Source organism: Lutra lutra, chromosome 1 (genome assembly GCF_902655055.1).
Source record: "Lutra lutra chromosome 1, mLutLut1.2, whole genome shotgun sequence".
Classification (NCBI taxonomy): Eukaryota; Metazoa; Chordata; class Mammalia; order Carnivora; family Mustelidae; genus Lutra; species Lutra lutra.
Genome location: NC_062278.1, coordinates 43,702,798 through 43,774,886, shown reverse-complemented (window position 1 = coordinate 43,774,886; position 72,089 = coordinate 43,702,798). Strand labels below are relative to the sequence as shown.

General features: G+C 36.7%; 1 long non-coding RNA gene and 2 other non-coding genes across 3 annotated transcripts; 2 read left to right on the top strand and 1 right to left on the bottom strand.

The window, feature by feature from the left end:
* Positions 1 to 14,428: 14,428 nt before the first annotated feature.
* Positions 14,429 to 70,312, bottom strand: LOC125095922 (uncharacterized). Its single transcript, XR_007126005.1, has 3 exons — positions 70,158 to 70,312; positions 31,672 to 31,729; positions 14,429 to 14,495 (listed from the first exon to the last, which is right to left on the bottom strand). It is a non-coding gene; the product is annotated as an uncharacterized LOC125095922 (long non-coding RNA).
* On the top strand, positions 62,532 to 62,596 carry LOC125090139 (small nucleolar RNA U2-19). The gene has a single exon (XR_007124213.1). It is a non-coding gene; the product is annotated as a small nucleolar RNA U2-19 (small nucleolar RNA).
* On the top strand, positions 62,789 to 62,858 carry LOC125090130 (small nucleolar RNA U2-30). The gene has a single exon (XR_007124209.1). It is a non-coding gene; the product is annotated as a small nucleolar RNA U2-30 (small nucleolar RNA).
* Positions 70,313 to 72,089: the final 1,777 nt, after the last annotated feature.

The following is a 72,089-nucleotide window of genomic DNA, read 5'->3' as shown; positions in this document are numbered from 1 at the left end:
AAGTCCATTGCCCACAATTAGGAAACTTGTAGTCAGAATCTAGACACAAAGAACCTGACTTCAGGCCCAGTGATTGTAACTACTCCCCTCTAATGAGTACATAATAGTGGTTTTGGACCCTTGACAACTTTTATGTTGTATCCTATTCTCCCCTTATTTTGCTGCTTAGAAGACATTTGGCAATGTGTAGAGACATTTTTTAATGTCACAGGTTTGGGTGGGTTGGTGCTATTGACATCTAGTGGGTAGAGGCCAGGAATGTTGCTAAGCATGCTACAATGAACAGAACAGCCCTCCAAAAAAATTATTCGACCCAGTATGTCAACAGTGGCACTGCTGAGAAACCTTCCCTGATAATGGAAATACTTTTCTGTTTCTTCATTGTATGTTGTGAGAAGCCCAGGTGGTCAAATGTACCACTCACTACAAAAGTTGCTGGCTCATGAGAACCCACATCTGGGCTTGAATTAGATGATATCTCTTCGTCCAGAGATTCTAGATTTGGGGCAGGTCAGTCACCCATGACTGTCACCCCTCCATGTGGAGAAGAATAAGAGAGTTACTGATTATACATGAAACAATTGGATGTAATACAGGAGTTCTCTAAAAATTATAAATGTAGAAAAACAGATGTAGGTACTGTGCATTCACAGAGTCTAGCCTTGTAGGCATTTATTATTTTTGCCACCTATAACCATTCCCCTCCTCTTAGTGTCTAGAACTGTGTTTTAAATGAATTGTCAATTAGAGTGGCCTACTCTTCTAGCCCAAGATGTGAACACATGATCCACACATAGTTGTACCTCATTTTCCTGGCACTGAGATTATTCTAGAGATGGTTATATGTCCATACCAGTTCAGTAATAAATCATTATTTTTCTAAATGAATATTTTGGAGACAATTTCTCTTTCCTCTCTAGTCTTTAACCTGGAGAAATATTTTCATATAGAAAAACCTAAAATACTGAAACCTCCACCCAAAGAAAGGTAGAAATAAGATTCTAAGAGGAAAGATCCTGGCAACATTTTATCTCCAGGTCCAAAAAAAAGGATAGCCCTTTTTTCTTTTGTGAATTACATCATTTTCATTCCAATCATTCTTTCCTTAAGTTGAATTTCTGCCCACTAATACTCAAAGATATTGATTAATACAACAGACCATGGGTATGGCTTTTCACAGATCACTAATTCAACCATTTTGAAGTTGATTTTACTTTCAAGTATTTTCCAGGTATAAAAGGTCTATAATTTTCATGGAGTTTTGCCTTAGCTTTGAGCATCATCAGGCAAAATTAGCAGAGCACTTAAAAGAAACCAAGACTATATTCATACATTCTAGATTTTACCATGCCATGTACCTTACAAATTCTAGTCTTTCTAGAAACTCTGAAGCTACACTCATTAGTCTCCTACAACTGTGTCTGAAATCACAGAACAAAGTTCACCAAGGTAAAAACATCATGGCACTGATCAACTACCACTTCCAAGAGGGACCTATGCACAGAATAAATAAATAAATAAATAAATAAATAAATAAATAAATAAATTAGAATAGAATAAAGTAAAATAAAATAAATAATAAAATTAAGCTAAAATGGAGCATCTTCTCTAAAACCACATCCTCCTATGTTTTCATTTCCTGGAAAACCACCAGTGAAAGGAGAAGCAGTAGAAACTCTTCTCTGATCTGAAAAATTATATTTCCATGTAGTCCCAAACTAGTGTTTATTTCAGAAACTATAATTCAGAGAACCTTGCAAAAAGACCATAGCTCAGAATTTAATCAATAGGTCAGATAGGGGAAGGAGATCATACTAACTTCAGATGAAAGGATTTATGTATGTCAGGAAAATATGAGATTTCATGTTCAGCTAACATCACCTCACTCTTCAAAAAAAATTGAAGAAAATCAACTCACATGTTTGAGTGCCAAATGTCAATCTTCTGCTACTTAAAATTTGCTTGGAAATGGCAGGGAAAAAAGTACCTAGATAGTCCTACATATTCTTTTGTATGTGTGGGCAAGAGAAAGAGACAAAAGGGAATCTATTACAAGTAAGTAATTTGGGAAGAAATCAAAAAATATGTGCACTTTAGATCTTGACGGACATCTGTGTGAAGAATGGGGAGTAAGAAACAATGATGAATAAGGCTAGTAGAAGACAGAAAGGAACACAGGAAGGAGTAAAAGAGAACTAACAAATTAAATGTGTAAATAGACATATATATACACACAAATAAATATGCATATATATTTATATATATATATATATAAAGAGGGGCACCTGGGTGGCTCAGTGGGTTAAAGCCTCTGCCTTTGGCTCAGGTCATGATCCCAGGGTCCTGGGATCAAGCCCCCTATCGGGCTCTCTGCTCGGCAGGGAGCCTGCTTCCTCCTCTCTGCCTGCCTCTCTGCCTACTTGTGATCTCTATCTGTCAAATAAATAAATAAAATTTTAAAAAAAAGAAAGGCTTATTTTTATCCCATATATAACAACCCCATGCCTGCTGCTTTTGTCACACATTGTGTGGCAAAACACATACACTTTTATAAAAATATAAAACTTGTATGTAAACCAAGCAATTTTAAATTGGAAATAATCTGACAATTTGAACTAGTCTAAGAACAATAAATACTAGTCTACAACATTTAAAGATAAAATAATTCAGTAAAACATACCTGGAAGAAAGTTGTAAAATAAAATCGGATATGAATGAACATTGCCATTTCTTCCTACTATGTCCAAGAAATTCAAGTTGTATCATCTACGTAACTCATCCTTAAGTACTGATTTTACTACTCTTAGTAGAACATTGGTGGGTATCTTTATCAGACGTGGCCTTAGAGCGCAATATAATCTGGAGTGTTCAAAACATATTTATTTCATCCTTTTATTTTAAATCAATGATCTATGTCCTGTGAGTAATAAGAGAGCCAAGTGGCCCAATAAATCTGTTAGAATACAGAGCTTAAACCCCTGTAGCCATGATTTTTTTTATTAATTTAAAAATAAAAGTAGAGATCACAGTGAAAAGTGTAAATACTACACCACATGCATTATACAATGCTTATAATTCTGCTGGGTAGCTTACATTAAAATGAGTATTTACTATTAGATTATATAATGTATTTATTATTGTTTAACAAATGTACCTAAATAGCTAGGAGAATAAAATTCATTGCCACTCCATTCTTCTCCTTGGAATCAGCCCCACTCAAGTGAAGAGCAAACAAACTATGAGATGAAGCCTGTTGAACCAAACACTTCTTTTGGTCAAGGGTGATTTTCCAGCTTGTTCATTGTTGTTATTTGGGAGATACGGTGAAGGAATTGGACTATCACAAAATCTGTAGGCCATTTTCAAGAGGATTTATACTGGCATCCCAAATTTGAAAGGTTGGAACGTACTGTAGCTACACTGAACTACTTGAAATCCCTTCTATCTCTATTCCGCAAATGCTAAATTAGGATAGGTAGCATAATTCTAAAACTAGTCTTTAAGGTGAAAAATGGGTAGATAAAATAATTACCAGATAACAACTGCCAAAAGTATATAGTTCACATTTCTTACAATTTCAGCATTCCTCCATGTTGGGAAAACAACTGCGGCCGGCCCCATCCCCCGACCCCTGTCCCAAACTCACATGTTGCAGCCTTAACTCCTAATGTCACTGTATTTGGAGGTAGGGCCTTTAAGCAAGTAATTGAAATTAAATGAGGTCACAGGATAGGGCCATAATCCAACAGGGCTGATATCTCTACAGGAAGATAAACAGACATTAGAAATTTCTCTCCCTTGAGAAGACAGCCATCTGCAAACCAAAAAGTGAGGCTTCACCAGAAACAACCCTGACAGCAATCTAATCTTGGCCTTTTTGCCTCCAGAACTGCGAGAAGACAAATTTCTATTGTTTAAGCCACCCAGTCTGTGCTATTTTGTTACAGCAAACTAAACAGACTAGCACATCTGCAACCTTCCGCTTCTGGCTTATTCAATCATCACTTGTGCACATGTTGCCATTCATTATCTTTATGCATGTATCAGTTTGTTCACTCAACAAACATTTACTGATTATCTACCGTATCCTAGAAATTGTCTTGTTTCCAATGTCTTTATTCTTTGTATTAGTCAGGGTTCTCCAGAGAAATAGAATTTTATATATAGAGAGAGAGAGACACACACACACACATACATATACATATATATATATATATATACACATAGAGAGAGAGAGATTTATTGTAGGAATCTGCTCACACAATTATGGACTCTGAGAAGTCCAATAATCTGCCATCTGCAACCAGGAAAGCCAGTGGTATAATTCAGTCTGAGGCCAGAGGTCCAAGAACCAAAAGCAGGAAAAGATGGATGTCCCAGTTCAAGAAGAGAGATGGAACATTTACCCTTTTTTCACTTTTTTTTTTCTTTCCATTCAGGTCCTTAAAGGATTAGATGGTGCCCACCCACACTGGTGAAGGTAGGTCTCTATCTACTGAATTAAATACTCATTTCTTTCTGAAATACCCTCCCAGACATACCTAGAAATAATATCTTATCAGCTCTCTCGCATCCATCAACCCAATCAAGGTGACACATAAAGTTAACTATCAATTTCTACAAAGACTCTGAAATCAGATGTTCTTTCTCCTAGAGCAGAGACACTGGAACGAGCCCACCTCCTTCCCCCTGTTCTCCTATCTTCAGAACCAACAAATTAGAAAGCCAAGCAATATCTACATGGTAGCCAAAGCAAGTCAAAGCATGAACCTCCTCCATGCTTGGTCCTCTGTTAAGGAGAAAGAAAGGAAATAAAACTTATGCAAATACTATACTAGATATTTTTTTGTATTTTACTTAGCAATATGGGGGGGAGGAATCTTCAAAAATTTTATTCCTTTTAGAGTATTCTAGAAGATTAGAATTCAAAATGCCAGTAACTTGAAAAACAAGTTTCAAATTAAGACCTTTCACTTCAAAAGGTAGGCTTATAACCACCTCAGCAATAATGATTTCTTCCTCCATAACATCCCTACAAAGACTGTCATGCATCCTGATATTCCATTTTATCTCAGCTGTAATTTGACTTTTCCAGTACCGCATGCAAAAACTGAGAGACTAACACAATGCAATAGTCCAAGCTGGATAAAATGGACAGGTATAACTCAATAGATTAGTGGCTCAAGGTAACCATATACAGCATTTAAATGCTTCTATCATCTATAGACAGAAAGCGGTTAGAGCTTTTTAGTAGCCTTCTTCAATTTTAACTTCCATGTATCTGCCATTTTCTCCTCAGTTAGTAGATGATATACAGCACTGTTTGTTTTTTTTTTTTTTTTAAGAGAGGGGGAGAGAGAGAAAGAGGGAGAGGAGGAACAGAGGGAGTGAGAGGGAGAGAATCCTAAGCAGGCTCCCTACCCAGCAGAGAGCCTGACACAGGGCTCAATCTCACAACCCTCAGATCGTGACCTGAAGGAAAATAAAAATCAGTGGCTTAACCCACTGAGCTGTACAGGCATGCCATAGTGGTAATCTTAAAATCTGTTATTTTTGGTTTTCAATGCTTAGTTTTCTAAGCATTTGGGAATGCTTTATCCCATGGAGATACAACCATGATTTTAAAATATGTAGTAAAAAAAAAAAAAGTAAAATTTTTAAAAATTTTAAATATATAGTAAATAGAAATTTTTCATCTACATTACACATAGCAACTTGAATAGGTTACATGTGGGACATATCCTTAGTTCATAAGACAATACTCATAATAAGAAATAGAAACAGGAATATGTTAACATGTTCTCTGTATATATCTGTCAACAAGTTTAATTTGAACTCCTAAAATACTCATCCCAGGGCATAAATGCCAAGCAACATTTTAGGTTTTGCCAAATTTCCATAACTCTTTCAAAATTTCACAACAAGCTCTGAATTCTACTAAGTGATATTTCCCTTCCTCTTAATTTGTTTGGGTTACAAAGGAAATGACATTTTCCAACATATTTCTAACTTAAATTTGTGTTTTCTGCTATGCAAACATAATTTCTCATCTTGGAGAAACTCAGCATTTCTGACTCCAAACAGCCTCCTAGAAGCAGTGGCTGTTCATGAAGTCTTTGGGGATGATGTGCTTGGTTCAAAGGGCAAAACAAAAACAAATCCGAGTGAGGATAGTACAACTCAAGTGATACATCAGGTCGTTAAGTAACTGAACATCATTTACAACTTCTCATTTCTTTAATTTGCCAATGAAGGGATTGGACTGGTGGAGAGACTGTAATGCATCTGGTTTTTGTGTTTTTTTTTTTTTTTTCATTTTATTTTATTTCTTTTCAGTGTCCCAGAATTCATTGTTTATGCACCACACCCAGTGCTCCATGTAATACATGCCCTCCTTAATACCCACCACCAGGCTCACCCAACCCCCTCCTCCAAAACCTTCAGATTATCTCTCAGAGTCCACAGTCTCTCATACTTTGTCACCCCCTCCAATTTCCCCCAACTCACTTCTCCTCTCCATTTCCCCATGTCCTTCAGGTTATTCCTTATGCTCCACAAATAAGTGAAACCATATGATACTTATCTCTCTCTGCTTGACTTATTTCACTCAACATAATCTCTTCCAGTCCTGTCCATGTTGATACAAAAGTTGGGTATTCATCCTGATGGAGATGGATGGAGACATAATACTCCATAGTGTATATGGACCACATTTTCCTTATCCATGCATCCGTTGAAGGGCATCTTGGTTCTTTCCACAGTTTGGCGACTGTGGCCAAACTGCTATGTGGCTGCTATGAACATTGGGGTACAGATTTCCTTTCTCTTCACTTCTTTGGGGTAAATACCCAGTAGTGCAATTGCAGGGCCATAGAGAAGCTCTATTTTTAATTTCTTAAGGAATCTCCACACTGTTTTCCAAAGAGGCTGCACCAACTTGCATTCCCACCAACAGTGTAAGAGAGTTCCCCTTTCTCCACATCCTCTCCAACACTTGTTGTTTCCTGTGGTGTTAATTTGGGCCATTCTAACTGGTGTAAGGTGGTATCTCATTGTGGTTTTGATGTGAATCTCCCTGATGGCTAGTGATGATGAACATTTTTTTCACATGTCTGTTAGTCATTTGTATGTCTTCTTTGGAGAAGTGTCTGTTCATGTCTTCTGCCCATTTTTTGACATGATTATCTGCTTTGTGTGTGTTGAGTTTGAGGAGTTCTTTATAGATCTTGGATATCAGCCCTTTGTCTGTAGTGTCATTTGCGAATATCTTCTCCCATTTCCATTTCATGGGTTGCCTCTCTGTTTTGTTGACTGTTTCCTTTGCTGTGCAAAAGCTTTTCATCTTGATGAAGTCCCAAAAGTTCATTTTTGCTTTTGTTTCCTTTGCCTTTGGAGACATGTCTTGAAAGTTGCTGTGGCTGATATCAAAAAGGTTACTGCCTATGTTCTGCTCTAGTATTTTGATGGATTCCTGCTTCAAATTGAGGTCTTTTATCCCTTTTGAATTTATCTTTGTGTATGGTGTAAGAGAATGGTCGTGTTTCATTTTTCTACACATAGCTGTCCAATTTTCCCAGCACCATTTGTTGAAGAGACTGTCTTTTTTCCACTGTATATTTTTTCCTGCTTTGTCGAAGATTGTTTGACCATAGAGTTGAGGGTCCATATCTGGGCTCTCTAGTCTGTTCCACTGGTCTATGTGTCTGTTTTTGTGCCAGTACCATGCTGTCTTGGTGATCACAGGTTTTTAGTAAAGCTTGAAATCAGGCAACATGATGCCCTTAGTTTTGTTTTTCTTTTTCAATATTTCCTTAGCAATTCAGGGTCTTTTCTGGTTCCATACACATTTTAGGATTATTTGTTCCAGCATCTGTTTTTATAAGCATGTGTGTGTTATTTTTTAAAATCTCCCAATAGTTTGTCCTCTTACTGATCTAAGAGATGGATAAGTAAAGGACCATAAGAGATGAAGAGGGGAGAAAGCAGCAGTACAATTTTGGGGAAGGTTCAGGTGCATAATAGTTTCCCAAAAATGCTTTACTATTTATCCATTCTGTTTTTTGTCTTAAATGGTAATTTATTAGTCAGATCTGGCTGCCATATGAAATACCACAGACTAGGTGGCTTAAACACAGCAGTGTATTTCTCACAGTTCTGGAGGCTAAGAACAAGGTCTGGCAGGACCAGTTTCTCGTGAGGATTCCCCTCCTACTGTACAGAAGGCCACCTTCTTACTGTGCCCTCACAAGGTGAAGAGAGAGCTCTCTAGTGTTGCTTCTTATGACCTCATTTAACTTTAATTACCTCCCTAAAGACTCCATTTCCAAATACAGTCACATGGGAAGTTGGGACTTCAACATATGGATTTGAGGAGTGGGAGGCACAATTAGGGTTTGGCCATTAACAGTGGTACTGTACCCACCAGAGCAAAGGCTCTCTGCACACTAGGTTTGATAGGACTTAACTAGCAGCTGGGAAGTTGGCCAGTAGACCATTGTTTGTTTGTTTGTTTGTTTGTTTTAAGACTTTATTTGAGAGAGGTAGAGACAGAGCACAAGTAGGCAGAGCAGCAGGCAGAGGGAGAGGGAGAAGCAGGCTCCCTGCTCAGCAGGGAGCCCAATGCAAGGCTCGATCCCAGGACCCTGAGATCATGACCTGAGCTGAAGGCATACACTTAACTGACAGCCACCCAGGCACCCCCAGACCATTGTTTAACCTGAATGCTCTTGCACTTTCTAAGTCAAAAGGAAGCACAGCTTACTTGTTTATACCTAGGATTATGGGGATGTTCCCACCCTGCTTTGTGGAGATAGTAAAACTCTGCCACACAGTCTCCAGAAAATCCTTTTATATAAAAACCAATAAACACATGATGCATGTTGAACATTTCAGTATATTAATTCTCTCAGGCCATTCATGTTCCAGGCTGTATTATCTTAAACATGGGTTCCACAAAAAAATACTTACAGAAGAACCAAATCAAATAAATATTTTCTGAGTCCCTATTATGTGAAACCATTACTAGCCATTATAAGAGGGTTGGTTCTTCCACAAGATCTATATGGTTATTTCCAATAGTTTGTAATACTGATAAACACATAACCAAAGCTCTGTGTAATGACCACATTGTTGCACATGAGGCTCTTCCACTGTGCCCTTTATGATTACAAATATAAAATGAAAGGACCTTGCTCTAAAGAAGGAAATGGATCAGACAGCACTATACACTACATACAGAAGAAGTACAAGTTCTCCTAAACATCTGCTTAAAATTTCAATAATTTCACTTTTGTTTCTCCTGTCCCTAATGAAAAGGCAAAAGGCTAAGGAAAACATTTGCTACTACATAACATTCCCCAAAGCCAGCTCCATGAGAAGCAAAATTTGGCTGCTCTTTATCGGAGTTCAAGAGAAGTTTCTCTAAAGAACATGTGTTTCTTAAATCCTGGATCTACCATCAGCTAATAATATGAACATGGGCTCATCATCTTGCAGTTCTGTCATATATAAAGCCGGGGCTTTGCATGAGAAAATACCACCAATCTCTTTCAGTGGAGCAATGCTGCAATCTTGTTTTAAAAATTCCTTTTTAGCCCATGTAAAATGCAGTGGCATTAGTTTGTAGAATTTTTTACCCTACATTGTGGCCAAAACCTATGCAACAATGTGTCAAAAGTTTATTACATGCTTGTAACTGCTTAATTGTTTCTCCTAAGAGAGAAAATAGAAAGACTCTATGGTAAGAGTTGACATTATTTTCCTCTCAGGCTGTATGTGAATAAGAATTAAGTTATTCAGAATCCCAGGTCCTCAATGTGCTGACATATCTCAAGGGAGAGCCTGGACATTTTAATTGCTTCTGTTACACAAAGCCTGCTTAACTTGTATTCTAAGAAAGTGCTACAGTGGTTTTACCCAAATGTTTTCCAGGCCCCAGGTTTTCCCTATACAAATACTGGTAAAAGCTTAAGCTCTAAGACTGGGTTTATGTCAAAGATCATATTTTCTCTCTTATATATAGCCAGCTCAAACAATGAGCTTTTGCAAATGTTTATTTGTCCCTTTTTGAAAAACCCTCAAAACATGGGAATTTGGTAGTATAATAAAAACGTATTCCACACACACAAAAAATGTTTTTCCCCTAAAGTTGCCAGATTTCTCCTATGCCACATTTCTCAACCTTATTATTCTCAATATTTGCTTTTCACTTTCTGAATGTTTCCTCTGGTAAGATGTGGCATTTTGTCCTTGAGAAGTGAGTGCAAGTTACTATATTTTCCTTCTCAGCCATCTCATGAGACAGGCAGTGAAATGCCAAGAATAATGTAAACTATACAGGAAAATACCATGACGTACTACACCTAGAAATATCTCAGCTTAATAGGTGTTGTGCCATTAAAGGTGAATTTTATGGAGGTAAGGAGATGTAAATCTGTCATGTAGACAAAGATTTACAATAATACCCACTTCAGTGGATGATTTTCATCACAGTTAGGACCGTCAGGCAACTTGCGTGTTTTCAAGTCTCTTAAGTTATGAAGGCCTCCTCGTATTAATCCAAGGTTGGTATCTTGACCTTCCTGGAGTTGATGCTGATAATATAGTTTGCCACTCTTCCCTTCCATTATCACTGATGTAATTTCAGTTGGTTGGGTGGAGTTTTAGTTAAATAAAATTTATTTAAAACATGGTTAGAACTTAATTAAATGGTTATTTTATGCAAACAAAGCACTTTTTATTGTTGCTCGAGTATTCACATAACTTATTCTTGTAATTCTTTGTAAGTCATATCTGGAGATAGACTTCATTTTCAAAATTCTTTGTAAGTCATATCTGGAGATAGACTTCATTTTCAAAAGATACACATAGTAAATTACCATAAGAAAATACTTGCTTTTGCACCTTTATACACTGATTTCACAGTTGTATTAAAAAATTGAATGATAATTTTGTTAGCTATTAATATGAGGTCGCTGGAAGGTAAAACATCTTATTAAGTATGCTACTTACAGATTTGGGGGATACCATTGCATTAGGAAAAGAACAACAATGAAAAACAGATGCTCTGGTTTTATTCTTCATAAAGTAAAAACTATATATAAATAATAGAAAAAGTATAATAGCTATTTTAACCTTTTTTGGTTACAAATTTGAATATTTAACTAAATATGCTACATAAACTTAGGACATTTTAAAAGGTTTTTTGATAGAGAGGTTGGGAGTCAGGGCAGAGAAAGAGGAGAGGAAGAGAGAAAATCATAAGCAGACTCCACGCCCAGCACAGAGTCCTACAAGGGGCTCAATCTCACAACCCTGAGATCATGACCTGAGCTGAAATTAAGAGTTGGACACTTCGCCAACTGAGCCACCCAGGTGCCCCAACATATGATTACCTTTTAAACCATACTCTACTCTTCTCTATGTATCTGGATACTACAAAAGATAGAAGAAAATTGTATAGGACATGATTATATGTTTCATTTCTATATTTATTAAATACATGTTAAAATACTTTTAAGTGGGATTTCCAAGCCATTGTCTACCTTGGAGTCCTATCTTTCTGAGTTTACAGAAGTTACTCATTAGATGATAAACAAAAGTTTAAGGTAAAAACTACATGGATGCCTTCAATATGCACATATGTATTGTAGAATATATTTAAGGAAAAGTGAAACAGCAAACTGACAGCTTTAGCCACAGCTACTCTCATCAGGATGAGATGCTGACTGTAGGGCATAAACGTTACATCTGTGTTCTGAAGATTGTTGGTTGACTGGTATTCTGCCAAGGGTAAGAACACAAGTGACTCTCTTCCTAGCAAAAAGCCAAAGATGGGAGCCTGGAGGAAACTGAAGTAAAGCCAAAAATGAAGTAAAGTCAAAATTCTGCAAAGAAGAATGTCCTCAGATTATTTTAATTTCCCCTCCATTACAACCATCATGCCTTCTATAAGTGTGGTCCAGTTTCTTAGTAAATAAGGGAAGGGAGCAAACTAAAAGCCCACACTGGAGAACAACCATGAGTCCTAAAAAAAAAAGGAGTATGATGTAGAAAGACGAATGGAGGTTCAGTGAGGTTTTGAGCAAGGAAAGAGCTGCAGAAGAGTGTGAACCAGAAAACCACCTCCCTCTTCAGCCTCTTCAGCCAGGATACATGGGAAAGAAGAGCATCAGGTCCTATTCCAGTCACTCCCACATGCCTTAGTTTTGCTTTTAAAACTAAAAATATTATTTATAAGACATGATATGATGGGGAGATAAATCATACTCTCTTATCAAGATACTAGTAAACATTCTCAAGAGAGGAAAGTTGGTTGAAATTTCCCAGATATTAATATATGTAATACCATGGATGAAATCAGTTGTGATATTCACACAGACTGTCCTGGTGGCTGCAGGACAGTCAGCATAAGAGATACAGTATTTTCAAGAACTTGGTCATGTGTTTTAAAATATTTAAGATAGTTAATTTTTAGTTATTGAGTTTTATTAAGCCTAATTATGAGTTTCCTCCTAGATAACAAATGATACATGGTTACAGCAGAAGACATGGTATTAACATATGCAATGAGCATCTTCAACTTCAGGTTTCACTCATTCAGTCTGACCCATGGAGGAAAACATGTTGTTCACACTTAGCATGTAGGTTTAGGCAAGAGCATTTCTAGGCACTTGGGGATTTGGTAATGAGCATTTTGGTCCTCATGTCTGCCACACATAAATTGTTTTGAGAGACTTAAGATGAACAGTAATGAGCAGGTCTGATATGACAGATTCTGCCTATTAAATTAGTGACCCTGATCATTTAGACTTATATGAAAAACCAACTTACTCTTATGTGCAATACATAGTTTCCATTTTAAGCACTAATTATTTAAATTTCTATATATTGAAAAAAGAAAAAGAATAAATATTCATGACATAAATATGTATAAATTGTCTTTCACATTTAAATAGAAAAAAAGTAGTATAAGAGGATATAGATATGTTTTAAATCTATTGTCCCAGGAGAAGCACCAAGAGAAAAGGATTTCATGTTTAAATGGGAGTACAAAATGAAGCTTATTATACCTTATTTTAGAGATTCACAATACTATATTTGCATTTCAAAGTTTCTGAAAAATTATTCTATAAAGAAACCTGCTTCACCAAGTCTAACCCACGCAATTGTCAGTTCATTTAACCATAATACTGTTCTCTAAAAATCTATTATCAAGACATTTTGAAATGCTACATTAATTATGTCATTTAAAAAGTGTATATTGATATGGGCCTTGACAGAATGCTTAATAGAGAAAATACTTGTAGGTAGTTTAAGTATATAATACACAATCCTAAATATCTATTAAAACTATTGATTCAGTGGAAATATTTCTCTTTTGACTTAGGATGCTCATGTGCTTACTTCATTTCTGTATATTCCCAAGATCATATTGGTAAAGCAAAATATTCATAGACATTGACAAACCAAAAAATGGAAAAAGGGACTACATTGCCTAAACCTTTTCTTGACCATTTTTCTTTCAAACCATCAACTAATATCTAGAGCAGGAAATAACACCACATAATTATCAAGCAACCAGAGTATTTTGGTTATTGCCAATAATGCCACTTCATTTATAAGAAGTGGAAACCCTCTAATTATTCTTATTTCTCCCACTCCAACAGACCCACAGCCCCATTTATATATCAAGTCTTCTATTCAACACTCAGAAATTACAATACTGTAATGAAATTTAATTTTGAATTTGATTTTAATCAAAGCAGCTCACTCAAACTTTAAATAATTTAGTAATTAGCAGAATCCTTAAAGCTTGACTCTAAGGAAGCCATGGCTTATCTCCAGAGCACTTGTGCAACATCCATAATTTTGTGTGTGTGTGTGTGTGTATACACATATATATCACATATGAACATTTTTATTACGTGGGGGTTTGTAAATTTAAAAGCATTGGACTTTTGGGAGTCCTAATAGGTTACACTGATATTCCATATTTCAGTTCAGAAGTAAGCGAGAGACAGACATAGGAGTCAGGTAGATGGACATTCCCAACTAACTACTGACAAAGTTGTGTGGAAAATGTGGAGATTAGGAACCGCACAAGGATCGGGGGACCAGCCTTGAGGTGGTACAAAATGGAGCTGCTGAACTTGAGTCTACTTCAAGAAGGAGTGACCAGAAAAACTCCTTTGAGCAATAAAGAGAAAAGATAAGTAACTTACCGATATTTGTCAGGGCTCTGGATGGAAAAGATTGATGATGATGATAATGATGATGATGGAGATGATAATAACCACAAAAACACTACTAATAAAATCCCCCCTGGATATTTGCCCTCATAAATCTATTCTTACCCTGGGGTTCACCAGCACCACAGTTGGGAAGACATCAAATTGAAAAATTTAAATGGTCCCAGATCCTTCACATACCTTGACGACCAGCAGAAGTAAACACAAATCCTCTGGAAAGGTAACTTCAATCCAGGCTCCAAATTCCTACAAATTAATACAGTTCACAATCACAATCAAAACTTACCGAATAAACAGTGGAAGAATCTACTATGAATGAAAGTCAGTTGGAACAATATAAAACAGCTTTAGATTCCTCAGTGACTTCAGAAGATGTAAATACAAGATATAGAATATAAAATAAATACCTACGAAGTCTTTAAAGGAAATTAACCCCCTCTTTGATTTCTCAGTTCCACTATATCCAACTCTTTTGCCTAATAAAATTCATCACAGGATAGACATGAAGATCTAGGGATTAGCAAACGATAGCCATAGGCCAAATCTGGCTGTGCCAATTCATTTACATATTGTCTATGACTGCACATGACAGATTTGAATAGTCATAACCAAAAATACATGGTGCTCAAAACCTAAAATACTATTATCTGGCTCTTCACAGAAAAAAATTGTCAAAGCCTGGACTATACAAACACGTAAAGATAATCAAATAATAAAAATGCCAATAACCCAGAGATCCCTACATTTGGGTAGGTTTTTTGGCACAAAATGGTGGTTTTATTAAAGCCCAGGAACAGGACTCATGGGCAGAAGGAGCTGCCAGATCCCCACATTATAAACTCCTCCCTGGGATCACATACCAGTAGCAAAATTATAGTTCAAACTGTAGAGTACCAAAGAAAGTAAAGACTCCTAAAGTACCCTAGAATTTCTTTTGGGTAAAACAAATATATTATCTAACTCTGTGGTTGCTTTCATTGATTGTTGTTTTTATAACTTCATTAAGTAGTGAATTTTATTTTTTGAAAGATTTTTTTATTTGAGAGAGAGAGAGAGACCATGAGCTGAGGGGGGGTGGGAGGGGCAGGGGAAGAAGCAGACCTCCCCCCCACCCGCCCCTGAGCAGGGAGCCTGATGATGAGGCTCCATCCCAGAACACCGGGATCATGACTTGAGCTGAAGGCAGATGCTTCACCGAATGAGCCCCCTGAACACCCCAAAAGTGAATTATAGTTTAAAGAATTATTTTAATGTAGAAAAATATGTTGTTGTTGTTTTTTAATTACCCATGTATTTACAGTTTCTGGCACTCTTCATTCTTTTTTATAAATCTGAATATCCATCTGGCATCACTTTCTTCTGCTTGAGGAATTTCCCTTAACATTTCTTATTCAAGTCTTCTGGAAATAAATCTCTAAACTTCCACTGGTCTGAAAATATTTTTATTTTCCCTTCATTTATTAAGGATATTTTCAGTGGATAGAAATGTCCAGGTAAATAATGTGTTTTGTTTTGTTCTTAACCAGCACTTTAAAAATGTTATTCCACTGCTTTTCTGGCTTGACTGTTTCTGATTCTTATCTTTATTCTGGGTTTTGCTATCATTCTGTAAAGAATGTTAAACTTTGGCGGGGGGTAGCTAAATAATTTGTGGGTCAGCTTTATCCTTTTGAGTCTTGTCTTTGAGCTTTTGTCGGGACCCCAGTCAGGTATATTCTTTAGCAAAGCTTGACTCTTCTAGGATCTTCATTAAACACCTCAGATGTTCTTAGGTGTCTCCAACCTGGCTGGTCAGAGCATAAGTATCTTTCTGCCTGTGTACATTCTGGAAATTATTCAAATTTCAACCGTCTAAGAATTTTTTATTGGCCCCACCCACTTTCACTGATGCATGCCCAGACTGGTATTGTGCAGCAGTTTCAAAGAGAATCTTCTCTACATTCCTCTCCGGTATTCTGCACTGCATGTGCTAACCACGGAGTCTTCCTGAACTCCAATCTCTGTCTTCTTCGCTCAGCAAGACCACGATTTACTTCTCAGGTTCCAATACCCCTTCTTCCCTCACAAATAGATATTTTGGGCACTTTGCAGAAGAGCATCTAGGCAAAAATGACAATCACAGGGCTTATCTTGCTTATTCTCCTTTTTTTCGTCACAGTACTGGGACGCCTTTTGTCCAGTGTCTAAAAACATCAGTTTTGCATATTTTGTCTGTTTTTCTAGTTGTTTATAGAGAAGGGAAGTGTTGTATAGTTACTCAAATTTTGCCAGAAATAGAAGTGAGCAGGTTGTTTTAATCATGATGATGGGCCTCCATATTCCAGCCTGTTCTAGTTATTGAATCCTCATAAAATCTCTTAGAATTCCTGGCATATGGCTGCCAAGAGTGATCAAGCCATCACACCTATTGTTGACATTGGATATTTTAATTTCCAAGTACATGGGGGTTTCCTGATAATTTTATTCATTTCTAATTTAATCCCATTGCACTCAGAGAACTTTCTCTATTTGATTTTCTTCATTTTAAATATACTTAGACTCAGGTAACATTCTCCCTTTCAATTCATAGTAGTATTTCTTGTAGGATACCTGAAAAAACCCAAAGTGGTAAATAAAGCCTACAATTTTTAAGCCAAACTGTAGCTCCAGCTAGCTTCTAGTAAGTTGATGTGACAGAATTTTTTTTTTTTTTAAGATTTTATTTATTTATTTGTCAGAGAGAGAGAGGGAGAGAGAGCGAGCACAGGCAGACAGAATGGCAGGCAGAGGCAGAGGGAGAAGCAGGCTCCCTGCCGAGCAAGGAGCCCGATGTGGGACTCGATCCCAGGACGCTGGGATCATGACCTGAGCCGAAGGCAGCTGCTTAACCAACTGAGCCACCCAGGCGTCCCCAGAATTTTGTTTTAAAGAAGCGTTTTTAGGAAGAACCTTTAACTTAATAGGCATCTGTTTCTCTTCTCTGCACAAAATGATTCGTCACCGTGAAATTTGAGAGAACTAGTTAAGAGCAATATTTTCATACTCTCTCTTGGAAATAGTATAACCGTATCCCTTCTTGGGTACCCTTCCCATTTGCCGCTCTTTCCACTTTTTCATTTAGTACCTGCTTTCATACCTATTCTCCCCACCATGGTGTGGTTTTCTGGTTGGAGTCTAATGCTTACCCATAAAACAAACAATAACAACAGACATGCCAATGTCTCTCGTATGCCCCATTTCCAGGAAGAGATCATAGAATTTTGCAGGTAAAAAATCAGACTATCTTTACAGTTTGCCAATTGGATTCCATTCATACTTAGCCCTAATTTGATTTTATGGCACAAAACTGTTTATTACCTACTCCCAAAGTACTATAGGAATACACCCAAAGTTAATGGCTGGGATAGCATGTCTTACCCAATGATACCTTCCTCTCCTGGCATGTGCAAATTTGATTCTGGTCCCAGGATAATGAAATCACACAAAACGAAAGAAATATATATGCATTTCTCACTTTACCCTCTCATATTCAATGTATTTAATTGACCAAACCAGCCTTTCAAACCCCACCACCACCTATTTTAAATACGAAATGTTTTAATTTCCCATTCTAATTTTCAGTGAAAACACAGCTCAGTGAGTCAAAGAACATAATATGTTCATATCTTCTTGCTCTTTCTTGTACATTAGCAGTAAAATGCTTCTGTTGATCAAAAGAAACCTATCTTGGTGGGTCAAATTGATAGACAATCTTCTGTTAAAAACTTTGAACCATACTCTCTATAGTTCCTTCTCTTCCAGGATAAGCAAAGCCTGGAATATCTAGATCCATTTAGATCTATCTATCTATTTATATTTCAGTTAGCATCCAATTATAGCCCATGGGAATTATATTGGCTAGGAACACATGCAGTCCACTTGCCAAAAGGAGAGAAGGTAGGCCTTGTCCTCAGAAAATTCTCCCATGTCTGGAAACAGTCATGTTTGGGTGATTTCTTTCTTGTGGACATTGGTTTCTTCAGGTGCAAAAAGGAATGCATTGTCATTGGGCCCATCCATACAGGACATGGCACCTGTGTTTCATTTTGTGAAACCAGGTGGCTAGTTCTAGGGCTCCAAGATCTCATTTATCCTTTGCCCTCACAGTTCATTTCTTTGAGATTTTTGTTCATTGTTAACTCCTCAGAGACTTTCCTGACTTTATGAGCAAAGAGCGTTCTCGTCTACCATTCATGCTGCCGCCATTCCCAGCATGCCTCCATCATTCTGCTTTTTTTCTCTAAAACATTTTCTCAACATCTAAATTATTACAAGTATTTTATTTATTAAAGAAGTTGCCACTCCCCTTACTAGAGTATAAGCACCATTCCAGCAGGAACATGCTCTTGTTTGCTCACAGCTGAATCCTTGGTGCCTCGATGCTGAGCATAAAGTAGATGAATTTTTGATGGTTGAAGGAAGCAATAAGTGCAGGAAGCTTTCTAACGGAAAATCACCCTTACGGATTCAGAAAATGAAACTGCAATAGCTGTTACCAAAGCCTGTATTCTTGCTGGCCTAATGAAAGCCAAACCTCTGAAGATATTGTTATTCCTCGGTGGATGCATGTTTCCGCCTCTGAATAGCATTTATGTCACATCTTTTTCTGCAGTGGTAGGATGCGCCCCTAAGCGGTTTATTTACCTCTTATGCTATTTCCATACTCTTTCAGAAAGGCACAACTGAGCTATAATAATTTTAACTCCTTCCTAAATTGGCCCTCCGCCTACTCTTACATATGTAAGGTTGTTTCAGGATCTGGCTACCTTCTTTCGTTTTCCTTTGATTTCTGGTCTAGATATCTTGTTTCCTAAAATATTCCTGTAGAATTCCCCCTTGGAGATGGGGAAAGAGATAAAGCTAGTGAGTTCTAAATCTCTGTTACAAACATCTATTGTTTGAACAAATCTTGTCCATCTTCACGTCCTTTGGGGCAACAGTGGTGAACTGCATGAACCCTGGAGCCTGACCACCCAAATTCCAATTCCAGCTCTACCATTTACTAAGTGCATCGCTTTGAATAAGTTATATAACCTCTCTGTACCTCAACTTCTACAGCTGTAAAATAGGAAACGTAGGGGTCCGTGGCTGGCTCAGCATGCAACTTTTGATCTCAGGGTCATGAGTTCAAGCATCACCCTACATTGGGGTGGAGCCCACTAAAAAAAAAAAAAATCATTGTGGCATATCTGTCACGTAGGATTATTTTTAAAATAATTATTTTTAAATAATTTATTTTAAAAATAAATGTGTGTGCACATGCACACACATCAAGTTTGGAACTACATCTGACATGTAGTAGGTACTCTCTAACAGTTAGCGTTTTCTTTTAGAATCCAATGTAAGAAGTATTCTAGCAGATTAACATTTTACCCAGGATTGAGCTCAACCTAATTTGGTTCCACTGTGCTCTCATTTGACCTCTCTTATCCTTCCTTTAGAACACTGGTTTTTGGGACACTTGGGTGGCTGTCAGTTACACGTCTGACTTTGACTCAAGTCATGATCCCAGGGTCCTGGGACCAAGCCCCATGTCCCGTCTCTGCTCAGTGGGGAGTCTGCTTCTTGTGCTCCCTCTGCCTCCTTCTCTGCCTGCTGCTCTACCTGCTTGTGTGTGTGTGCTCTCTCTCCCTCTCAATCTGGGTCAAATAAATAAATAAAATAGCATTGGTTCTCAAATGTGTTGCCTGAGTCAACAGCATTAGCTTCCTAGTACTTATTAGAAATGTGAGATCTTGGGTTCCACCCCAGACCTACTAATTAGAAACTCTAGGGTGAAGCTAATCAATCTATTTCAACTAGCCTTCCCTGTGATTCTGATAGAAGTTCAAATTTTATTTATTTATTTATTTTTAAGATTTTATTTATTTATTTGACAGAGATCACAAGTAGGCAGAGAGGCAGGCAGAGAGAGAGGAGGAAGCAGGCTTCCCACTGAGCAGAGAGCCCAATGCGGGGCTCAACCCCAGGACCCTGGGATCATGACCCAAGCTGAAGGCAGAGGCTTTAGCCCCCTGAGCCACCCAGGTGCCCCAGAAGTTCAAATTTTAAAACCACCACCTTAGATTCCTAACTCAGTATTTTTTTTTTTTTAATGTTCTCTCAGTGAACAGAGAGTGACCCCATAACTCTATCACCTTGAAAATGTCCACTTGGTATGGTTTTTACAACTTTTTTGACCCTTGCATCCCATTTTAGAGATTATGATCTAATTGGTCCGGATATGCCTTGGCCATTGGGCACTGGGCCATTTTTAAAAGAGGGTTTCTCATGTGCAGCCAAGTTTCAGAACACAGATCTATACTCTTGTTTCAGCACAAGCGATTCTGAATTTCCTTGTTTCTGGAACTTAGTATAGAACAGTGTTTCCCAGTCTTCCCTAGTGATTCAAATAATTGAAGTCCTTGATACAAATACAAATTCCAAGCCCCTATCCCAGTCCCAGTAAATCAGAATCTCCCAGAAAGCCCCAGGAAGTGGTATTTTTAAACAAGCACCCCAGGTGATTCTTCTCATTATGGAAATTAAGGAAAGAGTGATACATCAAAAATAAATAAATATGTATGATTCTTGTTACTTTTCATTGAGGGATGAGAATACGGTCTGATCAGCACACTGCACTGCGAGTAGAATTACACCTCTTAGTTTTCATATGTTTTTTATCTTTTTACTCATTAATTATAGTGTCATAAACTGAGTAATTACTCTATTTGGGTTCCTAAAGGAACAAAGTATGTGATTTGGATTTATTTTATAGAAGGAAAACAAAACCAGAGTATTTTTTCATCAAGAATGAGATCCAAATCCCTTGCTAACCTTGAAAGGAGATTACTTGCTTGCTTAGTTAGGAAGAATGACCAAATTCATTATGCCCCACATAAAAAGTCCCACTACTACTCTGAAAAAAAAAAAAATTTTAAATTAAAATGAGCAGTTATTTTATTTTTTTTTAAGATTTTATTTTTATTTATTTGACAGAGAGAGATCACAAGCAGACAAAGAGGCAGGCAGAGAGAGAGAGAGAGGGAAGCAGGCTCCCTGCCAAGCAGAGAGCCTGATGCGGGACTCGATCCCAGGACCCTGAGACCATGACCTGAGCCAAAGGCAGCGGCTTAACCCACTGAGCCACCCAGGTGCCCAAAAATGAGCAGTTATTTTAAATGGAATAAAACTTCATTTAGAGATTATAACTTTACTGGTTGCATGATAATTAAATACCAATTAATTATTACAAAGTTAGCATTTGTGAGGTTAAATAATTATTTGGGGAAAAAAAGATTACGAAATCCAAATTGAAACACCAAGAAATTTAATGTATCAAAATTACCATAAAACTTGCACAGTGTCTCTTTGGAATTAATGAGACAGAACTCTGTGTGGTAGTGACATTACAGGGTAACTTTATGTATTTCTAATGCAGTAAATGTGCTTTTATCAATTAAATACACAGCTTTTAGTATTTAGCTTGTAATAGTTATCTCACTAAGTGACAAGAAGTACATTTATTAGGTTATGTGATTTAATTTATTATCATATAATTTATTCTGCTTTATAGATGCTTTAAAAAGCCGAATTCATTTCACCAGATTCAGGACTCATTCAGAGAGCATAGCTTCTATGATTTGCTTGAAACTTTAATCTTGAAATCATTTGACTCAGGCAAAATGCATCTGTGGACAGGCCTAAAGATCAGAGCTACCTAAAGAATATCAGATACTTCCACCTTGAATTATTCAACAACTATGACTGTGTCGATCTGTACAAACTTCAAAATAAGGAGGGCTCAGAAAGTATCTCTCTGTTCTACCCATCAAGCATTAAAGCATAATGAACAGACTATAATAATTTATCAAAACAAAATCCAAAATATAAGCAAATTGCATAGAATTTTTTTAAGATTTTTTTTTAATTTGACAGAGAGAGACAGTGAGAGAGGGAACACAAGCAGGGGGAGGGGAAGAGGGAGAAGCAGGTTCCCTGCTGAGCATGAAACCTGATGCGAAGCTCGATCCCAGGACCCTGGGATCATGACCCCAGGCGCGTAACAACTGCATAGAATATTTTTAACTGGAGAATAAGCAACATGGTTTAGTGCTTTTTAATATTAGACAGAAAGGCCCCTGGATAATTGTAAAATCTGCTCTGCTTACCTTCATAGCAAGTTCTATCGCCAGCTTGTTCCCAAGATACCTTGAGTTTTCTGCCACCATCTTCCCACCTAATGTTCCAATGGCTGTAGCCCCCACTTCCAACCAAATGTCCCTCTCCTGGGTCCTACTCTCCTTCAGAATGATAGCTAGTCCAATTAGCTAAGCACCTGTAACTAAATCCAGAGTGTTTGCTAAAGCAGTGCTTCTCACACTCTAATGTGTATATGGATCACCTGGTCATCTTGTCAAAATGCAAATTCTGAATCAACAAGTGGGTTGGGGCCACTGATTTTGTAATTCTCTCATGCTCCCAGGTGATGTTCCCGCTGGTCCACAGATCACGTTTTGAGTAGAAAGAAGCTGATAGGCTTTTGTTTTTGTTTTTGTTTTTTCCCAAGTTAGAGCACCGTCTTTCCTGTCTAGTCCAAGGACTTAGTGCTTCAGAAAAAAAAAAATGCAGATTTCTGGGCTTAATTCTAGACTTACTAAATCTGAATCTGTGAGGAATGAGCCCAAGAATGTGCCACTTTAATAACCTCCTCAGGTGAATCCTGTGCATCCCACAGGCTAAATTACAGGTTCATCTCCAACTCTGTTCCTAGGGTCTCCATGTCATAGCTAGACGTTTTGAGAACTGCTTTCTACAGGTATTGTCCTGATCCAAAGGAGCAAATCAAGTACCGGAAGCAGCAGATAAAATGACAGGTTACGTGAGAATAGTTTTAGAAAAGTAGGACACAAATTATCAATGGAGCCATGTCTTCATTCTAAACAATAAAGAAGCCCTTTTATTTTCTCTGACGTGGGCACCTTGTAGAGTACATAAAATTGCTTGTGAATAAAGTTCTTTTGTGCTACTAGCAATAGTGGGAATGTTTGCCAGAGCATGTGAGTCTCTGAGTATCTCACTTGGCTATCTCCAGCTTGCCAATTTCTCTTGTTGACATTGCTTTCACTTGCCATTACTTGGCACCACATGGCGGGTGCTAAGTCATTGCTGGTAATTACATGCTTCAGTAGAAACTTAGATCCTGCATGCTCAGGAGAGTGTAAAAGCTGTCATGAAAATTTAAAAATAGAGACTCAAGCATGTGGCCTCTCAAAAGATGTAGATGCAGCTTTCAACAGCAACATTTCAACAGAAGTGAACATGCTCAAAATGTAAAGATTAAATGTGTCCAGGTTGGTATTTTATGGAAATATCTGCTGAAAAATGCCATTAATGAAATAACTTTCTGAAAGCACAGCTGCTGAAAGTACTTCACAAACATGGAGAGATAATAGAGCCTTTACCCTCCAGTCACACTGTCACCCTCCCTCCCTTAGAGAAGTCACCAACTGATATCAGTTCCATTCATTCGTTTGGCCTAGAAGTTTGCAGATAGTTATGTTGAGCATATTGAGATCTTTCTGAGAGGAAGTGATATTCTGAGTAATATTTCTTCCAGACATTACTTCAGTGTTCTTCAAGTGAGCTCGATTTTAAGCAGGGTGTGCTTTGTTGCTCAAAGCAGAATCTGGAAGTAAGTCAAGATTTCACAAATCCTGTACAGAGGTATGCAATTTAAAACTTTGACATTTTCAGAAATGTGTAAGGATTCAAGTCAAATTTGGTTTATTCTAAATCACTCTGCCTAACCCTGGGGAAAATCAAATAGAAGGAGAATTCTTTGACATCGGGGAAGAGAAATAGTTATTGCTATATCTACATGAAGACAGATACAGCAAAAATGAAGAAAGGTTAAAAGAGAAAAATGAATCTAACTAAAATAGAACTCCTAAGTTGAGCACTCAATTTTCTTAATATACTTGATCCTAACTAAATAGCTGTTTACTTCGACTTATTTCAATACTCACTTCATTTTATAAATGGAATATTCTTCTAATAAATGTCAATAAATGAAAACTCAATTCTGTTTCCACAAAAACAAAAATAAGAAGCTCTATGGGGGATGAAATTACAAAATGAAACTATTCTCTCAGGATGATTGTGATCTTGTGCCTGGGGTGTAAGGAGAGGGTTGCTAATAAAATAATCCTACAAATATCTATATTGATAATCAGAATATAAGCGATATGAGAGAATAGCTAATGTTGATGTGATTCAAAGGACTGGTGTCTTCAGGTTGGGAGATCAAGGACTGCTTTGTGGAGTTGATGCTTTTTTATAAAATGCTTGTATAAGATTTTAGAAAGACTATTAAGAACATTGAGAAGAATTAGCAGACACTACAACAAAAGTATAAAGACTGGAGAACATAGGATGTGTTTGGCTTAAGTGTGTGGGTTTGGTTTCCTCTTGGGTACAAGTAAGGAAGAAGTGGAGGGGTAGCTAATGAAAGTAGGGAGCCATGTAATGAAGGCATTGGCTAGCAAGCTTGAAGACATTTTTCCTGACTCAACAATGGAAAATCTTGCATTACAGTAAATAATGGCAAAACTAGTCTTTCTATACAATGGATTTGAGTGAGGAGATAACTAGTTATGAAGTTACTATGAAATAACAATATTGAGAAAATAGAGGAAGAGAAAGAAAGAGGGAATTGGATGGATTCATCTTGGGGTATTGAGATAGAAACTATTGAACTCGGTAGTGGGTTAGATATAAGTTTAGGCACACAGATAAGCAGGAGGTGTAGGAGAGGGAATTCAAAACTGTCTTGGGATTTCAAGTTTAGATGACTAAGAAAATAGAACATTTTTTTCCAAAAAAGAAAAAAGTAAAATGTATATATAGAAATTTTCCCACTTTAATTCAAATTTAAGAAGGTTTGCCTCATTGTTTTGTTTGACTTTAACAATCTAGGAGTGCCTGGCTGGCTCAGTTGGAAGAGCATGGGACTTTTGATCTCAGAGTTGTGAATTTAAGCCCCAACTGGGTATAGATATTACTTAAATAAGTAAATAAACTTAAAAAAAATCTAGATAATTACTTCAATTATTTCCTTCCTATATACTAGTATCCATGTAGTCTTTTTAAGATAATATGGATGGATTACATTATAAACACATAAACTTAAAACCAAGCAATATCATAACAGAAGTTATTTCAGTATTGTTTTATTAAAAGCACTGCTTTATACTTTTAAATGGTAGATATACAAATAAAATCTTAAAATGTGCATACTATTGAATTTGCTTCACTAACCTTGTTTCATTTGTTTTTTTTTAATTTGAGTATAGTTGACAATGTTACATTCATTTCAGGTGTTCAACCTAGCGATTCACAAGTCTAGACATTATGCTATGTTCAATACAAGTATAGCTACCATCTGTCCCCACATATTGCTGTTACAATATCATTATATTCCTTACACTGTGTCTTTTATTCCAGTGACTTGTTCATTCCAAAACGGGAAGCCTATATTTCCCTCTCCCCTTCACCCTTTTTGTCCAGCCCCCTAACCCTCTCCTCTGGCAATCATCAGTCTGTTCTATTTATTATTGGTCTGATTCTCCTTTTTTGTTTATTTTGTTTTTCTTTTAGATTCCACATATGAGTGAAATCATATGATATTTTTCATTCTCTGACTAATTTTATTTAGAATTGTACCCTCCAGGTCCATTCATGCTGTCTCAAATGGCCCAATTTCATTCTTCTTTATGGTTGAGTAATATTACTAAATCTATCTATCTATCTATCTATCTATACTGTATCTTCCTTATTCACTCTATAGAATCTGTAGATTCCTTGCATACTATGGACATTTTAACAATATTAATACTTCCAGTCTATGAGTATTCCATATGTTTGCATAATCTTCAATTTCTTTTATCAGTGTTTTATAGTTTTCAAAGTACAGGTCTTTCATCTCACTGGGTAGGTTTATTTCTAGGTATTTTATTCTTTTGGGTGCAATTAAAACAGTATGATTTCTCTTTCTGCTACTTCATTTTTAGTGTATAGATATGCTACTGATTTCTGCATATTAATTTTGTATCCTGAAACTTTACCAAATTCATCAGTCCTGATAAAGTTTTATGGTAGAGTCTTTCAGATTTTCTCTGTAAAGTATCATGTCATCTGCAAATAGTGATAGTTTAACTTCTTCTTTACCAATATAAATGCCTCTTATTTCTTTTTCTTACATGATTGCTATGGCTAGGACTTCCAGTACTATGTTGAATAAGGCATTAGCCTTGCATTAGTAAGACAAAAACCACAGGAACTGAGTTGACATATGAACAGCTCTAAAGGAAATATTCTTTAAAAAATGTTTACTAAATTTGCTTATATTATTTCAGTTTTAGGATTATATGAGTAAAAATTTATAGTGTAGTTTTATATATGGTATATTTGTTATTGAAACAAGAAATTCACTGATATAGGTAATATTGCACATTTATTAGCACACTTTAATGATATGATAAAAGTTAGCTATAATCTGGAAAATCAATAACCTTTACATATAACACTTATGTTGTGTTAGGCACCATGTTAGAATGAAGCACCAGGTTTCAGCCATGAAAAGGAAATAGGCCCATCCTAAACAAAGTTATTATCTGAAAGAGTAGAAAAGCCACTCAACTATAACAGAGTTTGAATTCTAAGGACACAGTGCTATGATGTACAAAACACATGCACCTAATGCAGGTATTATAGACCAGAGAAGGCTTCTTCAACCTCAGAGTAGAGAAGTAACTGGACCAACGAAAAGAACTGAGGTGGACATGGAAATTTCCCAGCAGAGAAGATGTAATGAGAAGACCTAGAGGCAAGGAGCTGGACAGCGGAAAATGTTGTGGACAGCAGTGGGGGAGGGGGTGGTAAAAGTAAGGATAAAAGGATCATGGAAGGATTGTGTGCTCTGTTAAAGAGTTTGGGATTCTACCTAGAAGTCAGGTGCAAAGCAGAGAAACAGATCAGTTAGACTGAAAAGAGAAACTGGCCTTGAGGATATTGCAGAATATGAAAAGAGATACTGATGTCTTCTAAACACTTACAAGTGGATATAAATATGATATAGTAAGACTAGCAGAATGTGGTAAGTGAATAAATATGGAGATAAGGGAAAGGGAGAGGTCTAACAGCAAGATCTAAGATAATATTAAGTCCCTTAAATTGGGTAACCAGAGAGATAGTATTCACTAAGACAGAATCAGTAGAAAAAGACCAAACCTGGAATGTAAGATATGAATTGAACTTTATGTATATTGCACTAAAGATGCCCAAGTTATCCAAATGGAGGCATCCTATAGACAACTGGGCATGCAGGTTTGAAGCAAAGAAGAAAGATCTAGTCCAGTGACTGATCATCAGCATATATATGGCAATTGAAATAAAGGGAGTAAATGATATTGTTCAGGGATACTATTTAAGCTGACAAATGGAGCTTGAAAAATACCAACAATTAATGCCAAAGAGGAAGAAAAGTAGTCAGGGATAAAATCAGTAAACAGAAGAAGTGAAATGTGATGAAAGCCACAAGAACTGTTTTGAAAAACTAAAGCATTAATGCTACTGAGTGGTCAAGGATGTTAAGAACCGAAAAGTGTCTACTGGACTCATTAGCAAGAATATTATGAACAAACATTGTAATAATATTTCTGTAGATTAATGGGGGCAAGCTAATTTGTACTGAATGACAGAGGTAAATTTCAGAAACCAATTATAGATAACTCTTTTATTTTTTTTTAAAGATTTTATTTATTTATTTGACAGAGAAAGAGAGTACAAGTAGGGGGAGCTGCAGAGACAGAGGGAGAAGCAGACTCCCCGTTGAGCAGGGAGCCCAATATGGGGCTCAATCCCAGGACCCCAGGATCATGACCTGAGCCAAAGGCAGATGCTTAACCGACTGAGCCACTCAGGCACCCCTAAACAACTTTTAAATAAAGCTTCAGATATTTAGTATATGTGCTGCCAAAGCAAACACAAGCTTCAGAGATATTTAAAGACAGACATAGAATAGATATAAGATTGTCTATATTGCCTGGCATGGTTAAATGTTCATTAGCGATATGAGTACACAATGACTTTGAAGATACAGGATGGAATCAAAGCACCTCCTAGGTGAAATAATTAACTTTAAGGGGGTGGGGGAATTTTTTTTTTTTCCTTAGGTAAAAAAGAAAATGATGGAGTCAATTTTTTTTTTTTAGCCCAGTGTATTGGTTTTCTATTGTTTTATAAAAAATCACTATGAATTTAGTAGTTCACAACTACAAAAATTCTCATCTCACAATTTTCAGGAGTCTGGACACTGGTTAACTGGGGCATCTCAAGGAGAACAGAGTGAAATCAAGGTGTTTGTTGGCTGGGGCTGTGTTCTCATCTGAGATACAGGGTCCTCTTCTAAACCCACTGGTTCTTAGCATAACCTTATTCCTTGAAATTGTGAAACAGGTCCCTGCTCTACTGCTGGCTGTCAGCCAGGTGTTGTTTTAATACACCACTTGTTGTGCCTTTCATGTTGTCCTCTCTATAAATGGCAGCTGCTTCTTTAAGGCAAACAAGAAAACATTTGCTGCTTCAAATCTCTCTAATAATAGAAGGACCAGTCTCTCTCTCTCTTTTTTTTTTTTTTTAAAGATTTTATTTGTTTATTTGACAGAGAGAGATCACAAGTAGACAGAGAGGCAGGCAGAGAGAGAGAGAGAGGGAAGCAGGCTCCCTGCTGAGCATAGAGCCCGATGCGGGACTCTATCCCAGGACCCTGAGATCATGACCTGAGCCGAAGGCAGTGGCTTAACCCACTGAGCCACCCAGGCGCCCCAGGACCAGTCTCTTTTAATGGCTCATCTGATTAGATCAGGACCAACCCAGGATAATTCCTTGTGATTAACTCAAAGTCAACTGATTTGAAACCCTAATTCCATCTGAAAATTCCCTTCACCTTTATAAAATAATATAACTGAATTGCAAGAATGACATCTAATCTACTCACAGGTCCCAACCACACTCAAAAGGAAGAGATACTATAGAACAAGTAATCCAGGAGGAGGGAAGTCTAAGGGCTCTCTCAGAATCCTGCATAACACACAACAAGAAAAAACACCCTAACTTTAAATATTTTCCCTTTTTTTTGAAGGGAGATTTGTTCACTACTCACTTAATATGAGGGTATTCATATCTAAATACATAAATATGTACATTGTTTTATATCTAGCTTTTACGGAAGTAATTCTCAGTCTTAAAAGAACAAAAACTACAAAACAACTAAAAATTTACTATTTATTGAAAAAAACAACACCATTGAAAACTGCTGGGACGCTTCTAACCCAGAGTTAGGCTAAGAGTATAATTGCAGAGAGATCTCATTAGTCAACACAGAGATCTAAATCATGGCCTTCAATAACCCTAAAGAAAAGATAACAGAAAAATTAAGGCAATTATTGCAACTCTTTGATACAGCTTTTCCCACCTGTCTTTATTAGATCATACTTGGGAACTTCTGCTTTGGGGCGACACTAACTGTTGACCCTCTTTGGTGCCATACAGACTTACTGCTTAAGGTAGACTATCTCTCCCCATTCCCTCATAGGTAATTTCATAAGTACACTCAGTTTTGGACTTCTCTCAGCACAGAAAAAGAAGACTCCTGTAGGGGACCTTTTTTTCCCTTTGGATTCAGGATCTCTTTACGAAACGGGTAGAGACTAACCATGTGAGAATTAGGTACCTGTTCATAATAGAACCTACTCTATCAGCCCTCAAAACACTGATAGCACAAATGAATTCCCACTTACTTTATTCTTCCAGAATTGTACAGAATTAAACGGTGATAAAACTCAAATGGAAAAATTAAGAAATGATGAAACAAATGATCTTTTCTTCATGTAATGTGCCCTGGAAATCCCAACACCTACCAAACAGCACCAACAAAACATAACACAGTATCTCCTTCTGCAAATTAGTAAGATAATTCAATTCTAGGACTGTTCAAACACAGTGAAATACAGTGCCATTATCAATCTACAGTGTCTTCAGTGGTGTGGAAAGAGGATGAGGCTAGAAATACAAGTATGTGCAATTAGGATATATTTGTCATACATGATCCATGAAAATAATGTAGGATAGATAAGAGAAAAGAGGATAAAAATAGTACCTCCCACTAGTTATTATATCCCCATGTTATTATAGTCATTATGGTGGATACTTTAATTTTTTATTTAAGTTCAATTTATTAATATATAGTGTATTATTAGTTCATAGGAGTAGAGCTAGTGATTCATCAGTTGCATATAACCCCCAATGCTCATTACATCGACTGCCCTCCTTAATGCCCATCACCCAGTTATCCCCTCCCCCACCCACTTCCCCACCAGCAACCCTCAGTTTGTTCCCTACAGTTAAGAGTCTCTTATAGTTTGCCTCCCTAAACATTTTATATCTTATTTTATTTTTCCTTCCCTTCTCCTATGTTCATTTATTTTGTTTCTTAAATTCCACATATGAGTGAAATCATATGGTATTTGTCTTTCTCCGACTGACTGACTTCACTTAGCATAATACCCTCCAGTTTATGGAGATACTTTAAACACATTATCTCAGATCTTCACAATGACCTGGCAATGTAGGTACTTGTCTCAATTTCTACATTTTTACAACAGGGACAGAAAGTTAAGAAACTTATCCAGGGACACAGAAGGAGTAAGCAGCTGTAATGTGTCCCCAAGTTTAGCTGACTTCAAGGCCTGTGCGATTTCTCATATATCACATCAACTCCGGTTGGAAAGAGCGCTAGTGAGGAGCCTGATGTCATATGTCTCCAGAGCACTGGAGTAGCACATGCTAAAATAACCTCAGACTCTTTCTGGCTGCTCATGACCTCCTTTTTTAGAAAAGTACCAAAAAACATAAATTTAGTATGCCCTATTGCCCTGCATATGATGAGATTATGTCCTATAAACTGGTTTATTTTCATAATAATATTTTTAATAAGACAGACTTTTTAAAAATAAATACTTTATCCATTAAACATTTTTATATCAGAGATTTCATAGCTGATTAAATTCTTGGATTTAGGGGGTGCCTGAGTGGCTCAGTCAGTTATGCATCTGCCTTCAGCTCAGGTCATGATCCCAGGGTCCTGGGATCAAGCCCTGCATCTGGCTCCCTGCTCAGTGGGAAGCCTGCTTCTCCCTCTCTCATTCCCCCTGCTTGTGCTCCCTCTCTCTCTGTCTCAAATAAATAAAATCTTTAAAAAAATATATTAGATTCTTGGATTTGGTCATTTCTTTTTTTTTCTTTTTCTTTTTTTTTTTTTTAAGACCACAGTTAAATGACGCTTTAAATATATAAGTCACAATACGTTAGTTCCCATGCTTCTTCCTATGGTTTAGCTTGTACAAATCTGTACCATTTTCATTCTGGAAAAAAAAATCACTATTTGAGGGGAAAAAAGAGACATTATGTCAGTAACATACATGTGAGTATTGGGAACAATTCTATAGCTTTTGTGTTATTATAGGGTGATATAATTGCTGTTTCCTCTAGTGTTTCTCTCCTTCCCCTTTGAGAAGCCAACATATAAGACTTCTGCCTGCATGTCCAGAGCCAGAAACTCATTAGGATTGCAGTCCTGCAAGGCAGTGCTGGGAACCAAACTGTGAAATTGTGATTCCTCAAGTGGAGTGTGGGAAGCCCTATGTACTGATAGTTTTCTAATGGATTGAACCACACAATCACAGCAAATAGAAAACCCTGAAGGCTGATTCTGTGTGTGTGTTTATTTTAGTGGTGTTCAAGAGAAAACTAATCAGAGGAAAATTTATGAAAACAAATGTTTCCTTGGCTAAGAGACGTCTGCTCTAATATTTGCTTTTCATTGATAGTTGACATGCATTTTGACTATCCTTTTAAATTTTTATTTTTCTAAAGAATTCCTTATGACAGAGAATATGAACAAAGAAACACTGGTGGAATTCGTCAGCTGAACTTTGCAAAATTTTATAATAAATCCCATCTTTATCCCTTCTCTTGGACAGACTCGGGAATCAAATGGCCAAAATAATCAGCCCTTCTGTTTACTTAATTTTCCTGTAAAAATTACACAAGAAAACAAGATAAGTAGTTTAAAACCAAAATAGCATCATTCTGTCTATTGAGCCTGCATATCTACAAAGAGAATGGTGGCACTCAAGAACTATTTTTTTTTTTTAGATTTTATTTATTTATTTGACAGACAGAGATCACAAGTAGGCAGAGAAGCAGAGAGAGAGAGAGGAGGAAGCAGGCTCCCTGCGGAGCAGAGAGCCCGATGTGGGGCTCCATCCCAGGACCCTGGGATCATGACCCAAGCCGAAGGCAGAGGCTTTAACCCACTGAGCCACCCAGGCTCCCCTCAAGAACTATTTGATGTAAGCAGCAACTTGGATGAGTTAGTAGATAAAACTTCAACTTGCAACTTCAAAGAAATTTATCTAAAACTATGATTGCCTAAAATAAATACATTCATATAAATTGGCTCCAACCTACCGTTTTATATTTGTTCTTAGAGTGTAAACTTGCATATAACAGTGAGTAAGGGACAGGGGGCTAGGTAAGGATAGACAGATAGGGGGTTATGTGATCAGGCTCACAGAAACCCCCAAAATGTGGAGGTATGGGGAAACCAGAGATAAAGGGAACAAACCAGACCACCCTGCCCTAAGCATGTGGAGTGGGTGTCTTTTTTTATGATAATTGCCTGTGACCAACAAGGAAATTAAGTAGACACTAAAAAAGGAAGTAAGGCATTGACATTGTTAACACTCGTCCTTGCTCTGTGGTGATAATAGAGAGGTTATAAGGCTTTAAATTGGAAGGGGAGGTGAACCATGAGAGACTATGGACTCTGAAAAACAATCTGAGGGTTTTGAAGGGGTGGGGCGGAGGGGAGGTTGGGGGAACCAGGTGGTGGGTATTGGAGAGGACACGGATTGCATGGAGCGCTGGGTGTGGTGCAAAAACAATGAATACTGTTACGCTGAAAAGAAATTTTAAAAATTTAAAAAAAAAAAAAGGCTTTAAGTTCTCCGGTTAGCGTTAGTGTTCTGTGAAGGACCTACAGGCTCTCAGTGGCGACTCTTGAGAGCTTTTTCTTTACCTTCACTTAATAAACTTCCTATCACTTGACTCACTCTCCTTTGTCCCTGAGATTCATTTTTTAACTCCGTGAGACGAGAACCTAGCTCTCCGCTTCAGCAGAACTCTAAAGTGAACAACAAGGTCCTTAATTTTAAGTCAGACAATGGTATTTTAATTTGGTATAGACTAGTAGGTGTTAAAAAGATTACCTAACTCAAAGGAACAAACAAATAAAATGTTCATGTGCTCTTAAGTGTGAAGAGTGACCAAAAGTGAGCTGCCAAGAATCTATCATTTCGGTCATTCCTTCCTAATTCTATTTCCCCTCTCTCTGCCATGCATCTCTCCAGGTCAGATTCTCTATAAATATCCCTCCTCCGTTTTCTTAGTCTTTGATCTTTTAGGCTCTAGAACAGGGATTGAAAAGTTCCTAATGGTTTTTTGCTAAGTCATAGGTCAATATAAAGAAGGTCATTTAATGGGGCGCCTGGGTGGCTAAGTGGATTAAGCCTCTGTCTTCGGCTCAGGTCATGATCTCAGGGTCCTGGAATCAAGTCCCGTATCAGACTCTCTGCTTGGCAGGGAGCCTGCTTTCTCCTCTCTCTCTCTGCCTGCCTGTCTACCTACTTGTGCTCTCTCTCTGTCAAATAAATAAATAAAATCTTTAAAAAAAAAAAAAAAAGAGGGGCGCCTGGGTGGCTCAGTGGGTTAAGCCGCTGCCTTCGGCTCAGGTCATGATCCCAGGTCCTGGGTTCGAGCCCCACATCGGGCTTTCTGCTCAGCGGGAAGCCTGCTTCCTCCTCTCTCTCTCTGCCTGCCTCTCTGCCTACTTGTGATTTCTCTCTGTCAAATAAATAAATAAAATCTTAAAAAAAAAAAAGAGTATTTAAAAAAAAAAAAAAGAAGAAGGTCATTTAATGATGTTTAAGTTTGTTTGCGGAGTAAAATTGGAATAAAAACATTATTTCTTACACATCACTACTCCAAAAAGGTGATTGGTGAAAGGTACTCAGGTAACCTAAAACCTCCCCTCAGAATAAGGGATGCATGTTTGAGGTTGAGCCTCCCCCGAACATCAGTGGGCAGAAATATTCTGAGTCTTCCATATAGGTACTGTTGCTGGGGTTGTGGGTGGGGGAGGGGCCTATTCCCCTGTACTCACTCACCAATGTTTAGGCCCCTATGTCCAATGCCAGTATTATGAGTGGGATTTTATTCCCCAATGATACTCCATTAAAAAATAAATATCCTTAAAAATGGATATTAGTCAAAAGAAAGGATATGACAGGTAAAATAAGAACTAACATTATACATCACTGAAAAACATATTTTAAAACATCATTAAATTAGGGGAGATTATTGCAAAAATAGAAATAAAACAATAATAATTTAGGTTTTATATATATATATATATATATATATATATATAACCTAAATTATTTTTGTATATGTCTATATACATATATATGTACACATATATATACATACATACCCAAATATCTAATATAGATTTATATATTATGTGTTACATCATAAATGTAGAGAAGCTATTTTAGAATGATGTGCAATCAATGCTGATAAAGGAACTATGTAAAAAGATTGGCAGACTACATTATATAAATCTACCTATTTATAGTGATAATAAAAATGCTTTTATAAGAAGGGAAACAGATCCATACAAATATCATAAATCCATACAAATTTTGTATATATTGAAAAATCAGTATCTGTATTATATAAGTAAGGCTTATGCAAATTGGTCTGAAAAATATCTCTACAATGTAAAAAAAAAAATATGAACAATTTAAACTAACATTAGTAAAATAAAATATCTATATAAAAATGCTCAATTCCCAGGACACCTGGGTGGCTTAGTAGGTTAAGCATTTGCCTTCTGCTCAGGTCATGACCCCAGTGTCCTTGGATGGAGCCCTGCATTGGGGGAGCCTGCTTCTTCTTCTTCCCCTCCCCACCCCTGTGCTCTCTCTTATGCTCTCTTCCTCTCAAATAAATACATAGAATTTTTAAAAACAAAAATGTTCAATTCTGCTGGTTACCAAAAGAACACAATGAAATGAGTAATGTGCCTTTTTAAACCAATAAAAAGATGAAATTTGGTAATCAACCAGATTCTCTCATACATAACTTATAAAAGATAATAAAACAGTCAGATTCCTTCTGGAAAAATGATTTTTCAAGGTATTCCAAAACATATAAAATAATTGTACCCTTTAACTCGATTATCTTTTGATAAGAAGATAAAAGAGGAAATATAGGAAGGAAAAAAATGAGGCAAAGCTAATATGTATGAAAATATTCATTATAATAAAAATAAAGCCATTAAAGTTATGAGGATTGTGCAAAATAAAAAATGCTTATTTATAATATTAAATGAAAAATAAATAATTGCATCTGTCTACTAAATATAAAAATCAAGGCTAGATAAGAACTACATAGGGAATAAAAGAATATTTAAGAGTTTGGTTAAATCTTTGACTGTAAGCCATTTTAATGCATTGTGTTTTAATCCAATAAATTCTATAATTTTATTTATTTGGCAAAAATAATTTATTCAAAGCAAAAATTCCTGGCAAGGAGTAACAAAAACCTTAGTGGTCCCCATTCTCTATCCTCTCATTTTCCATAAAAATTTTAGCTGGGCACAAGGCCACCTGAATAAAGGCAGCATGTGCCACTGCCCTGGGACATACCTAAGTCCTGGCCAATGTACCATGAGTCAGAATGCTATGTGGCAGCTTCCTGAATCCTACCTTAACAGACAGCTATTACATGGCTTTCCCCAGCTTCCATGTTCCTTCATCCTGCTACGTAGTTTATAGAAGCCAACTTAGACAAGATCCACAGTGTAGACTTGACAAAGCAGTTGGAACTGGAAGGAGTCTGAATCCTTCAAGACAATGTAGAGCAGAGTCATACCCTCAGCCCTGGTTTTCCTTTCTCTATGAAAGTGAGCAATTAACCATCTTGTATAAACTACTGTTAGTTTTCACTTTTTCTGTTCCTAAAAGCAAAATCTCAACTTACTAAATGCAAAGAGGTCAGCTCCAAAGCCAGCTAGTTGCAACATTTAAGTCATAATCAGTTGAAAATAAGGGAGAGCAAAGTAGTGACAACAATACGAGGGCAGTATGACACCAAGATTTCCAAAGTTGATCCTAGGGTGTTCACATTAGTTGACAAGATCTAGGCCTTCTTTGTCAGGCATTCTCAGCTACCGTGATGAAAATGGTTCTTCAGGGACAAAAAAAAATAAAGTTGTTAGATATACGATGGATTGTGGCTTTCCAACATGCCACAGTACATAAAGGGACATATATATCTACGGTATTAACATTTCATGGTGATGGAACAAAGAGTCTAAAAAACACTCAGGGTGGGAGTGGAGGGGTGGGAGGCAGTGAACGTGAAAGAAAAAAGAGAGACTGAGGAACGTTGCTGAATGTGAGTGTCCTCCCCTGCCTGTTCTATCAAGCAAATCCTACTTACTCTTTTGGATTCCATAGCTTCCTCAGTTAACAACTTGTCATATTGTTTGACTCATGATTATTTATTTTTTTATCTCCTCACTAGATTTTTTTTTTTAAAGATTTTATTTATTTGACAGAGAGAGATCACAAGTGGGCAGAGAGGCAGGCAGAGAGAGAGAGAGGAGGAAGCAGGCCCCCTGCGGAGCAGAGAGCCCAATATGGGACTCGATCCCAGGACCCTGAGATCATGACCTGAGCTGAAGGCAGAGGCTTAACCCACTGAGCCACCCAGGTGCCCCTCCTCACTAGATTTTAAGAAGAATTTAAGAAGATTAGGATTTAGGGGCACCGGGGGGGCTCAGTGGGTTAAGCAACTGCCTTCAGCTCAGGTCATGATCCCAGGGTCCTGGGATTGAGCCCCACGTCAGGCTCTCTGCTCAGCAGGGAGTTTGCTTATCCCTCTTCCTCTGTCCCTCCCCATGCTTGTACTCTCTCTGTCTCTCAAATAAATAAATAAAATCTTAAAAAAAAAAGATTATGATTTTCAATTCTGCATTTATAACACATTGCTTGGCACATAACAACAGCACAAAAAATGTGAACAGCTGAATGAGCAACCCAGGGGCACTTTTCCTGTAAGTCTAATGCTCCAGTGATTCTCACTTAACAACAGACACAACTTGCCCTCTGCTTGAGTGGTGACAAATTAAGACAACCACTGAGAACACACAGCATTTCTCAAACAATATGTTGAATGAGCTGATGAAAGAATCCAGTTCGGCCACAGGGACACCCCCATTCCTACTTATTTTTACCAGATTTGGTTTTCCTGGGTTTTTTTTTTAAGGCTTAATCTTCTTCATATTCATTATTACATAGCCTTTTCTCTTTTAATCTCAAACATCAAGTTGATTTGAAATCTGCTGTTATTTTAACAACAGGGCAGAGTTTGATATTTGGAATTCATACAAACATTTCTGAAAAGGCCACAGCTAAATAGAATCTAAGCTTTTCCAGTTTACAGGAAATATCACAAACATTAATTATGAACTCAAGTCTTTTTACTAGTGGTTTATTCTACCAGTGTGATTCAACCATGCAGAATAATCCCACTTAAAAATAGTTACCGAACACGTCGTGCATGTGAAGTGTTGTGCGAGGCCTACAGGAGAGAGAAAACAAAAAAAGCATAGCCAGTTTTCAAAATTCTTACATTCTATTTGAGAAGCTGTCATGTGAGGTAATACAGTTTAAGTGTTATGCACAATATACATATAGATGTTTGAGAAAGTACATATAAAATTCATGCAAATAAAACCTCATGGATAGGTTGGCTTTTGAGATGTGCTTTGCAATTATAATAGGATTATAACAGAGGGAGATGGGGAGACAAGGCATTGCAGACAGTGAACAGCACAGAATCAAAAAAGGAAAGCAACAATAATAACGACATAATACTTTTCGAGAAGAGTACAAGAACTACATTTGATTTATATGCACATTAAATTTGAGACGCAAATTTAGGCACCTGTAGCTAAGTGAAAGAAAAGATTAATTAGCAAAGTAGTTTGGAGCCATTTCCTAAAGAATTTATTATGCTTTGACAAAAATCCACTATTAGTCAGTGGGTACCACTGGCAGCCTTTAAGCATGTGAACCTTCAAGCATGTTTGTAGAGTAAAGTACAAAGACTTTCAGAAGAAGGGAGATCAACAGTTCATTCTTGTAATGGTCTGGAAAGAGTTAATAAAAGAGATGAATTAGGACTATAGGAAAGAAATGCAAAAGTGAGGATGGATGAGAAAACTTTTCAAAGGAAAATTTGCAATTCTTGACAACTTTTTGAATTTCAGGGGTAAGGGGATAGTATAAGACAAGAAAAAATTATTCTTAGGCTTTGAGCCTGGGGATCTGGGAGAAAGATATATCATTAACAGAAAAAGGAAAATAAGGAGGGTGGGTTGATTCAGGATGTTGAGGAGATAATGAGTTTTCAGGCTTGGACATATTAAACTCGATATACCGGCAAATGTCCAAATGAGCCTATTTACCAGGCAGTTAGAAATGCAGGCTGAAAGTGCTACAAATGATCTAAGTGGAGATGGTTGTTGAAGTCGTGGAAACATCTGGAAAAGCAAAGAGTATGGAATGTAAAGTAAAAGAATCGAGGAAAGAAAGTTGGAGATTGATCATTTTGAGAGATAGGAGAAAAAGAGCAAAAGTTCCCACAGGATATGTGGGGAAAACCAGACTAGCTACCAAGACAAGGAAAATCTGCCTTTCCAAGAAAGAAACAGTCAGCATGGCAAAGCTTCCAAAGGGTCAGGAAAGAGGATGCTACTTGATTACAGCTAAAATCAACTTTGATAATCACTCGTTCCAATTGTTGTTAAAGCTCTCTTACAACATGGTATCATCTGTTTTTCCCAGTATTGCCATGAACTATTGGTAATGCAAAGTAAACATTAATGTATTGTGGTACAAATATCAATGCAACAATATTAACATGTTTCAATTTATTTGGTATTGTATCTGAAACAAAAATATCAGTTATACAAATAGTAATATGTAATTTCTGTATATAACTTTAGAAAAGATCAATATTGGTAACTCAGTCTCTTTGAAGCCATTAACGAACCAGGGAAAGTTTTATTCATTGTTGTTACATGCATATGTATGTTACATGCATAATTTACATACAATGTAAAGTAATCCACATGAGTTACAAAAAAATATGAGCTGTGAACTTGCTTTGTGAACATTGGAAAGTCATAAATTCTCTGGTTTTACTTCTTTTTTCTGTTATATATTGGAGGGGCTGAAGAAATATCTAAGGCATCCTATTGACTTGATGTATATTCAATATATTCCTGAAATATCTTTTAACGAATTAAGGGAGTGAAGGCAGAAGATGAAGAGCAGTATGCTGAACTATAGGTCTCATATAAACACAAAAAGGGTAAAGTAAGCTCAAAACACTTTATTGGCTTGCATGCCTGGGTTGCTCAGTCATTAAGTGTCTGCCTTTGGCTCAGGTCATGATCCCAAGGTCCTGGGATCAAGGCCCACATCGGGCTCCCTGCTCTGTGGGAAGCCTACTTCTCCTTATCCCACTCCCCCTGATGTGTCCCCTCTCTCTGTTAAATAAATAAACAGAATTAAAAAAAAAAAAAACATTTTATTGGAGAGAGGTTCCAGATACATGATAAGAGGCAGGAAATACAATCATGGTCATTCAGTCTTACTCTTTTGCCCCAGAGAATGATGGACTGAAGTAGCAATATTGTTCTCAAAATAGTGTTATTTTAAGAAAAATTTTAGGCAAAAACTTAAATCTTCTACTGGGGAATATCCTGCAAATATTAACACAAGTTTATCAGAGCTCTGCCACTGTTAAAAATTAATACTGAATTATTTTTGAAAATAGATGCTCATACTCAGGTCCTTTAAGGAGAATCTCTCATTCCAAAGAGCCTGGGCTAGTTCACTACTCAGGTACTTAGAAGTCATGTGAATCTCTGCCAGAAAAATGGATGTTTGTCCAATCCCAGCACTATCACAAGCCATAGAAGACCTCAGTATCAGGGCCTGCATTTTAGAAATCTCTTGTCCTGCAGCAGATTATAAAACTCACTTTGAGCATATGTCAAAGATGTTTTCAAGGGAGAAATTTACCATCTATTCTCAAATATATTCAGTAATATACAGAAAAAAAAAAAAGCATTAAACCAAAGCTGGCTTTTTCCTTAGCTTTTTAATTCTTAAAAGCAGAAGCAGATAAAAATGACTAATTATGCTAGTTCATCAGAATAAATAATAAATGAATCCATTGCTGGTTAACCTCATAGCTATTGTTAAATACAATATTTGCTTCATTTATAGAAAAAAATTGAAATAGCTGATTGGCCTTAGTGAATTTTCTACCATTTGGTCAGCCAGTGGTACAGTTCATATAAGAAAGTGACATAAATGCTTTATTCTTTTCCCTTATATACCATTTCTCAAGATAAGTATTGATCCCTTACATCTCTACAGAAGTGACTAATTTTTATATCATTATAAACCTGTTAGGGAGAAGTTAGATATGAGCAGTGGAAGGAACACCCAGATGCACAGTTCCAAGTCCTTGAAGGGGAATGATAAAGACATGAGGTAGAAACAAGGACTGTGATAAAATAAATAAATAAATCTACATATTGTAAGCTGGAGAACTCAACATTCTGACTTTGTAGCTTCTATGACCTTACACCTGATAAATCAAGAGTCACAGGGGCAGAGCTTGCGTTGTCCTCTTCCACCTCTGCCCCAGGATAAACTCTACACTCATCATTTGCTTTGCAGGCACAGCCACACCCACAGAGAAAGGCTGCCAAGATGATGGTGAGTAGAAACCTTGCAGGGTCAAACCCTCCCCCTCTCAACCTGTGGAAGGAGTTCCCCAAATGATGAGAAGCTGACTTCACGAGATACCATCCCCACTATAGTCCAGATCCTCTCCACCCAGAGTGACCCAATCATATCCATTCCCAGAACAACCTACAGGCTGGTTCCATCTCATGGAACCCGCCCACTCTCCTACTTTGACAGTGTACTTTCACTTTAATCAACTGCTCTGTGGTTGCTACTTTCCTTCTGGCTGTATTTATTGGAGCACAGATCCCCAGGTAAATCTTCTTATGCAAAATCCAGGGACTCCATTCACACAAAGTAAACTCTCTCACACCACTAACAAACCTATGTATTTAAACATATTGATCTCAATACATTGTAATTTCTTATGCTTACTGGAGTTCCAATTGTCCTATAGAGCTGACCCTTGGAAAACATGTGTGCTGGGGTGCTGACCCCCTTCACAGTCAAAAATCTGCATATAAATTTGACTCCTCTAAAACTTAACTACTATTAGCTTACTATTGTTGATGAGAAGCCTCACCAACAACGTAAATAATTGACTAATATATATTTTGTATGTTATATGTTATATACTATAGTCTTACAATAGAATAAGCTCTAGCTTTTCTCTTGAAAACCATCTTATTAAGAAAATCATAAGGAAGAGAAAAATGCATTTATAATGTTGTACTGTAAAAAAAATCCAGTATGAGTGGACCATTTAAACCTGTGTTGTTCAAGGGTCAGCTGTATTAGCCAGTGGGAAACTCTTTAAGTTAATGCTTAATTCCTTTTGACAAAATCGTAAAAAGTCTCTGATAGCTCCCTTGTTACCTAGTACAACAGATTTAACAAACTCATCTTTTACATTTCTCCATTTCTCTTGAAAGTTATAAGGTATTTCAACACACAGTTTGAGTATCAGAAATATGCACTGATGCTGGCAATGTTGTTATTGTTCCCAGTCCTTTTCAGTGGAGAGTATATATATATATATAAAATACACACACACACACACACACACACACACACACACACACACACTTACACCTTTAAACTTTTTTGAGATAGCTTGTTATAACTTTGATCTGTTTTATAGGCATATCATTCTGGCATGCTTTTATTCTCATTCTCTTTGTACTTTGACATTTTTAATGGGATTAAGCCACACTTTTTTGTTGTTCATTTTTGTGACATTATTTTCCTGAACTTTCAGAAGGGACCTTGGTTCAAATGGTATTTTCTAACTTCAGAGAGCTCCTTCTTCCAGCATTTGCAGGTAGTGTTAAAAAATATATGGTGGCTCACTTTCTGAGATTTTCTAGTTCTATTTCCATTTCCCTCTTTTATGCAGACATCCTTTTTTCTGTGTTGTTATTGTCCTTATCCTGATCAATACTAATTTTATTTTTGGCAGTTTCTCCCTAATAAGGGATCCTCTCCTGAAAGGAAATTCTGGTTAATCAGTTTCAAGAGTTATGAGGGCTTGTCAGCTCCAGCTCCTTCAACTTTCCACTGAGTACTTGTTGGCTCTATGTGGGTTCCGATGCTCAGGTCCTTCAGTCATTCCATTGCTACCACATAGCTTCTTCCAAAGATGATGTTGTCATACATGTTTTGTGGCCGTTGATTTGTTTCCGCTGCTTACATTTTGAGGTTCAAAGGAATAGCTCGTGACCCAGTTTTGTTATAAACATTGACAATGAGTTGAGTTTCCTTTCCAGTTGTCACCATGTTCCCAGGATTTCCCAGGACATGCAACCGTTAGAAACAGATATGAGTACAACTCAAGTTACAGATGTAGATATAGTTGCAGAGTTGCAGGGATAGGTACAAGTACAGATATAGATTCAGACATAGTTATGCATAAATACGTATAGATAAAAATGACTAACAATAAGCTTTGAATATATATATTATTGGGTTGTGGGATTATGAGTGATTTTTTTTTAGTCACATAATAAAAACAAAAACCAAAGCTAGTACTTGCAAGTCTAGGAGAATTACTGTCATCTGCCCAGCATCCCATCAGTATTTAAACCCCAGTCACATCAAGTTCAATTATCTCTAGCATACAAAGTAGCAAAAGTAGTTGTACTTTTATCTTCTTTATGATAGAGAAAATGGTCCACTGTTCATTCTCCTCAACTCTTTGGTTTTGGACAACAGTTCCATGTTTAAATGTCCCAGTTTCCTTGATATACGTTAAAATGCAACTTCAACTATTTCTTTACAAACCTCTTTGTCTGAATACTGCCTATCATTTGCTTTACAAACATTCTTTGGCTTTCATGCTAATATCTTACATGAAATTTCAAAAGACTACTTTGGAGCTATAGAATCAAAAATTTGACTCAGAATTCTTTTTTATTCCATTTTTCCCTAGAGTAATGGCCCTCATACTCATTTAATTATGAAGATTGCAGAGCTAAAAGACAATGGCCAAGAAGGAAAATCAAGTGGGAAGTATTTCAAAGTATTATAGATTTTCATTTCTCGAAACAAAGAATTGTCTCTGGATAGTGACAATACCCTTGTTTATAGTTGTTGTAATGTTGACTCTATCTTGTGGGCCTCAGCTCACCATTTGGCTAGTATCAGACTTTTGCATAATAATTTTGAGTCCTTATTATAGTCTATTTAAACCTATCATTAATTAAACCTGGTTATTGCTACTCTGAAAGAGCAGGTAAGAGAAGCAACAATAATCACTAAAATAACACATGCATTTCAAATCATTAAAAGAAAAATAAAGTAAAATAAAATCATTAAAAGATAAACTGAAGTATAATAAAATTTAACAGTGTATTTGAGCAAAAATTCATTGGAATTAGGCAGTGCCAAACCAGCAATAGTTAGGAGTGCTCCTCTGACAGGAGCAAAAAGAGAGACTTTTATAGGGAAGCAAGAGCAGCAAAGAAAAAAAATAGTATTGATTGACTACAGCTTAACCAGTTGCCTTATTTGGTTTGCCTTAGTTGTTTGTCACTGGTTATCCTTAAGTTTTGATTTCTAACCTTGAGGTATTACAGGCTTAGAGTCTAGTTTGCTTATGTAAGCAACTGAGGCATTAAAGCCACCTCAGCCTAATGACATCCTTGTCTAATTAATTAAACCAGGTTTTCTCTCTTCTCCTGATCTTTTAGAGGGATTTCTGAAACATGATTTCTCATGGAAAATGTCCTTTTTTCCTCTTTGGGTTTACTGCTTCCTCTGCTTTTCCTACAGTTTTTACCATGTAAAGTAACTGGTGCACAAACATTTGATTAAATATTTGTAGGGTGTATTCTAGAACTCTCACCTGGAGAGACAGCAAGTGTAATGGTGCTTTGCTCTCAGCAGTACTCCCCAAGAAGTCGTCTCTAAGCTACCTTATCTCAAGTCTATCAGGAATTCAGTTAAGGAAAACCCCCTCATGATCTTTTCCTGAAATTATATTCCAATATGTCTGTTCCCCTCTCAGTGGCTACACTTTAGCAAACTTGGCTTCTGGTTAATTTAGTTGTTAGTGACTGACAATGAACCTCACTGTACATCAAAAGATACTCCATTTATTCTTTTACCCAGTGGAATGAAAAAAAAAAAATCTAAGATTATAAAGTAACTTTTTAAGTGATTCCAATTATTTATAAATAGAATTCACTCTTATAAATAACTTTGAAGGTTTATAGATAAGGTCAATCTCAATAGATTGCCAAATGGCTTAAAAATATTGCAAATTTAAGGTTTCTATAATGTGGTTTTAATTTACCCATTCATTTCTGACAATAAAATTTGAAACAAGATCTACTCATATAATGGAAGAAAAAAAAATAATTATGCTTATATTTGTATAGTCATTCACAATTCTTTCATAGACAGACTTCATTTGCTTTTTAATTCCATATTCTCTTTAATGAGTATTTATTCAGTGTCTATCATGTGTCAGGCACTAACTTTAGAATAATGGACTACATTGAAGTATAACAGTCCTGAAAAACTAATGGTGAAGAAGGCCACTCTCTAAAATATAAGGAAACAATCTCAGAAAGATTAAGCAGTTGGCCAAGCTCACTGATAGTTCAATTGATAATAGAGCTGAAACTAGTTTACACTTTGTGAGACGATGATTTCATATCAACTAGTAACACTTCTATTGGATCATGTACTCTAATAAGATGACTATATATTTTTATTTTTTCTCGTCCATAATAAAATAAAAAACAACACTTCTAGCTGTGGAAAAATTTGCTTTCACTTGAAACCAAATTTCCATGCAGATATGTGTCCCTGGCATAAAAACATTTTTAAGCACAATCAAATGAACACAAATTCCCAATTCCAAATTGTCAAGCTTCAATCTATGCTGTGTTTGGGTGCTCTGGGATAAAAGGAGTTGAAGGAAGAGAGACCTTTATCCCTGAACTGAATTTATTAATCCCAAACTGTTTCCGTGCTCATTACCTATTCAGTGACTCACTAGCCTATCAGTCTACTGTAGAAATAAAAGCTGCATTTACTTTTCTTTCTTTAATCTCTTCGTTCTTAATTGCCATATTGACAAAAAAGAAACAGTTGTTTACCTTCCAAAATCTCTGGAGCACCAGCCAAATTAATCCTTTTAAGCAGTGTTTCTTCAGCTCTGGAAACAAGTAGCATGCAAAGTAGCAAGAGGCTCCCTTAAGAGGCAACAAACTCAAGATGCCTAGACATTAACCTTGACTGGGAGAGCCCTGCAGGTGTTTGCTTCCTACTGTGGAAACCTCACTGAGGTTCTGAAGAGAGGGTAGAGATAACTAGAGTTGGATTAAGGAGGAGGCCAGTTGAGCAGTTCCCTGGGGTGTCAGTTTTCAAGGGAATGCTTGATAAAAGCAACTGATTTCCTCATTTTAGGCATTTCCCCTTCTTTCTTTGATAACAGAATCCTAACTTTGTTCCTAACAGCTATCTATCTAATCTGAGTGATGAATCATGATGTCTGAACCAATTTAGCATCTCATTCCCTTTGGAAGATACTTTCATATCTAGCCTCCTTTGCAGCTACAGGTGACAATTTGACTCAATTCTGTAAAATAGTATGAGTGAGATAAAATGTTGGAATAGTGTGGGCTGGTACCACTCCTGCCTCCTTCTTGTTTTGGTCACTATTGTGATGCTGTGCCCAAAGACAAAAGGTGGGGAGAGAGACATTCCAGAAGAAGTGAGACCTAAATGTTAAATAGAAACTGATGTGGGAAACAAAGGCAAAAGAAAATTGCCTTACTACTCACAGCCCATTCAAAAGTCCTTAAAACAGGCAGAGTGACATTCCTCTAGGACTCAGCTGCCTCAATGTTAATACTTTGCTAAGGGCAAAAGGTAATCTTAGCCAAACCTCAGGATCCTGTAAGTCTACTTAAACATATAAAAATTCCTTTGTAGACTTTCTTCATCTCTACTCCCCAAGATACATGTTGGCAATCAGCCCCCAACCGTATGACCTACCTATATACATCTGAAGGATCTCATGACCAAGGTTTTATTAGACGGTAATAAATGACCTTTACCCAACAATTCCTAGCCCCCTCCAGGTCCTGGAAACGTTGCTTCCAAAATTCCTTAGAGACTTACACTATCCCTAGCCTCGTCCCAATTTGAAATTATATAATCGGTGACTCCTCATGACCCCAGTACAGCTATTCTGCCTACGGATCCTGTCCCCGTGCTTTAATAAAACCACCTTTTTGCACCAAAGATGTGTTAGGGCCTATTTAGCCAGAGCAGCTTCATCCTGACCCTGCCCCACCTTTGGGGAACTTACTAAAAAACAAGTCCTGGAAACCAGTCCCAGGTAACAAAGCCCAAATACAAGGGTGGGTCAGACCAGGTGGAGGTATCCAATCATTGGGGGCGAATACTGTCTCCCTAGCTACCAAGGAGTATGGGCCCCACCCTTTGGGTGCCCTTTGGGCTCCAATTCTGACCAAGGTGATAGGCTAGTTCGAATATCTACTATAGGGTAAATTGTAATTCAATTGGTCACTTATGTGTGACCTAGCATGACTGTGCAGCTTTCTCTGTGTGTTACAATCTCATTGGTCACCTGTGCAAAGGCCCAACTACATGGCCTTTGCCCTTAAAAGCTAGTCTGTAAAGAAGAGAGGGCTCGCCTCTTTGCAAGAGACGTCCCTGGCCAGTCAGTTTGATTCTTGATGCTTGGCGCGAAATAAAGCTTTGCTTGACCTTCGCTTTGTATCAGTGTCACTCCTTTGACCATGGACCCATTACTGGGGGACCCAACAGATGTCTCAAGAATTCTTTCTTGGCCGTTGGCTTCAAACCCTAACATCTTTCCTATATCAGAAACTATAAGGTAAACAGGGTGAGGAATAGGTCTCCAGGAAGTAAGAATACTCTATAAATGCTGAGAGACAAGAAACAGCATGCAATCTTGAAGAACGTGTAAGAAATTTAGTACAACCAAATTATAAAACATGAGGATGGGAATGATAAGAAATAAACTGAAGAGACAAACAATGATCAGATCATGAAGGACATCATAAGCTACTCTAAGGAGGTACAATTTTACACTAAAAACAAATGGGGGCTTTTGAAAGCTTTTAATCAGAGAAGTGATAGGATTAGAATAAATCATAGAAGGGAAATGCATGGGACTTTATTAGGGACTAGGGAAAACATAAAAGATTACTGTTTGGCTTTTAAGATTTTATTTATTTATTTATTTATTTATTTATTGACAGAGAGAGAGATGTGGGGGAGAGAGAGCACAAGCAAGGGGAGAAGGAGAGGAGGGAGAAGCAGGCTGCTCGCTGAACAGATAGCCCAGTGCAGGGCTGGACCCCAGGACCCTGGGATCATGACCTGAGGTAAAGGCAGAACTTTAATTGACTGAGCCACCCAGATACCCCCAAAATTACTGTTCTAATAGTTTTGATGAGAGATAACAAGGGCGAATAAAGGTAGTGAAAGTGGTACTAGAGATAATTGCATAAAATGTACGAAGATTCAGGAGGTAGAATAAATAGGAGACTGTTAGTGAATGAATCTTGAAGAAAGGACAGAAATTAGAGTTACCTCCCAGTTTCTGGTTCTGGCAGCTGTCCAGATATAAGTGATGTCAACCATTAAAGAATGAAAAACAGAAGAATGACCAAATTCAAGGGGAATTTGACACTTTTGTGAGGTCTCTAAAGAGAGACAGAGTCTGAGCCTCAGGAGTGAGCTTAGAATGCACACAACATGGAGGCCAGAAGAAGTTACATGGGTTTTTAGACAGGGTGAATTCTGGTGTGACTGAGGCAAATTGTGGGGAAACTCTGAAATAGCCCATCATTTAAGGCAGCAGATCTCAAACTTTACTGTGCATAAGGCACACTCAGAAACTATAAGGCAGGGGCGCCTGGGTGGCTCAGTGGGTTAAGCCGCTGCCTTCGGCTCAGGTCATGATCTCAGGGTCCTGGGATCGAGTCCCACATCGGGCTCTCTGCTCAGCAAGAAGCCTGCTTCCCTCTCTCTCTCTCTGCCTGCCTCTCCATCTACTTGTGATCTCTCTCTGTCAAATAAATAAATAAAAAATCTTTAAAAAAAAAAAAAAAGAAAAAAAAGAAACTGTAAGGCACATTCTCAGGCTCCCCCACTAGGAGATTTTGCTTTAAAAATCCAGAACTGGGGTCAAAAAAGCTTCATTTGTAGTAGCAATCCTATTATTGATTATTATACATGCAGATGAACAAAAATAGTCATTGAAGGGGAAAATGACATGAAAGAACTTAGTGATAGGAGGAAAATCAAGAATACTATGCTGTAAGGAAGAAGTGAGGACATTTCAGAAAGTAGAGACAATCAGTGGTACCAAAGTCAGGAGGAAGAGTAATGCTGAATTTTACTTTAGTGCTTTAAGACTGGAAACATCCTCAAAAGCAATGGAAGTAGTCACGAAATAGAGGAAGAGTTCGATGTTTTCTTGTTTGTTTGTTTTTGTTTTGCTTTGTTTTTATATTTAGTTGTAATTCACTAGTTACTATTAAATATTTAAATCCACTTTTTCAAATATCCTACATAGAAATTTTTCCTTGTAAACTGCATTTTAACTTCTTTTGAAAATACTTCAAAATTATTTTCCCTTTAATTGCAAAAATAAGTTATAAATATAAAAACTAAAAGGGAGTGAAGTGTGTGAAAATGTCACCCCAAAATATGCCTCTTTGACACAAGAATTTTTTTGAACTGATTATTTTGAAAAACAGCAGACACAAGAGAAGCTCTGAAAATACAATAGAAGTTACCATTTTGTAAGGGAAATTTACATTTATAAAGAAGGTCCCCACTGTGTAAGGATGTACCAAAAAGAAAAGGATGACTCACTAGAAGCTCTTATTGATGGAGAAGGAATCAACTTAAATATGAATAACAAAACTTACCATAAGTGTTTACTTTTCCTGGTTACCTCCCTATAACTGGCCTTCCTCATACCCTTCTCTCTTTGTCTTTAGCTGAAGATGGTATTTAAGCCTAAATTTGAAGCCACATCTAAGCATTAGTCATTTTTGCCTGGCTATCTCCTAAGTACACGTGAGGCATATATACTTATAGTGAAGGATACACCAAAGAAAGGCAGGCAGGGACAAGGGGCCACACCCTAAGAGGAAACTACTCATAAAAGGATTTTACACCTCTTGAACAACTACCTGATAGGTAGAAGAGCATGGACAAAACCCTGATCATGTGACAGACCCATGGAGGGTTAATCAGATAAAAACAACCCATGCCAAAGACCCCAAAAAAAACCCTAGACTTAGAAACTCCAGTAACAACCTTCTTGGGTCCCCTCCCTCTTTGGGACCTCTGTGCTATTGCTTAATAAATATTGCTTTGCTGCCCATCGCTCTTGTTCTGGTCTACCCCTTCAGTCTTTAAAGCGGCATGACCAAGAACCAGGGCACCAAAGGAAAAGAAATCCTGCAATGCTAATTCACTTGTTTTGTTTTGTTTTTTTCTTGTTCCTCTTGTCAATCTGTCTTTTGTTATAGGGTTCCCAACTGAGGACTTAGAAGGGTAGAGGAAAAACTATTTTTTTTTTCCTTCCTTATAGAACATAGGATTAATATTTCAGATAAATAAAAGAAAATTACCTATTCCATTACCAAGAAAAGGACATATAATTGACATAAGAACATACAAATTGGTTATTCAATGAGTCTTAATAGATAGCGTACATTAAATTTGGCTTCTGATTATAAAACAAAGATATTATTCTTGTTATTAAAGGGAAAAAAATCCAAGGTCATATAAGAATCACAAAATCAAACTCTATTCTTCTCCATATTCATGCATTAAGATCAGGTTGCATATTAAATAAGAGAAAAAATAGGAAAATATTATGAAATTTCTGCTTAGAAATAAATTAAGAAAATGTATACAGTATCACTGAACAAATTTTTAAGAAACCAGACTTTCTGGTGTTTTTCTAATGGCTTATAAAGCAAAAAAATCAGGCTTCTGGGTGGCACAGTTGGTTAAGCATTTACCTTCAGTTCAGGTCATGATCCCAGGGTCCTGAGATCCAGCCCTGCACTGGGCTTCCTGCTCTGTGGGCAGCCTGCTTCTCCCTCTCCTCTGCTTGCTGCTCCCCTGCTTGCACACACATGAGCTCTCTCTCTCTCTCTCTCTCTCTCTCTCTCTCTGTGTCAAATAGATAAATAAAACCTTAAAAAAAATAAAGTGAAAAAATCTGATTAATGATGCATGAAAAAAGTTACAGAATGGAGCTGTAAAGTGTAGACCATTTCTTTTGGAGATTAATTAATTGAAATGAAGTATACAAAGCTGCTAAATTCATGACTGAAAACTGAAAGGTAGAAGTGAAATTATAAGATCTTCCTTTATCTAAGTTAGCCAAATAATAAAGCCTCTAAAATAGTCTCAACTTAGGGAAAAAAGAAGGAAGGAAGGGAGGGAGAAAGAAGGAAATACGGAAGGGAGGAATAGAGGAAGGAGGAAGGGAAGAAGGGAAGAAAAGATACTATTCAGTTAGACTATCATGTAGTCTGAAAGCTCTGCAATTGCTTTGTTCCACCACAAAAATCCAATTTCTATGTTCATAGACACAATTGTCTTTGAAAAAGATCTTGTCAATTATCTTTCTATTTCACAGTATAGCTGAGCCAATTTTGTAACCAAAACTGTTCTTCCTCATTATTTTACCATGCTATATAAGTTCCAGTAAGAAACGGATCTGAATGTCATTCAATCTGATGATCAACTTGAGTACATTTTTCTTACATTCTACTTAGGATTAGTATTGTGGTCATTCCTGAGCCTGTCTTATAACAAACACTTTACCCCGTGGGCAACTTTTCTTTAAATGTGAGCCCACCAGAAACTTCATAGTTTGGATGGGAAAAAGTGGCAAGTTACCATGCTTGATATTCCTTGTATCATGACTCCAACATAAAAGGGTCGTTCAGATCAGAATGACATTACAACAGCAATTGTTCTGGTCTCTCCCTTGTTACAGTCATTATCTTTGGCCATTTTATTTGAATGCATCATTTAGTTTGACAGCAAATTGTAGAAGAGAATAAAAGGGACCTTGGGGGAGGGGTGGAAAAACATCCCTAAGTAAAACTGATTTAACATCAAATAACTTCAAGGTTAACTCTGCACACCGAGTTGCTATCTCCTCTACTAAGAAGAATGCTGGCATAGCTAAACTGGGCTATTTAACCTTGAGGTTTAGAGAAAAAAAGAGCCAGCTGTTGAAGCCCTTAAGGATCTATGTACAGAAAACTTAACAATTATTAAGAAAAAAAAAAAAAAAAGAGAGAGAGAGAGAGAGGAAAAAAAAAACTAAGTCATTTAAAAAAATGTATTTCAAATATACAAAGTAGGGTTAAGTAGTGGTTGGGAGTTTTAACTTATTCCCAATTTAAAAGTATAGATTTTGAAGTTACACATACTTGCAAATTGTTTTTAGGGAATAAGTAAAATAAAAAGGCTCTACATAAACTGAAAATACATAATAAATAGGGAACATTTATTAATGGTATTTCTGTAATGCAACTAGTAAGAGAAATGATAACCCCTAATCAATAGTAATGTTTAAGTTCAAGATTAAGTTTAACGACCGGTGATTACTTCCATATTCCTTTCCACTTAGCTTATAGATCTGTGTGTGTCTTTAATCAACATCAATTCTTATCCATTTCCATTGCTTCTCCTTTAAAATCAGAGTAACATGAATTTTTAAAAACAAACAAGATGCTTCCATTGTCTTGTGAAGAGTAAGAGAGGAGAGCCAGGAATGACACAAGACATCAATAATACAACCTGAATGAAGTTGGTACCTCAGTAAGCATGAAAATAGGGCTGCCAACAGACCTGGGAGTGTGAAGTAAGATACCAGAAAACAAAACAAGGGTTCCTGGGTGGCTCAGTTGGTTAAGCGACTGCCTTTGGCTCAGGTCATGATCCCAGAGTCCTGGGATCAAGTGCCGCATCAGGCTCCCTGCTCCATGGGGAGTCTGCTCCCTCTGACCTTCTCCCCTCTCATGCTCTCTCTCACTGTCTCTCTCTCAAATAAATAAATAAAATCTTAAAAAAAATGATTTCACAGTTTTGTCCAACGGTTTCATAAGCTTGGGTTCTAATAAAATATTTATATGTCGGATACTTGTTGCAGGGTACCATTGCACAAGGTGTAAGTAAATCTGCACTGAGTCTATTGAGGGCCTAGACACCACCCTCTGTCTGAGATACATAATGACTAAAGATGTGGAAGAATTGGCATCACCCAGAAATTCTTGTTAATCCTGATTTTTTTTCTCAAATATAATGAATCAAAATTCAATGGTCTTTTGGGGGTTAATTCAATCCCTTTCATGTTATAACTCAGTTCTTCAGATTCTTTCTCCTTAGGCTACCTTCCAAGATGGTATACTGCTAGAGTGGGCAAAGTTGTTCTGTAAATGGCCAGACAGTATATCTGAGGCTGTACTGGCCATATAGTCACTATTGCAACTATTCAACTCCATCAGGAGGAAAGTAACCATAGTCAAGATGTAAATGAGTATGGATGTGTTCCAATAAAGCTTTATTCATGAATGCTTTATATGAAATGTCATCTTCATATATCATTCAAGGGCTGGTATAAAATATTTGGGGTTTTTTTTTCAACCATTTAAAAATGTAAAAGCCATTTTCAGCCTATAAGACATACAAAAACAGGCAGCAAGTGATAGTGGTCCATGGACAACAATGTGCTGACCGCAGGTGTGTTGTACACTAGTGGGGACACTTTAAGTGACCTTGGGCACTGGGACAGGGAGGTTCCTAGCCTCAAACTAATCTTGGGGTCTGTTAGCTGGGGATCACTAAGAGTTTGCCTATTTGTTAGTTGGCTGTACTCTTGTGATCTTAAATTTCTCAGCTTGATTGGACCTCTTAACCCTCCAAGTTGATACTGCTTCCCCCCTCTTCCTGATTCTGAAAACCTCTCAGAGCTGGTGCCACATCTGTCTTATCCTTGGCCCCAGGTTGCTCTCACCACACTAAGTTCTTTTGTAGTCTTTATAAAAGACAGTGTCCATACATTCTGAAACCGAAAGAAGCATGTACAAGTCAATGGTATCCTCTCCACCAAACTGAACCACTCATTCTTCTGACTGTGCTATACTGCTGCATATTGGCCAGAGCAGCCCTGGAACATTAGTTTCCTAAAGAATGACCAAATGCTGAGCAAGTCTACACCCTGTCTGCCCTTAGGTTTCCTGTTTACACATGTAGCAAGCTGCCTCTCCATTCTGTGTGGGGCTTAGAAGCATTGGAAGGTAGATTAAAATTCCATTATTTTTGTCTCCAACATCATATTCTCCTTCTTTCAGAGAGAGTGTTATCCTTCTCTGCTTCCCTTATAGTAAGCAACCTGCAGAGAAAAATCAGTTTATTAATAAGGAAATTAATTTAGGAAGTATTAAATATATTTTGCCCTTAATATGTAGGTTTTCATGGATAGAAATGAAGATGTTAAAAATTCTAGCAAAAGAGAACATGATAAGTGAAAAAAAAAAAAAAGCAAACAGAAGATTGTCTACAAAGACACAGCTTTCATTCAAAAGCAAAATGCTTATTTTATGATTTGGTCCAAAAACCATTCTAGGATAAAGAACCAATTTATAATGAGGCAAAATAACCTTCATGCTAATTACTAACAGAGCTTTTTCCAGATAGCATTGTGCTCAGAGAGTATATTTACTAGGAGAAAAGTAATACTTTATCATATGCAAACTTGTGTTACCGAAGCATTTTTAATAGTGGGTTTTGTGATGAATAGAATAGAACCCATGTTGAAACATTTTGTTAGTGAAATAGTTTTGTTTTATTTTTTAATGTGGCTATGAATTAATATAACTAAGAAAGATTCTGGTGATGGTTTGGTAAATACTCATTATTTACTAAATAATTATTCAACAAATATTTATTGAGTACTTGCTATATTCCAAGGACTATTGTAGGGCCAGATATCATGTAGTGAATAAAATACTGCAAGCAGGAGGCAGATAATAAGCAAGACAAATAAGTAAAATATATGTGAATAAATGATGTTTTCTAAGAAGGAATTCTAAAACAGAGAAAACCCTATGAAATGTGAAGTTAAACATTAAAATTTTAGATCAAGTGGCCAGTAAAATCTTATTAAAAGATGATTTTTGAATAAAAATATGAAGTGAGGTAGCTAACCATGTCAATGTAATAGGGAAAAATATTCCAAACTGTGAGTATACTAAGTGCAGAGTACTTCTTGGAAGTTTGTCTGATACGCGTGAGAAAGGACAAGAAAGCCAGAATTGCTGAAATCCTAAAAGGAAGAATTGAAGGATGAGAGGTTGTGTGGAGCCAGATCACATGGAAGGAGTTAAAAATGAAGCTTTTGAGTTTTACTCTGAATTAGAAAGCCACAGAAAAATTTGGTACAAAGGAGTGACCAAGTCTGAAGATAATTTAATAGGATCATTCTGACCACTGTGTTGATAAATAGTCTACAGGAGTACAAGATTGTCCAAAAGAGGCCAGCTGGGAAGCTGTTATAATAATCCAGGCAAGGGAAGATGGTGGCTTGGATTTACAAGATAGCAGTAGATATGATGAGAACAGTCAGATTCCGGATATATTTGAAGGTAGAAACAAACAGATTTCCCTGTGGACTTGGCAAAGAGGTTCAAGAGAAAAGTAGTAGTCAGGCATGTCACCAAGTATTTTGGTTTGAGATGCTAGGAATAGAAAATTGTCACTTAGTGAGACAGCAGCAAAATACTAGAGGAGTTGGCTTGGGGGAATATATCAAGAGCTCAGTTTTAGAATAAGTTTTAGGAGCCTATTATACATATAGATGCAAAATTAAGGGGGCATTTGGAGCTAAGGAAAGACACATGAGCCAGATATATAAATGTATGAGTCATCAGTATACTGGTAGAATTTATAGCCTAGAGACTGCATAAGCTTGAGAGGAGAAACCAGCAAAAGAAATTGAGTAGGAATGAACAAAAAGGTAGAAAGAAGGCTGGATGAGTCAAGTATGTTGGAAAGTAAGTGAAGACAGTACTTCAAAAGTAGAGCTATTATCAGATAGAGACTGGAGATCTATGTGCCCAAGTTGTTAGGACGTTCTGGTTTGCTTCTCTTTCATGCTGTCTTTTAATTAGTGATGTCGAACTGTAGCTGTTTGTATCTAATGACCCACTAAATGAGTAAATGTATCTGAACACGAGCCTTGAAAATAGAGGGTGAAGGAGTTGGTTAACCACGAAAATTAGCTAGGATGTTTTGGATTAAGCCATTCAATACTTCTGAACAAATACTAGGTTACTACTATTTTCAAGATGTCTGGAAGTCAGAAAGATGAAAAAGATGTACCAGAATCACTTGGGAACCCACATTCTAATAGAATTTATTAGAGCTGACACACAACATAAATACTAAATGTAATCAGTATGAATCTTAATCTACAAAACTCAGGTAGACAAGAACTGTAAATTTGCTTATTTTTCAATACCTTAACTTAATTTTTTATTTTGGTCTTCATTTGATCGGGTGATGAAAATAAAGTGTTAATCAACTCAAGCCATTTCCTTTATTCCAAGGGTTTGCCATAAATCTAGTATTGTAAATTATGTAAATGCTTTGGTATCAGGGGATGAAGGGGATGGTATTGGTCTTTACTCAGGAGCTCTTCCTGTCTGCACTCTCTGAGATGACCACATTCCCTTCCAATCCTCAGATGCTGATGAAGGCAGGTTGCCTCTGCATTTTCTCATGCTCCCTCCTTTAGCAATTCTCTGGGTCTGGCTCTCTTTCTATTTCACGGGCAGTTTCCAAAAAAGCACAGGAAGCCACCAAGTGCTCTCCCTCAAAGCTGAAATGTGAGAAATTCTGTGAGGCTGCTCCAGGTTCTCTGATCTGAGACATGCTACCCTAGGCTGACTTTTGTTTCCATGTGATTCTGAGAACAAGGTGGAACTCTGGATCATGGGACTTGTTTGGTTACTCACAGAGAAAGAGGAAATAGATCTTGCTCTGAGATCTTGGCTCTGTCTATGCCTCCCTATTTTTCAAGAAAGAGTAGAGAGACAGAATGCAGGGGCCCACCATACATAAACTTTCTTGCTTATCCTCTGATTAAAAAGAAGGGTGTGAGTGAAGCTTTTAAATACTCTTCTTTAGTGTTTTCCCTGCAGGACTGAGGACTAATATCCCCAGTTATTGGGTATTATAAAGAGTTGCCATAATCCACTAGCAGAAATTATACTATAGGTGAGAAGAATTTAGTTAAAACTACCTCTAAAGTTGGTACTTTACCAACTTAACTTTTGCATTTCTTAGCTAATTTCCCTTTCACTAAAATAAAAGACCACAGTAGCTGAAAATTAAACTGGATTAAAGTAGCAAAAATAGTATACTTTGAAAATCCATTTTATTTATAGGAAAATGTTTTCTGAGAGGACACATTGATCTTTATTCTGTTTTACATGTCTAAAAATTATCCAATTCTGGGATTAAGGAATTTAAAAATTCTTTGATTCTAACTAATCAGAACACTTTCTTTCACTTAGTTCTGGAAACCCATAAAAAGTTATTAGCTGTCAGTAGCTTCAATGCCAGTTCGTTAGAAGCCTTTACTTGGTGCCTGCTGATAGTTATTGTGAAGGCTGAAAGGTTAACAAGAATGGGCTGCTACCAACCTCCTTGCCAGGTGTTTTTCCCTGCAGTTAATGGACCTGAGCCAATTGAAATTATAACTCTAGAACTAGTCACAGACACTCTTAATCTTTGCATAGAAACATTGATGGTTGGGGGGGGAGTCTGGAATTTTTATTTTGCTTTTCACCATTATCACATTTGGAACAATTAAAATAAAGTATAGTTAATCTTCTATTTGTAAATGAAGGCCTGACAAATCCAAAAAGAAAGAGACCTTTTAAAATAATATGCATGCATAGCATGTTCCATTAAAATAATAATAGTCCCTTCAATGAAACAACGTCTTATAAAACCTATCACACTTTTTTGGAGTCATGGTAGTTAAGGGCAACATAGGTATTAACATGTCTAAGTTTTTTTGTTTTTTTTTTTTTAATTACTGGGTTTATAAATCTGAACAGTTGTAATGAAATAACAAGAATCAACCAGATGGAACTGAAGCCAGTCACTGTGGGAATCTGAGACATGCATGCTGTTTGGGGGTACTGAATATGTACTTATCCAATCCAAAATAGAGCAGATGGCAAAGCAAACAGGTAAGCACTTGCTTTATCTTTCAGATATTGTGCTTCACTGAATATCTCTATTTATTTTGGGAACTTAAGAACATCTGTAAAAAATCAGATGAAAGATAAACAGAGGTGACAGAAAGACTTGAATGAGTGCGGAATTTCAGAGTTTTCACACTGTCAGATGAGGAAAGAAAGAATCTCATCCTCTGCCAATCTTTAGGAATCATGGAGAATTTGAGGTAGCAGGATTTGAAGTTAAATACTTAGCTGAAGAAAATACAAGAGAAGAAAATGCTATTATTGTATGAAATCCAAAATTAAACAAGTGGGAACAAGAGAAGAATGGAACTGAACTGCGTATAATAGAAGTGAAAATTGCTCATGCCCACCCTCACATCATTGTGTTCATCTGGTGCCAAGATCTTGGTTTCTAAATACCATTCTCCACATAAAGGAACCAGAGTTCCTTGGAGAAATGGCTGAGGCAAGGAAAATCACTGGTGAAACTAAATGTTCTTATAGTGTCAGAAAGCAAGAAACTACTCATGATTAATAGGGACATAACAAAAAAAAAACATAGTGAATAGTTTCAAAGATCCAACTGGCCAAATTTGGGACAAATGGAACATTTTTTTTTTTAAGGAAATAAATTATAACATTGTATTAAAAAAAAAAAAGAGTCAAGTGATGCCTGGATGGCTCGGTTCATTAAGCTTCCAACTTTTGATCTCAGTTCAGATCTTGACCTTGGGGTCATGAGTTCAAGCCCTACATTATGCTCCATGCAGGGCATGGAGCCTACTTAAAATTTAAAAGATTAAAAAAAAATGTATGGGGAAGGGAGAGGAAAAAAAAAAACCCCTCTAACAAAAGAAGGCTAGTTATTTTATATAGAAGAAATGATAAAATAAGAAAATCATCAATTTGCAAACAACAGTATAAGAATTGATTTATGTAAGAATTACAAAATGATGTCAAAACCATGGGATGAGAGGATCCCTGAATTTTCAAAGTTTTACCTAACATATTATGTATTGATTACAAAGGGGAATAAAGTTATTTATACAATGGTGAAAGCATCTTAACCAAGGGATTAGAGTAAGAATCACTAGTAATGGGCCAAATTAGCATTATGTATTTTCTAATAAGATGCAATGGAAAATACGCAATACCACCTATGGGTATGTGCAAAAAAAAAAAAAAACTAATCTGAAACTAGTCATGAGAAAACAAGTTATGACTATAGAATATTTCACAAAACAATTGCCCTGGATTTGACAAACCTGTCAAGACTGTCAAAGAAAAAAACAAAAACAAAGTAAAATAAAAACAGGGAAAAGAAAAGAAAAGGCAAAGGAATGGCTATAGATTAAGGGAGACTAAGGAGACAAGACAACTAAATGTTAACTGAGATACTTCATTAGATGTAAACAAACAAACAAATAATGAAAGTCACATCCACACAGTTAAAAGAAATACACATGGCTGGGACAAATGGAGAAATTTGAATGAAATTGTGTATTAGATATTATAATTGTGCTAATATGCAATTTTCTAGACATGAAAGTGATACTGTGTTCATATAAAAAGAAGTCCTTGTTCTTATGAAATTATGTTGAAGTATTTAGAGCAAAATATCATTATGTTTGCAACTTAATTTCAACTATCTTAGCAAAAAAGGTATATATTTAAAATGCACATATTGATAGAAATTTAAGAGCAAATGTAACAAAATGATAAAAAAAATTAGAACTTCTAAGGGAAAGATATATGTGTAACCATTATGTTATTCTTTTCGTTATTTGTAGGATTTTTTTTTTAATTTAGAAAAAATAATGCTCCTCTTTAAGTGGCTTAATTCAGTTTCAAGGAAACACTTCACTGACATCCCAAATAGATATAAAGTCTCTTGGCTGCTATATCAATAGATCTTCTGCAACTTCCCACTGGTACATAATGCTACTTGGTCTTCATGGCCACCACCAATGGACAAAATAAAAACACAGTGTAAATAACATCAGATCAGAGAGTTTCGTTCACATTCAAGTTACAGCTGGCTTTCTTTGAGATCATGGCAGTAAATGACCAAAAATCCTCAGTAGGCACAAAAAAACTATATAAAACTTCTTGGAATTGATGATGGTCAATTTGTTAAAACTGGTGGTAGATTCCCCTAAAGGACACAATAATTTCTGAATGAAATTAAAAAACAAACAAAAAACTTGCTTGAACTGCTAAGCCTACTATATACAAACTGACCCATCTTACCACTCTAAAGTTCCTGAAAAATAAGGTTTTTTGTTTGTTTGTTTTTAATATGGAGAATTCCTGAAGTTATTTGATGGCTTAGAAAATTATTTATTCATTCAATAAATACTGACTGAGCAGTTTTCTAGGTGCCATGAGGCAGAAATAAGCAAATATATAATATGATGTCAGTGCTATGGAAAAAATAAAGAAAGCAGGGTCAAGAAGAAAAAAGACAGCTTGGAAATAAAAAATAATAAAGGATGATATTTTTGGTAGAGTGGTCAGAGAATGTCTACAGTGATGAAGAACTGAAAACACTGAATGTCCAAGAAATTATTACAGTCCAGTTTGGCCTTGCATAGCACATATGTGTAAGTTAGATTTAAGGATGACAATAATGTTGGGGTTAGGACTTGGCAGACTTGAATACCAAGTTAAGTTGTTTAGCCTTTAGACAATGAGGAACAAATGAAGTGAAGTTACGTAATCAGTGTTGTACTCCTATTTTTTTGCCAAAGAATTTGACAATATACATTAAAGTTTTATAAATTCAATGTCTTTAAATCTCAAGGAGAAAGCAAGTTAATTTTCTTTACAGCCATATTTCTATTAATTACCCTAAAGGAAAATGTATATATTTTAGTCAATTCTCAATTATCTGTACAACATGGGAGCACTGCCAAGGATAGCTCAAAATTTGTGTGAAAGCCACACTGTCAGATTGGGACCATGATCTAATTTCCTGAAGCAAGAAAAATTGTATGAGGAGCAGTTTCATAAGGCTGTTCTGGACAGCAAGCAAATAGAGAAGCCTGACACTGTAAGGAGTTATCTTGCTTCCACGTGAATGCTTGTTTGGTTTCTATACAATAAGCTTGTTGGGGAGGAAGTTTTCTCTATCCTTCAAAGTTCTTCTGGTTGGTCTAAGAGTTAGATTGACATAAAACAGGTTAATAGGAGAAAATCAATTTGATTGATTTATTTATTTTAAAGATTTTATTTATTTATTTGAGAGAGAGAGCACAAGCCAGGGGAGAGGGAGAAGCAGGATCCCCACTGAGCCAGGGGCCTCACATGGGGCTCAATCCCAGGACCCTGGGATGATAACCTGAGCTGAAAGCAGATGCTTAACCAACTGAGCCACCCAGATGTCCCTGAGAAAAATCAATTTTAATTTTGGATGTATAGAAATCCCATATATGAAAGTTTCAAAGATAGAAAAGTAAAATGAGTTCTAAACACCATCCTGAACTAAGGATAAGAGGGTAGAGGCATGGGAATTCAAAAGGAAGGAAAGACATTCATAAGAGATGAAAAAGAGTAATGCTTGATGGATAAATGTTTGCTGGGCCATACAGAAACAATGAGAAATGCAGAGAAATTTTAACAGACTCTATGTTAAATTTCTGCTTTCTACCACTTCTAGTTTGTATTAAGATGGAGTTATCTATGGTGATAGCTCTATTTCTGGAGCAGGGCCTCTATCTAAATTCCTTTTAGGCAGTTAGGGGAAAAGTCAAAGTTTCTTCCCAAGTTTTAGGGCTTTGATTGTTTTGAGCTCAGATAATCTGTGTGGGGAAGTGGCACATCTTTGGGGCAATTCATTCTGAACTCCTACCAGCTAAAAGCTTTGATCCTCTGTCTCTTCACAAGTATCTCAGTCAACTGGGGTAAATCCAGAAAAAGGTGATACAAAACACATTGAACATTTTCAATAGAAAAATTAACATGGAACACATTGTATAATTAACAATGCAAAACACTGATATCATACTACGTAGTATCAGCAAATATCCACACTTCAATACTTTGATTATTCTTGAAGATAATAAAGAAATAGTTATTTTAAATTATGAAGGCATTAGCTTTTCCTCTGTATTTTATTACTGATTCATTTGTTTGTTCATCAAACATTCACTGGAGTACCAGATATACAAAAGGCATTGCTATGAACTATGAATGAGGAGCAATGTCCACAAGTACTTCCACTCTCCCAACAGGAATCTGTTATAAGTCAATGTAGCCTTATAATTTTAAAATAAGAGTTTTACATTCAGATAGTTATACAATCTAAATTTCTCTAGCATTGTCTTATTTGTTGAGGCTCTAGACTCGTAAGTTTTCCATTTATAAGCTATGTGATCTTGGATATAATCTCTCTCTGGGAATCATCTTCTCATCTGTGCAATAAAAATAAGTGCCCTCTGAGATCTGCTCTTACTGAAGTGGATTAATGATGGAAAATAGCCAAATCTGAGCATCAGAAGACCTTCCAGTCTCAATAGTTCTGAGAAGCAAAAGTAATTCAGAACAATAAAGGCTTATGTCTGGAGGGTGTGTGTGTGTGTGTGTGTGTGTGTGTGCGTGTGCGTGTGTGCGCACGCGCACAAATCCGCAAGGGGCAGTGTATAAGTTATGACTTGATGAATGAGCTTGGGGTGAGGGTGGAGAGGGTATGTGTGTATATGAAAGACTAATCAGTTCTGAGCAATGATGGAAAGGTTTTACTACTGACATTTACAACTATGAAGGTTTCTACACTTGTTCCGAGCTCAAGAAAAAAAATATATAAGTGTACGTATTCCATTACGTTGCTAAGAAAACTGAGATTAGGCTTATGAAATATTTAGAGAGACTAGCATTCAGCAATAACTCAGTAAATGTTAGTTATAACTACTATTTGTAATTTTGATCATTAGAATAAAGAAGTCATGTGTTTATTAAAAGTATTATTACTAGAAACTCAGAATAAAGTTTAAATATTTGAATTGTTCTGAAAAACAGAGATTCAATATGTATGTGTCTTACAGCAAGAAGGAAAAAGATGACATAGAACCATGTTACAAGTTACAATATAATATCATGTATTCATAGTTTCAAGATACAAAAAGGAGTGGTTACTAAACTGATGGGAACCAGAGGGACTTGAAATGCCTAATTACCCCCTCTTTGGGATTAGCATAAAGTCACTTTTCCTGATCATTAGAGGGTACAGGTTCATCCATAAGCATGGATCAGATGAATAATGAATAGATCTTGAGATGACAGACACCTTGAGAAATAAGATTATTCAGATGTTCAGGCCAGGCTCCTGAGGCAAAAAAGTCATTTTATAAAGTCATCATAGTTGTGCTAGCAATCAAAGCTCACACCTGGTTTTTAATTTTTTTTCTCCTTTAGTAGTTGCCATCAGTTATTGGAGGTGTTTTTTTCCCCTGTGTATTTGATATCCATGGGGCAAACGTTTTCATTCTGCTCAGTGAACTGTGCTAAAACACCTTTCTGAAACCTTTCATTATTACCTTTAAAGGGAAGTAAGCCTTTAAAGCCTCTGTAAAGAGAACCTATGTGGGGGAAAAAAATAATTCTCATCCTTCCACCCCCACATGACCATTATAGGCCCCCAGCTAAGTATATACTATCATCTCATAGTTAACAAAGACAGTGCCTTATGCTTGCCTTTTTCTCACTTCCATAACGATGCTGGTTCTGGAATTTTCTAATACGCTGAAGGCATTTTAACTCTATTACTTAATTGTGAAGAAATACTGACCTTGGGGCACCTGGGTGGCTCAGTCAATTAAGCACCTGCCTTCGGCTCAGGTCCTGATCTCAAGGGACTGGGATGGAGTCCTGCATTGAGCTCCCTGCCTGGTGTGGGGGTGGGGTCTACTTCTCCCTCTCCCTCTGCTACTTCCTCAGCTTGTGCTCACTCTCTCTGTCAAATAAATTAATTAAATCTTATAAAAATAAAAACAAATACTGACCTTAAGGTGTTGTGGTGTTTGTTTTTGTTTTTGTTTTTCTATTGTCTTACTTGTATTAAAAAGAGCTTAAATAGAGAATATATGGCACTGTAGTTAGAGGGGTAGAATATATTGCTTCTAAGGAACTGCCTCAGTTTAACTGTCTTTTCCAGCCTCACATTCTTTCAGATCATTAGGCAAAATAGATTTTCTATGCCAGACATTCCTGATGTTACATATACTTCCTTTCTTCTGAAACTGCCTGGGACTTTATCCTGACATTTTTAACAGATAAATGAGGAAAAACCCAAGTGTACTTTCCAATGCCTGCCTGGAGAGTATATTCTGTGCTCATTCTAGAATTATCACATGTTATGATGCGAGGTTAGACAACACTCCCCTAAATATAGATGGCAAACGGTAATCTGTTTTAGTGGTTGGGAGTAAATTATTTAGATTTAGATATGAACCCCCGTCCCAGAATTTTGGCTAACCAAACTTTAAAAAGGTGGCCCCCTTCCCTGATTTCATTTACCTATCTATAAAATAGGGATAAAAATATCTCAGAAAATTACTGAGGATAAATGTGGTAATTTATTTTAACATGTGCTAACTTTTGTGATATCTGATATTTAATAAGCATTCATTACTTTTGTGGCTATTATTCTACAGCTTCCTTCACTTTTTTCATGTTCCATTTGTAAATACAGACTTTCAAGTCAGCCAAATTCAGTTTCAAAGAATATTATGTATAAGATGTTTGCAATGGAATTCACCTTTCCAAATTGGTTTATTCATCTATTTTCCCAAAGATGTTTTGAGTATTAAATAATGACCATAAAGTACCTAACATATATCCTAGAACTTAGTACTCTGCAAGTGGCAGATATAAGTGGCAGTTTCCCCATTTCCATTAATTTATATCCCAACTAATATAAAAATGCAGTCAACATATGATAATCATAAATCTGAATAATACTGTTGATGTCCATTCTTTACCTTTCATTACCTGCCTACACTGGAAGGCCAGTTGGAAACATGATGGCATTGGTGTTGGCAAATAAGATATTGGCACAAGTATCCTGGGAAGCCTTTTTGGAAGGTTTTGCTTTTCCTCATAAAAGGGATAGAGGAGGCTGATTCCATTCCTTTCCCACTTTTTCATGCTTTAACTGTGTCCATGATTTCTGGACCTTCAGTAACCATCTTGAGACCAAGAAAGAAAGGCTAATATAATTTCAGAGGTAGCAACCCTGGCATTATTACAGAGATAAACCAATGCCAAGAACTGCCTATTTAGCATTTTTTGTTAACCAAGATAGTAACTGTACAGTTTGGAGAGGTGGAAAGTTGGTTGGGTTTTCTTCCACTTTTAATGTGTTATATCCTCATAGAGATACTAAACCTCCTCTTGTCTACAAGTTGGCCCCAAGAAACCAAAAGAAAAGAAAAGAAAATATAAAACTTTTACCCCTTCTAGCAATTTGAATCTTAATTTTATTTTACTATGTATGCTCCTGGCCAGATTCTTCCTTATCCTTTATTCTAACATTTCTGAGAATTAGAATACAAAGTGATGCACATAGGTGATCATTTATTTAGTTATCCTTTTTAACTCTTACACTTCCTGAATTTTCTTGTTTTTACACTTTAGAAAGAGGGAAAACTAGATACATACTACAAAGATGTAATGAATTTTAGAGTGATTCTTCGAGGTAGGTTCTATTATTATCATTCCCATTTTACAGATGAGAAAACTGAGAAATTGAGAGGCCTAAATTCCCTTAATTTGTAAGAGATATATCCAGGCAACATTATACTATTTATGCCTCATGTTCTTCATCAATAAAATATGATGGTTTTACGGGTTGACTTCTAAATTTGCTTTCGCATATTTGCTACTTCTTTCAGAATATTAACTACCAAATTTCTCCAAGTCCTATTGTCCTCACCACCGCAATTAGAGAGACGCACCATCAATAGGGAGATACTTTGGTACAGACGATAAATTTAAACATGGCTTCTCTTAGCCACTTGTACGATGTTTATGGGCCTGGGGAATTTACCTAATCTCTCTAAGCCTGGTTCCCTCATATGTGAACTTGAATGTGGTATCACATAGCGATTTGATCTGAGACTTCAATGAGATCATCCATATAAAGTACAGGGCTCGGTACATAATGCTCTACAAATATTAGTCATCATTTTTATTGTTATTGCTATCATGTTAACCTCTGAAAACTTGATTTTAAGCAAGCTGGTGAGGATTTTCCTGTGAATTAAAATCTATTGTCATAAGAAAACCATCACTGACATATTTGATACATTTCATTAATCTTATCCATAATATCACATTATAAAGTGTTTAATTTGATACATGTTCTATTCTTGGGAATCCTGAGAAATAAACTTAAAAATTCACTTTCATTTCACTAGGCCTATAGCAAAAGAAAAAAAAAATCTACTGATGAGACTAACAAAACCAAAGCAACTTTCCTTTAATTTCCTATACCAGTCAATAACTAGATATGGGATCGGGTGGTAAAGCAGGACAGCTTCATGTCAAACATTACACTAAAAACTGGATTCCATCCAATTATCAATCCTAATAACGTACATCTCATGCTTCTTAAGGAACTGGCTAAAACAATGACTGGGTTACTAAATATGATTTATGGGTTTTTAAAGGACATCATGCCTCTGATACCAATAACTCATCATCTTTTTTTTTTAGAAAGGGAAAGGACAATTCTAAAAGTAATAAGCCAATCACTTTGATCAGTTGACCAATGGATTTCCAACCATGCTCTTGAGAGCCAATCAAAGGAAAATCTTCTCAACCTTTTCCACACGCTTTTATCTCTATCCTTCTTTTAACTTCATTTGAAGTATGCATACATATGGAATTTATATAAATATAAATATCTATGCACACACACAATAAAAATTTTACAAATTGGATTTTGTTTTGAAGAAAGGTCTTAAGGGTTAAGAAGCCAATGACAAAAAAAAATTTTTAATTACTATTAAAAGACACAGAAAGAAATCACCAAATTGCTTAAAATAAATAAAAAATACATATTATTGATTTCAAAGGCTTTAGATTCACAACCTTATGTGAAAGAGAGTAAGTACTACCAGGATGTTGGGATATTGGAAGTGAGGTTTATTCTTTGACCTTTAATTCTGCCATTCAGTGTATTAATGCTTAGCTGTTACTGATATCAACAAAGCCCAAAGTTGGGATTTATTTAGTTAAGGAAAGTGAATGAACAAGCATCGCAACCATGATCTCCAGACTACAAGAGTGACTACTAGTAACCCTTCAACTAAGGCATTTAAAAAAAAAAAAAAAAAAGTCTTGTCAAGTTCCTGGCTCTAACAGGTATGGTTAGAGGAATACCTCTAAGTTTTTGGTATTAAATGAATTCAATATTGCTATCTCTCTGGGCTTTTTAATTCCTTCTTTTGCAGTATACCAGGTAAATTCCAGCTTTAACACTTTTTTGATGATAGACCACAGATGTCTCTAGCCTATAGATAGCCAACCTAATTGATTAAAATCACTCCTAGGTGCTTAAAACAGCACGTGAAATTCTGTAACTTTTGTGGGCATATGCATATTAGTCATTTTTGTCCGACCAAATAACATCCATCCATTCCACACTTATACATGCTTCTGATTTCTGCCAATACAAACTGATGGGGTCCTACAACCCTTTGGGTATATAAGCTATACCATTCAGAGTAGGCTTTGTATGTCTCCATTAAGTCCATGTTGTGATCTTACTCCTATGGGTAGAGAAGCCATGAAGGATAGTGCTGGTGGGTAGCTAGAATTGGCACTTCTTTGTGAGACACTGCACCCAGTAGCAGTCATTAAAAGTTTCATTTCAAGGGGAATCTCTCCCTCAGATGGGAGAGGGAGGTAAGATCACTTTATCCCATGGGATTAAGTCTTGAACTGGCACTACAACTCTATAGACTTTTAATCAGACCCTGGGGTTGGTCTTCAGCCAAATCTGCCCAATGACTACAGGAAATAAGGGAACTCCTTCAAAGATGCCCTTGAAGATTTCTGGTTTTTTCTTTTTCTTTTTTTTTTTTAAGGTTTTATTTATTTATGTGACACATGGAGGGAGAGCACAGCAGGCAGAGGGAGAGGGAGAAGCAGCCAGAGGGAGAAAAGGCTCCCCACTGAGCAAGGAGCCCTATGGGGAATTCGATCCCAGTACCCTGGGATCGTGATGTGAGCTGATGGCAGATCCTTAAGTGATTGAAGCACCCCAAAGATTTCTGATTTCTATCTTGCACTCTGGGTTATATTTTTATGACTTTGAATTTGTTCCTTTGACCCTGTATGATATCTAGGAGCTTCCAAAACAGCCAATCCAATCCATGATCTTTACAGTCACTACTGTTACCATAAAACCAAGGACTGCAGCACTTGATTCCACTTCCTTGCTTTCTACATTCACTTAAGCCTGTGCCATATGGGTGGAATTTTAAATAATCATAAAGACACTGTAAGCCATGGACTATTAGTGTCCTATTCCTCTCCACCAAAAGATTATCTGTTTCTCAAATGTATGGAGCTACGCAATCGATTTTTCAGGCCGCCCCTACTACCAGATATTTAATCAGTCATATTCCTAACAAAAAAGAGATGGCACATCCAATCTGGCTAATTTGTAAAATGTTTAATAAAGGACCACTACAAAGGGGTGGGCAAGAAGCAAGAAAATAAATGAGAGAAGATATAGTTCCTCCAGAGCTAACAACTAGTGGAAAACCATTACCACCTCTGGGCCTGAAGGTGCAAGGGAGTGAGCAGTTATGAAAATGTGCAATAACTAGCTATCCATCTGAAAGGAACTGGGGTAACCGACTGCAGGAAGTTAAGGGTCTAAGTGCCCTGACCTCACTCTGGTCCCACTCAGATATCTGAATCTGAAGAAGTAAATGAAAATTATCCATCCAACATAATCATAATGGGGAAGACATTTCAACTGGGATCTTGTAGCCAAAAATTAGAGGAGTTTGGATTTCATTCTAACTCTAATGCAAAGCCACTTAAGATTTTTAAGTTGAGAAATAGCATGAAATGCAATTGATGATTTAAAAATAATCCTCTGGCCATTCTGTAAAAACAGAACTGGAGAGGGTCAAGAGAAAAAATGGGATGATGAATTTGGAAGTTATTACAGTGGATTAGGCAAGAAATGATTGTATTTTTGCTTGTATTAGAAAGGTGGCAGTAGAGATGGATATAAAGGAGTGGCATGAAGCACAATTTGAAAGGGGAATGCACATGATTTAGTGGTAAATATAATATGGAGAATGAGGAAGAAGATGTCAAATATAAATCTCAATCTTCCGGACTCCCTAACAAGTTAGAGAGTGGGTGTAATTTACTGAGATCTGTTCAGCATGCGCTAGTTGAAAATTAAGTTTGAGAAAAATCCCTGAAGAGAGAAGGATAAAAAATGCAATGTATAAAAAGTCACACAAGCTGCATAGTTTTCTAGGAACAAAGCACATTTTATTATAGTCTATTTCAGCATTTTGGAATCTAACCACAAATAAAAAAGTCAGCTTTATGGCTGTCTTCTGTCACTGGCAAATGGGAGCTTTCAGGGACGTCTGCTCACCTCTTTGAGATCAATGATATTACTAACTGAAGACAATAAAGTTATTTGTGACAAATAAATAGAATATTGACTTTATTCTATTTTCCTCTGGTAATTTTTTAAAGAAATATTCAGACGATGCTAGGTTCCAGGCCCAACCAATTGAAAGTAACAACAGAATTAATTTATTGTTAACTAACCCATTCTCAATATTTCTAGCATCTGTGTTTATTTGGCTATAGTTTATACATCTTCTACCAGTCAGAATTCTATTAATTCTTTCCAGGATTATGTACTACAAAAAGATTCTAAGGAATGAAGCAGTTTCAGTAAAGTTTCAATATATGCCTTATCCTCTTCCCCAAATTTCTGAACATTTTAACTAACTTTCCTAAGAGAAAACTAGTCATGCTTTCTAATGTGAAAATCTTGAAAGACCAATGTTTTTCTCTTTTTCATATTGATTAAGATAACTTACACTAGATTATCAGAGAATGGCAACTGCTACTTCCAATGATGATGCTTTCTGATGCCCTCCGGTAGATAATTTTGTTAACAGCTTCTGCAGGGCTTTTCACAGAAAACTGTGGCAGCCAAATGGGACAAGTCCTGCTTCAAGTTCTTAGCATCAGTGCCCAGAAAGAATGAACAGAGCTTGTTGTAAGCAGCTCCTACAAACCACTCCGGTTAACTCCAGTTAAAAATACTAATACCTAGAACTCTGTGACACAAATGTCCAGAAAATACATCATTTGATAGGTCCTTTGCTTCCTTGAAGGCTAGAATGCTCTGGAACAGTTTAAGTTCCTATATTTAAAGTCTCAGTATTAAATAATCCATCGTGCCTTATCTGTTAACCCCACCAAAAGCTGCCATGTGAGCAAAGTAACTAAGGGCTGGTCCTTTGGAGTTGATGGTCATGATTTGTCATGTGATCTGAAATCCTGGTTTGACTGGACTAAGAGTGGGTGCTGACCACTAGAGGCTGACAAATAAAGGCATGTTCTGTGGAGTTTTGACTAGTAGACCAAAATCAGACCCTTTCTCAGAGAGTTTGTATGTGAGACATGGGTAGTAATTCAGGCAATAGAGTAATTTACTCACCAGAGTAAATTATTTACCACCAGAGTCAACTATTGTTGGTAAGAACATAGAGGTAAACTTATAGTAGACACTAAGGACAGAAAGTGACTAGTCAAAAACAAGACAGTTTTCTAAAGCTGCTGTTGAGCCTCTAAAATTATGTGGTATACCCAAAGGTAATCTATTTATTCATAAATTCCAGTCCTGAAACTATAGAGGCTGGTTCCAATTCTTTCTTATTTTCCAGTGTCTCTTTCCAATGAACTATCGCCCAAAGTATTGAAAGCATATCTTGATTTCTTAACACATAAACCCCCTAACACAAATTAACACAAATCCTTATTTGATAATTATTTTTTTTAATTTATCAATAAATGATCACTTTCAATGTAGTAAGTGAGCACCCTCTCCTTGGAATAAAATATCCTTAATTTAAATTGTGGCTTTTTTAACTTACCTATGTGACTTTGCCTAAATTATTTAACCTCTCTGATCTTACAGGTTTCTCATCTGTAAATGGAAGATGAGACCAGTGTCATAGTTGTAAAGTTTAAAACGTTGCATGTAAAGTACTTAACAAAAAGTAATTTCTTATTGTAGAATATTACATTTTCAAAAGATGGCTGTCTGTTCTAAAGAAAATATTCACAACTGCTGTGTTTTTAGTTTTGAAGGGGAAAAACACTTTATTGATATTGTAAAGTGAAAACCTAGTGGAAATGAAAAGAAGAGAAGGAAAATCTATGCACAGATGAGGGCAATATAAGTAGTGAAGGAGAATAAGATAGAGTTACATCAAGCTGGTACTTACAACATCCAAATTCATTAGCTGGGAAAGCCCCATGGATTTAGACAAGCTGGAGTCTGGATCGAGAGGCCTAGGTGGAGCATCTTCCCCTCAGGTGAGACATCTAACTGACCATCCCCATAAGGGCCATATTTAAAGGGCAAATGACAGGATCTGAAGTTAAACCTTTGTTTGCCTACATGCAGTTGCAGTGAGCTGCATTTCTATGTTATCATGTATTTACATCTTCAAGGAGGCTGGGTTAAATGTGCTTGCCTCCCCACCCAGATTCCATTTTGGGGGACCAGCCCAACCTGGAGCCAGAGAAGATGAAAGGCAAAATTTATAGTCCCGGTTGCCCAGACCAGAAGGGCCAATTCTGATCTAGAGGCCAGCTAATAATTGATTTATCAGACTCCCAAGGTCACTTATGCACCACAAGTCTCACAAATGACATTCCTCAGACTGCCTGCATACATACAGGTCTGGTGGTCAGTTATGCAGGACAGATCACAGAAACCTCCCCCCATATGATACACT